Genomic DNA, 71,695 nt, shown 5'->3' on the forward strand with positions numbered 1-71,695 from the left:
TTGACTGAAAAATGGTGCCGTCTTTGAGGGAAATTTGCTGGCAAGGTTGCACTTTTCAAATGCACAATTAAAGCAGATTAGAATAGACGGGTGTTATTATTTTTTTCTAATGGAAAGCTCACAGATGGAGCTCATCTGAAGGCGCCGTCTCCTGGCTTTGCATTAAAGGCCGCAGATGCAAAATTCAAGCAGAGGTTGAACTAAAAACTCATCCCATGTTCCAGCTTTATCAGTTCGACTCAGCAGTACCAGGAAAAGAAGTGAGACCCTGGTTTCTTTCCATGAACAGATTGACCCCCCCCCCCTCTATCCCCTACCTCTGGTGGTGTATTAGTGGGATTAGCTGTTCTCTGTCTAAGTGGGCTGATTGGATTGACGTGTTCTCTCTACATGATCCTTTTTCACTCAAGAGGGAGCAAACCTCTGCTCTCAAACAGCTTTGAGGACGTGTTCTGCTACCTCGTAGCATATTTGGCTCTGAATGTGTTTGCAGGCTGCGAGATGCAGCCTTCTTCTTAGATGTGCAGCTGAGGTCAACCAATCGGAGCTCGGCTCAGGACAGGCCCCCTTTAGGCGCACCTTACTATCAGGTGTTTGAGTTTCATGTAGTTTGCTAAATATTGACAGATGATTGCCGTGGAGATGGACTAAATGTGATATGAGAGCGGTGATCTCCCTCGCTGGTCGGGGATTCGGGTCTTATCAGTGATGATGAATTATTCAGTCTCTCCCGCCCGTTAACACCGAGTATAAAAGAGCCGAGCTGCAGCGGCTCACAGCTGGTTGTACAACAGAGAGGCAGAGTATGAGTCTGTTGTCTGATTGATATGTGGTGGTAGTGTTATAATCATAGAAATGTACATTCAGTCTTTGTGGTTAACTGCTCCCAGGGAACACAAAAATGTATTTATCAATGCAGATATTTGGGGGTATTTTTTTCATCTACAGGGTCACTTAGTTTTGGTTGCAGCTCTTTAAAATGTGGAGTTTTGCAGTTTATTTCAGGGTAATGGGCCCTTTGAAACTCTCGATGCACCTGTTGGTGATTAGCTTATGGACTCTTAATTGCTGGGGGAAGCTGAATGGCTGCACAGCAAACGAGATATAGCTGGAATGTTTGTGAAATTTAGTATTTTTTTTTTAAATCAGGAGGCACCTGAAATACACTGATTTTCCCTTTCACTGTAATCTATGCTAGATTATCCGCAGTAATAGCAAATATTGCGCTGGCTGTCAGTGTTAACTTGTTTATGTTTTGCATTATTATGTCTTGTAAAAGGCAGATGAGAATCTAAATTGCCCTTTTCTATTAACCAATCCCATGCCATTTTAGCACACTTTGTGGCTTCTCACGTAAGAGTTGGACCAGTACCTCCTATGGACTAGCCCATAAGAAAAATTATAGGTCTTTTTAGACAAAAAAAAAAAAAAAATTCCTTTTTGGATGTAAGATCTGGTGGCACAATTCAGTTCAGTTCAATTTTATTTATATAGCATCAATTCACAACAGCAGTTTCCTCAAGGTGCTTTTATTGGAAGGTAAAGACCCCACAATATTAGAGAGAAATGGCTTTAGTAATGGACATGCAGGTCTGTTAAGCCAAAAGTCAGTTTGGACTTATTTTTAACCTGCACAAAGAACGTCCATGTGACTGTCTGGTGGGGAGGGCTTAGCATAGAGAACTGAGAGGGGCAGGAGGGCGTTTAATTTTCCGGCATTTTGTTTCTCACTAGATTTCTTCTTACTGCAGCTTTTATGGTGCCTCGAGTCTCACCACCAAATGCCATCAGACACTTACTTTAAATCATTATCTACACTCACCGGCCACTTTATTAGGTACATCTTGCTGGTACCATGTTGGACCTCCTTTTGCTTTTCACAACTACCTGTGGCACAGATTCAAGGTGCTGGAAACATTCCTCAGATTTTGGTCGATACCGACATGATAGCATCACATAGTTGCTGCAGATTTGTTGGCTGCACATCCATGATGTGAATCTCCCGTTCCACCACATCCCAAAGGTGCTCTGTTGATTCAGATCTGGTGTATGTGGTGGCTATTTGAGGACAGTGAACTCATTGTCATGTTCAAGAGACCAGTTTGAGATTATTTGAGGTTTGTGAAGTGATGGAATTTACTGCTGGAAGCAGCTGTCAGAACATGGGTCATAAAGGGATAGGCACAGTCAACAATCAGGTAAGGTGTGGTGTTTAAATACTCAGTTGGTATTAAGGGGCCCAAAAATTGAACTGTAGCCTGTTCTTTGCAGTCAGCATTGGCACCCAGTTTTGTCTTCTGCTGCAGTCCACCTGCTTGAATCTTTGATGTGTTGTGAGCTTAGAGATGCTCTTTTACATACCTCGGCTGTAACGAGTGGTTATTTAAGTTAGTGATGCCTTCCTATCTGCTCAAAGCAGTCTGACCATTCTCCTCTGACACCAACAAGGCATTTTCACCCAGAGAACTGCCACTCACTTGGCTTTCAGTCCATTCTCTGTAAACCCTAGACTGGTTCTTATATAGCACTTTTCTACTGAAGCACTCAAAGCACTTTATACAACATGCCTCAAGCGATAGAAGTACCTACAAGCCCTTTTTTTCTATGTGTTTCTAAGTGCTTTCTAGCTAACATTCACCCTCTGAATGTGTGGTTCAGTACATACTATTGCAGGCAGACTGGAGCAGCTAGGGATTGAACTATCAACCTTTTCGTTAGTAGGTGATCTGCTCTACCTCCTGAGCTACACCCACATTTTTCCTCACATAAGAAAATCCCAGCAGATCAAGTTACTGAAATATTCAGACCGGCCCGTCCCCACTCAAAGTCACTTAAATCACTGTCTGAGCTTTGCTTTAAGGAGCAGTTGGACAGGTGTACCTAATGAAGTGTATATTAATTTTCAGTGTCACAAGAACATAAAAACACCAAGTATATGATCACTAGTCAACTCAAATTTAAAAATACTTTGCCTCAAATTTGTATTTTTTTTTGAAAGCTATACATCTGCCACCATTTTGTCTGTTTCCCTCATGAATTTCATTTCAAGATTCGAGCACCAACGCCTCTCTTATAACGGCTCCAACAACACTGATGGTATTCATTCAAAGTTTTATATGCTGCACCTGAACCAGTTCTGTAGCTACTGGTTTCAGGTTCAGGAATGACTCAACTGCTCGTGTAGAGTGCATAGTGTGATTCACCTTTCCAGGTCGTTAACCCACGCCGCCACTGTTCCACTGTGGGGCACTGTCAGTTGGCTGTAGTGTGAAATTACAGGACAATTGGATTATGTGGAGAAGGTGGCAGCATGTTGTTGAAAATTCCAGGAAAATCAGGATCAACAACATCATTTCAAAGAAATGCCACAACACTCACACACACACACACACAAATAAAAACAACACTCCTCTGTTCAATAAACCTTTTTAATCTCAACAGCAAGTTAGCTTATGTGTGGTCAACATCAATGAAGGTAAATATAAAACTGGATTTCTATTGATAGATTTGTTTTTGTTTTTTTTTGTTGTCAGCAGGAGGTGAAATTATACTTGGAAACACATCAACTAGAATCTTCATGACTGTAGTCTTCCACTAGAGAAATATTGCTATAATACTTTTAAATGGCATACACTGATTGACCAATAAGAAAAAAAAAAAAAAAGCACGGTAGAGAAGCTCACCGAGAAGCTCCAAAACTCCACATGGTGGGTCGTACAGGGAAACTTCTGAGCGACTTTGGTTTTGTACCTTTGTAAAACCTGGCTCTACTTACTTTCAGAAAAGAAAAGAAAAAAAAAAAGATAACACAGAAAAGAAAGAAGTAATCATTGAAAAATAAAAAGGATCCAACAGGAACTATTGGTGCTATTCAAAAATCAATTTAGACTGAAAATACGAAAAAGTAAAAGGCACACTGAACACTATTCACGTTCAACACAAAATTCACCTCGGAGCAACCTGACCGTGCACCGAAGATTCATTACACCCCTAAATCTGTACACAGAACACTCATCATAATAAACTGAAAAGTGTTGCTTTTTCTTGAATTAAAAACAATTGAATAAAGTGTTACTAACATCAGGTCTTTCTTTGAAAGCATTTTTTTTTGTTTGTTTTGTTTCCATTATTGGTGGGGAAGAGAGCGGAGAAAAAGGTGTTTCCTACAGATTGCGGTTCGTTTTCATCTGCAGAGCAAAAAAAAAAAAAAACATGAACCTCTTCCACCGCCGCTGCAATCATCTCCTCCTCTCTCACTACAGCTCTTCTTCCCCTTGTTGTCAAAGTGCTCCAGTATTTTAACTTCCACAGATCATCCTGTAGCCAAATGAAAAACAATCGCAATATTTGCTTCGAGGCAAAATCCATCCTTTAATGCTCTTGCACCACCAATATTAACAATCTAAGCTCTTCAAACCTCAGAATAATTATTTCATCACAAACAAACTTCACTCACTTCATTCTTTCTAAAGGACATTTTCAACATGACCCACAAACTGGGTGTGACCTTATTTGTGTCAATAAATGTGGGCAGATAACACAATAAACATATCCAGCTCGCTGACTAGTTTGTAAAGTTAAGGGTGGAACTATTGTTGCAATCGCAAGACTTGTTTTGCAACAGGTCCGGCCTATTGAGGCCGTTTCTGGAGCGGATATCTCTGCTCATTTGACTGTTAAATGTGAGTGCAAAACGGTGACTAACCTGTATCGCTTAAATCCTGAGGGACCAGTATCAGAACCTGACTACAGTGTATGCTATAGAGGCAACATCTACATGTTCAACATTATTATTCAAGTAAGGGATTCTCGAAAATTTTGAGGCCAGAGCCTCCTTCCAAGGACCCCAATCCTAACTTACACCAGTTTATTTAGTCTAGTCTCGGCATCGCTTGATGATGTGGAGCAGCTCGTATTTCTCCTCACAGGCTGATAAACCAAGCTACCTAGCAGCAAGAACAGGTTGTTACAACTTGAGAGACGTGACTTCGTGAGTGCTGTGTCACAGTCCTATCAGAGCCTCTACTAGCCAAAACAAAATGTGAGAGGGAATAAGGCTTGTTCACATCAGTGGTGCTCTCCTTTTAATGAGACAGCAAAGTTCTGTGATTTTAGAACAAATTATTTTGGGAACCACAGAGTCAAAGAAATTTGCAAACCTTTTTAGTCTTCTGTGACAGCGAGTTGACCTACTGAGGTTTACTGCAGACACTGATCAACCACTTGTCAACCATCTGGGGAATACATATTTTCCCCCAGCAAATGGTGGTTGCCAAAAGCTCACTGACTGACTGGTCTCTAGGCCTGTGTGACTGGTACCTTATTCACTTGACCCTACATTGTCACCATGATTGTCACGTGACAGGTTAACATCACTGTCGGGAAAAACCTCACTAGTATTTGGGTTTTGGACTTTTGGTCAGACAAATCAATGAGCTGGGTCCTGATATTAAAAGCAGGATGAGCATTTTCTACTGCCACTCAACAGACCAAACAACTAGCTGATAAACCAAATAATCAGCAGATTGTTTCATTATTAATTACAGATAATCTGTTGTGGAACAAACATTTTAGGATGGATTTTCCTTTAGGTCTTACCCAGCACTGCAGCCCCACTTGGTCCACATTATTTTCCCTTCACTGAAAACTATTAACTATCAAACCAACTTCTTTACTCCAGCGCCTGATTGTGAACTTGCCGGGGCTGTCAGCGCAGTCTACAAAGTGAGGGGGAACTGCCTCGAAGGCTAATCTTACTACAAGCACTCCTACAGTTTAACTCATGTGACCGCTGAAAGTGACAGTCTAGTAGGTGGTCACAGTCTTATTATCATTTTTCTAAAAATCAGCATATCTATCATCTGTCAGAGAAGATGTGTCTGTGTTTTTCAAGTAGATTGAACACAGTCTTAGTGCTGTGGGAAGGAAAAAAAAAAAAAATCTCATCTTGTTGCTGGCTTGCTGTCAGAGTGGTGGTGAGCCAACAGTCAAGATCCAGTGTGTGCTGACTGATGTTCTGCTGGTCTTCAGCTAACAGAAGCCGTAGCGTAAGAGAGAAAACATTCTTTTATGAAATCTAATGCAGGGGATCTTTCAGGGGTTGTTTCATCATTATAAACATAATCCATTATTAAAAACAGGACAGAGGCATGACTGGAGCATTAAGGATGTAAACCAGAATTAATCTAAAAGCTACTACTGCACTGTGTTATTCTAAATAAAGCCATCAATACAGTGTTTGTCTATTTCAGCAATGATAACAAATGCTGTGAAAAATATGAATTCTGAATTGTACAAACACACACACACACGCAGGCACACACACACACACACACACACGCACACACACAGTACTGTGCAAAGGTTTTAGGAAAAAGCAGGGTGGCACTGATCACCATCACTGAATCAGTCTGACATAAAGAGTCATGAAGTTCTCTTGCAACAACCCTACCTGCCAAGTACCTCGAAAGAATGCGTGCAAGTGTACCAAAGAGAACTGGTTCCGTTTTAAAGGCAAAGGGTGCTCAAACCCGATGGTGTAATCGTTAAAAGCAACCTCACTTTATTTTTAGAGCCTAAAACTTTTGCACAGTACCGCCCATACAGCTGTTTCCAAGCTTGTCCCTGCACTTTCGCGGAAAATGACCAAGAGATTATCTCCTGGTTACGTCAACGGCTCAAGTGATGTCACTTCTGACGACAAAGAGGTCCCCAGGAACCAATCACTGGTGAGGCTTTTTCTTTCACAAATCCCCTACATATTAAGGATTAATATTGCTTCAGTATTGCCACAAAAAAACAAAAATCAGAGTAATATTGACTGTTTCACATCGCAACTTCTCGATCCTAATGTGTTAATTACGTCAGCCCTCATTTATCACGCAAACATCACCCACAATTCAACTGTTAAACAGAGGTGTAGCTATTACGCCTGCAAAAACTGGCGGTTTCTCTTCCATCAGTATAATAAAACCTGGAGCTGGCAACTGTGTGCAGCTGAATGGAAAGATGAAAAAGCAGTTCAGTAGTGTGAGAGAAATCAGGTTCAGTAGTTACAAAGAGCTTACATAGAACTTACGTATCACACATAGCTTACACTAATATTCTCATTAGTCAACCCAGGTAATAACTCAGAGACATGGTTAAAAGTACAACTGTAGCAGGTTTAGGGTATGTGTTTAGGCAAATGACAAACAAGCTACCGCTAGTTTTTCTGAGGAGTTAATGTATAATGCTAGTGTTGAAGGCTATGCATCAGAGTCACACTGGGCTCTGAACATTAGTGTTTAAATAACTTCTACAACTGCTAAAAAATAAACAAAAACACCTTGTGGGGATATTCATGGTACCGTGATAAATGAGGGCCATTTTCTCTTGTCCTTTTTTTATAAAAAAAAAAAAATCTACCAGATTCTTAGAAGGAAAAAAAAAAAGTCTCAAAGTGTTTTGGGAACCAGTCTATTGTTGTTGATGGTGTCCTATTTTAAATACAAAAAGCACTGCCAGCCGTTGTGCTTTTGGTTGCCACTCGGTCGGTCCTAAATGAGTTCGCTTCCAAACCATTCTAGGTGACTCGCTGCGCTCCATCAGCCTCCAGGTTGAGCGGCATCCACCCCCCTCCCCCACCCCGGGCTGCACAGCGCAGTCCTCAGACAACGTACGTGACAACAGCAGCCTCGCCGAGTCAGTACGGTGAAACTCACCCCGTGCCACATACTGGGCCTGTTCCTGCCTCACAGGGCTGATGAGAACGAGAACAGAGGAGTAGAGGGAGAAAGGGAGGTAGGTTAAGGGAGGATTTTGGTAGAAAGGTCGAGGTTCGTCACAACTAAGAAATGAAGTCTGTATTAGTTGCACAAGAATTAACACGTCCTTCCCTGTTGCTACGCTTATGGCCTCCACTTACATCTCCATTCTCTCTGCTCTCAATGCTGTGTAGGTTCTCATTTCTTAATACTGCTTTCTGTAAAGACTCTCAGCTAGCTTTAGTTGACCAGTACAAAGCCGTGCTGCGAGTCCACGGTCTCCATCATCTCACTGTCCAAGAGGGTGCCCTGCAGCTCAGGCAGGCCTAAGCTGTCTGACTGCCCTGAAGCAACCAAAACCCCACCCATAGCTCCAGAATTAACCTCTCCTCCAGCAGGTGGGGGCAGGGAGGTGGGATCCAGTGAGAACTCATACTGCTCTGGCAGAAGAGCCTCAGTGGAAGGCCCCAGGACCTGCTGCTCACAGTCTGTGGGGTAGCTGAAGCACAGGTTGCTGGCAGCGGCTTCATGAGACTGAGGATGGTGGAGCTGGTGGTGGAGGTGAGATCCTGGAGGCAGATGTTGGGTGTAGTGGTGATGACTCATGTAGGCTTCATAAGTCAGGCCCTCGCCTGGTTCCATCACAGGGCTCAGGTTGAGGGTGTGGCTGAAGGGAGGTGAGGCTTGAGGACTGCCTTGCTGCTGGGCCGGAGGCTGGTGGGTGGCTGACATGGGGGAGCCCTGAGGGGAACTTTGACATGCCGCTGGGTCCAGCGGAGGGCTGCCTGTTGGGAAAGACTCAGCAATCTGCATCTGGTTGAAGTAGGCCTGCAGCCCCATGCCCTGTGATTGCTGCTGCAGGAACATCCTCTTCTGATGCAGTCTGCGGGGAGAACAGGGGTACTCACTTAAAACAGGACAACACTTTGAATCTACTTGGGAAGTAGAAACGAAAATCTTTCCTAGTGCAAAACGTACAACCCCAATTCCAAAACAAGTTGGAACGCTGTGCAAAATCAAAATCAAAACTGAATGCAATGATTTGCAAACCTCAAAACTCCTGGGTCTTCTTTGATATATTTTTTGTTTCACGATACATCAAATGTTTTCAAGTGGTGAAAGGTCTGGACTGCAGACTGCACCGGGACTTGTCTACTATGAAGCCACGCTGTTGTAATAGATGCAGTTTAGCATCGTCTTGCTGAAATATTGAAGGCCTTCCCTGAAAAAGATGTCAGGATGCGAGCATATGTTGCTCTAAAGCCTGTATATATATCTTTCAGCATTGATGGCGCCTTTCCAGATGTGCAAGCTGCCAATTCCATAGACACTGATGCATCCCCATACCACCAGAGATCCAGACCTTTTAACTGAGTGCTGATAACAAGCTGGTAAGTCCCTCTCTTCTTTAGTCTAGAGGATGTGGTAGCCATACTTTCCAAAAAAAAAAATTCATATTTGGATTCATCTGATCACAGAACAGTTTTCTACTTTGCTTCACTCCATTTTAAATGAGCTTTGGCCCAGAGAACACAGCAGCATTTCTGATTCAAGTTCACATATGGCTTTTTCTTTGAATGATAGTGCTTTAACCTGCATTTGTGGATGGGATGGTGAATTGTGTTCACAGACAACGATTTCTGGAAGTGTTCCTGAGCCCACCTTTACTGTTGACAATTAATTTAATTAGCTGCAAAATGTTCTGCCACCTAATTTTTCTTTTAGCACCACTTCCTTTACCAGACTTTTGTCATCCCTGTCCCATCTTTAGAGACATGTTGCAGCCATCAAATTCAAATGGGGCCAATATTTTTCATGAAATCGCAAAATTTCTAAGTTTAAATATATTTCTCTGTTCTATTTGGATAAAATATGGATTTATGGGATTTGCACACCATTGCCTTCTGTTTTAATTCACATTTTACACAGTGTCCCGACTTTTTTTGGAACTGGGTTTGTATTGGGAAACGTATCACAGACTACTGAATTGCTGCTTGCATCACAATTTATTAAGCGATTCAAAAGGACCTGCTGCACTTGGTAACAGCTGAAGAACCAATCAAGCAATTAGAACTCAGTAGATGGGACTCAGACACCATGTCACAACATAGCTAGATACATACATGAAAAATAGCAACAGAAAAATGGTAGCAAGCATGGATGAGATCAGCGCAGCAGTATAAACTGCCTACTTAAAGGCATGACAAGTCATACTTCTTTCATGAAGAATGCTACCTGTCTTATCCAACTACAGCCAAGGTAAGAGAAAACAAAATATAAATAGGTTCATTCCTGGGTATTACAAAAAGCCTGGTTCTTTTCAGTGCAGAGCATTTTATGATTCGGTTTAAAAATCAGATTTTTTTGTAATTGATTTTTGCTTCAAATCTCTCAGCAGTGAAAGGCCACCACAGCTACATTAACACAACAGGAAAAAAAAAATTCCCTGAAAATATTTTATACAGTGGAAAACAGGAAATAAAAATTCAAAGCACTGACAGTTTTCCAGCGTGATTTACCTGTGTTCCTGCAGCTGTTGCTCTAAACTTCGAGGAGTCTCCTTACAGAAAAGTTGGCAGCTAGCAGGACTGTTAGCCAAGACGTTGGCCTTCTGGGTACAAGAGAAATTGGGACTGATGATTGGGTTCGAGATAATTACGTTGGTAACAATCTTAACTTTACAAATGATATTACTGAATGTTACGCAAAACAGTCATTTGGCTCGATAAGAAAGGTGTGTATCAGGTATAAAAACAGTCATAATAAGAGTAGGTGGTATTAGACTGTACCTGTAGTCTGTGTGTGAGGTACTGTGTCTCCAAACTCTGTCTGCGGGATAGCAGAGGTGGAGGTGGCCCACCTTGGTATAAAGCTAGGCCTTCCTGTTGCTTGCATGCCTCACCCTTCAATCAAAAATATGAAGCATTAGAACAAGGGCCCAGATCCCCTCTGCTGCCGGTTAATAAGAGTATAACTGAATTATCCTTGCTGTCTCCTGCCCAAATGCCTATGCGGTGACTGATCAGCCAGATGTCTTTCTCTAAATGGCATGCACCATAGGGATTACACATTAGGTAAATGAAATGAAAGCAAATTAAAAGGATGATGGGGCCTGAGCATCATAACCAACAAAGAGCTGCTTCATTGCATTATGAGAGATGGACAAAAGGAAAACTCCTAGATCTTGTCAACTTGTACGACTGATTTTGCACCCCCACCCCACCCACATTATTACACTGTGCTTGTATCATTTAGTATCAATGTGTGCCTGTCTTTTTGTGTCAATGTAGTTCCAGCCACTACTATGGGTAAGTCCGGGTGACTTCAACAATGGTTGTATTCATTTTAGCCTAGGCTCCAGGCTCCAGGCCCCAAGGGGACGGGAGACAGTAAACAAGCCACAGTTGGCTGCCTCTCCTGGGGTTACACAACAGCCTGGGTGCCTGTTTTTTTTTTTTTTCTTGGTGACATAGGGTCAGGACAGTGAAAGGGACTGAAGCTGGTTTTGAAAGCGAAAGATGAGTGTGTATTTTTGTGTGATTATGCAGCAGGACTAACCTCCAGGAGGTTGTGCAAGTGGTGTTGTGGTCCCAGGGGGTCCATGGTGGCCCCATCCCCGGAGCCCATCTGCTCCACCAGCATCTGGACTTTGTTTAGCTCCAGGATGCCTTTGGTCCTCGCCAAGTTCTGGAGGTGCTGCCGAAATGCGACCAGACCTGAGAGTACAAAGAAATCCCCACAAAAACAGAGTTAGTATTGATTCTCGCACCTGATCAATATAATCTCTTTCTTTTCATAACAGGAAATCTAATTTTCTAGCCTTTCTGAGAGTCAGGCTTGACAGTCACTGACGTAAGCAAACTGTTTGACTAGTTAGCTCTTTCCATTGCCTCTATGTGCATGTACGTCATGAGCTGCTGTGCCTGTGCATTTGTGTATGCACATATATGACAGTATCTCTGTGCGTGTGTGCATGCACAAAAGCAAGTAGCTCAGATAAGACCCATCCAGTGGTGACGAACTGTGGCTGCGAACGATAGGACCTGACTCACTGTGATGGTGGGAGTTATTTAAAACCAGAGTCAGCAGTCTGACGCAAAAGAATCCACCACATCAACACTCTCCAAAGAGGATTACGGAAAATAAATAAATAACTGACACACCAAGTGGGAGCGCACAGTGCAGACTGTCACTGTGGAGCCCAGGAAGAAACACACATTTCTGAAATGTAATTATAGATTCTACTGGGCTAAAGTGCAGGTGATTTATAATCAGCAGGCACAGAATAAAGTCGCAGTAAACTGAGAGATAGATGGATGATGTTTAACATTCCCTCTTATATTTTGGCTTCTCTTTCACGTGAAGGGGAAACAAATCCTGCCTGCCAGAGGCAAACTTTCAATAGAAAAAGAAAAGCAAGCCAGGGAACGAGTATGTGAAGAGGGAGAAAGAGAGAGTGAAAACGATTGAGGACAGGGATAGAGAGAGAGAGGGTGGGGTGGGGGGATATGTGGGCTGAAACCTTCAAATATCTGTCTCTGATTCATAAGGTGAATCATCACCATAGTAGTCATCAGACAGACTGGAGAGGGGGAGAGAGGAAGAAGAGATGGAGGGGGAAAAAAAAAAGTGTGTGAAAAGGGGAGGAGGGTGGGGGGGGGGGGTGGGGGGGGGGGAATGAGGCACTTTTATCTAAAAGCAATATACACCAATCAGATACAAAACCACTGAAAGAGGAGGTAAACAGAAAAGCTCCTGACAGTGGCACCTGTAAAGGAGCGGGCTAGATTAGAGTCATGTGAAGTGAAGATAAAACCTTCAGAGGTCTTGTGGAGTCCACGCTTCAACAGGTCAGAGCTGTTCTAGCAGCACAACATTTTAATGTTGTGGCTGATTTGTGTATATGTTTAGCTATACGTTACTTGGACAGTTACGCAATTAAGAAGGCTGGGGGTGGAGAGAGTTCCGAAGCTGATTTCAAGTGTTAAACTGTCATTTGCTAGCTGTTCATTGACCTCTCAATATGCAGTCCAAAGGGGTGTCAATGCAAAGAGGACATCACTAGGCTTTAAAATCAAACAGACCTCTCAGAGAAACAGCAGATGTCTAAGGAGTGGCCAAACAAACAATTTGGTACATTCTTTTAAGGAAGTCCTCAGTCAAGAATGTAAATACAGAGGGTTTACCTCAAGATGGAAACAACTGGCAACACAAAAAAGAAAGACCAGATTAGACTTTCTTAGAAATCATTAAACAATCCTGTGCAAATAAATAAATAAGTAGATTATCTTCTGATTAATCCAACCCATAAAACATCTTCTGTCAAACATGATGGAGTCACTGTTTACAACATGGGACTGCATGCGTGCCAGTTTAACTGAAGCTATAGTGTCTGCTCAGTTTCAGTCAAATGCTGTAAAACTGAGAGGATGGTGCTTCATAGCACAAATGGAAAATGATTAAAAAAAAAAATACTGCAAAAGCAACCAGAGAGCTTCCTAAGGCTAAAAAAAGGAATGTTGTTAAATGTCTGAGTTAGTCACCTGACCTTAACCCAGCTGAGCCGCTTCAATTACTGAAGACGAAAGTGAGGATAGAGAAAAAAAAAAACAAAAAAACAACCCAAACAAGCTGCTATTGATGGAAGCTGCAATAAAGACCTGGCAAAGCTTCACAAAGAAGAAACTCAGCTGGTAATGTTCCAGAACTAGTATTTGAATCCAAGTCGCAAAAAAAAAAATAAATAAATAAAATAACCCTTATATTTATTATTATCTAGTGTGTGCTGTTACTTTAGAGCCTGTAAAAATAGAAAGACTTTAACTCCTAAAAGGGTAATAGAATATTCTTGATAACTCCCTTAAATTAAAGCTCAGATTCTTCACTTAAATCAGATCTTGATTGCTTCATTTCAAATCTATTCTGGTGGTGTCACAGGAAAAATGATGAAAACTGGGCTGTTAAGCAAATACTGGACCTGACAGTGGAGACTGAAATAAATCCACCTTAAAGGGGCACTGCACGGTTTTTCAGCTGCACGTGAAACTGAAGTTTAAAGTGCAATGTCACATCATATTACAGGCAGGAAGACTTTATATTAAAGATGGGATGTTTTTATGCATACTCAGGTTGACCCTTGAGTCCTGCATTTAACATGGAAGATACCATATTTAACTTATAATGAAGCCAGTGAGGAGATGCTACATCTCGAGAGATACCTTTCCTGGTTGAATAATGGTTTTAAAAAAAGTAAAGAAATCCAACTGCTTCTGACCTTGGGTGAGGGAGGTATCGGAGGCCCGGCGCCCTTCTCTGAAGCTGATTGGGGAACGGTTGTGTGTCTCCCTATGCTGGGAAGTCAGGGCAGCCATAGCTGGATTGGCAGGCCTGGCATTCAAGAAAGGCGTAGGGGTGACCCCAGGGGGAGAGCTGTTGGCCGGAACCACTTCACTCAGAGAGGGGGGATCCTCCAGCAGGCCAAGATCGCTGTGCATGGAGCCCATGTCGTAGCCAATGTCTGAGTCCACGCTACCCATGGAAGGGTTTTGGCCTAAAGTGAATAATTTACCTGAGGGGCAAGATGTTTTTTTCATGTCAATGCAGAGATTTAGATAAACAGTTTTATTTGATCATTATGTGCTTGCTAACAAAGCTGCATCATACCCTGGTTCGAAGCCCCTGGCTGATTGGTGACCTCAGACAAGGTGTGTCGCCGCTGGCCAAATCGAGCTGTCTGATAGGCCGAGAACAGGTGAGGCGGCTCATCCTCTGTGTCGGGCTCCTCAGTCTCAATGCCCTCATCAATAGATGTCTCCATCATGTTGCTAGGCGACGAGGTGGAGGACTTGCGCAGGACAGTGGGGGGAGGTAGGGGGTCCAGCAGGCAGCCATTAACCTAGATGGTAAAAATGTTAAATATTGATTATAAAATGCTCAGAAATTAAAGTTATTAGTCAAATCAGTCTTCTCAAATACATATAAGGTTCACACACACAAAGACACAAAGAAAAAACATGAAAAAATCCATCAGTTGCACTAGACAATTTGAATAAAAGAAGGAATCACCATGCTGAAAACTGTTTTCCCTCCAGTCACCATACTGGGGGAGTGTGTGTGTGCTTGTTACAGCATACAGGCTTGTATGTGTTGGAGGATGGGGATGAAGGAATGCAGGGCCAGAAAGCAAGCTTCGATTCTAAGTGCTGTGTAACTGACACATACACACATGCACACATACACACACACACACACACACAGGCATGAAATCACACACACAGATCATCTGCATGATTTGCTGCAATAACTGGAATGCCTGGTGTTGGTCTAGAAAGAACAGCTTTGCCCAGTTCTCCATCTGCTTTCTGTAGTGTGCTGGGATAGGAATGCTATTGCTCAACAGACCCACTCACACACAGAGGACAAGAGGGGAAAACTACACTGAGAAACAGGCAAAAGTGTTTGGGGGAGTGGAGGGTGGGGATCACATGGGAAGAGAGACATTTAGGTATCATGAAGAAGGGAGAGACATGAACCGAAAAGAAACGAGTGAATGAAACAGAGGAAGATAAAGAAAGGCAGAAGCTAAAAAAGAAAAGATGAGCTGTCAGCGGATAGGTAGGAAGTCTGGGCGGTGAGATCGCTGGAGCAGAGCGAAAGCTTCCTGTCCATGTGTGTTCACTCAGTTCTGCATTAGGTCACATCATCATCACAGGACCGCTTACATAACCAGACTCCATTCACGCAGATAACACGCACTCCGACTCTCTGCTCTGTTACCACAGACTCATTCTCTCTCTCTCTCTTTCACTCACACACACACACACACACACACACACACACACACACACACACACACACACACACACACACACACAAAACAATGTAAAAATCATTCTTTATTGGAGCCAGGAGGGAGGGTGGCATGGAAAAGAAATTTTAAAGTATGACACTGCATGTATTTGTGCGTGTGTGTGTCTGCAGCCCCACAGGTGTGAAGCTGTCAAATCAGACCACCGGTGTCTGTTCTGTAATAGGTGGTCGGCCTAACAACAGTCATGTAGGAAAATGCTACAACGCATTTTCCTACATGTCTGTTGCAGGACACTGTGTGTGTGTGTGTGTGTGTGTGTGTGTGTGTGTGTGTGTGTGTGTGTGTGTGTGTGTGTGCACACGCGTGTCTGTGTGTATGCCTGTCTAGAAGCCTTGCAGAACAAACAGGTGTCCTGTTTGATGTGAGTGTTGGCTAAGTGCTTACATAAGAGGACAAGTCATCTGCACTCTGGCAGCTCGTTAATAGCAAAAACCTGATCTGTCATTTATGGTTAATACTAACATGATTACTCAATAACTGCATTGAAAACTGTCATTTTCATTACATATAATTTTATAATGTGCCGGACACACACTTGCAGAGATGGGGAGTTAAGCACAGGCAAGTGGGGGTTTTTGACCATGAAGCTCTTCTCACAAATGGGGCCCCCCCTCACTGCAGTAATGAGAGGCCCAGGGAGAGTTGCAGGCCTTAGGTGATCTGAATAGAAGCCAGTGGAGAGCAACAGACGGCTTCCACAGGTATGGAAACCTTATTAGAAGTTCCTCTGGATAGATATTTGTTGACCAAAGGCTTTCTTTCCATCAGCCTCAGTCTGAACTAAACCGTGAGTAAGTCTAGCCTTTTAGGAAGGGGATCAAAGCACACAGCTTTAAAGAAAAGGGAAGATCTGGATTTATAACATGAGCCAAAACACTGAAAAAAATAAATACAGCACAATAATCATACAAGTATATTTTTTTCATAGTCGTTGGAAGCCAGAATTGTAACTGAAAATAAAATTATTTTAATCGCCTAGCGCCAACACTGGCAGGCAGCAGACGCTCAAGACTTCAAAGGAGTCTTACACACACGCACATATTGAGGTGTAGAGACATTTCTGATTTGAGGTGAGCGGGCATGCTCATCAAAGCATGGCAAGCTTATCGGGATGATACTTGGGGAAGCTGATAATGACCGTAATAACTACAAATTCCACAACTAAGTCATCTCATGTGAGCGAGGCGTAATATGAGGACAGAGAACAAACAAGGAGATGCACAAACAAACGAAAATGCATCCCCATTCACAAAGCCGCAACCTGTTTTTACTAGTATTGCACCTACTTTGGGTGTGTTGACATCCTCCACCATGAAATTCTGCTCCAGGGGAGATGCAGTCTGGGGGAAGGCGAAAGCATCAGAGGACGCTTGAGGCACAGCAGGAGAACGCAACAAGCGACCGCCCTGCTGGAGCAAACCCACCTGGGCAGAAACACTGGTCGACTGTGGAGAGGGAGAAAATACAGACAAGTATTTGAAATGACATTAAAACCCCTTAATTTAAGCACAGCTGATAACAATGTCCTTCGTAAGAATGTAATTGTGACAAATATCAGCTGTGGTAAATTTTTGCCTTTATGCTGCCAACCAGACAGAAATGCTAGGCCCTACATGGTGAGAGAGGAATTGCACAGTGCTGGTAAGAAGAGGCAGCAGGCAAAGAAAAGAAAGACTATGAATAATGCAACTGAGGGAGATGCACTAAGATCAAGGCTGGGTAGAAAAGACTGAAAGAGAGCACATGAAGACATGGACAAATAAATGGATGGTCCATGTCTTTCCGTGTGTTTGTTCCTGGGTGCAGGTGTGAATAACAGAGCTTTGATCAGGGAGGTGTGGAAAATAATTTAAATGCATTATTCAGAAACGCCTCAATTCTCCAAAGTTACCTTGACGACAGTCTGTTCGGCAATGGTGCTGGGTCGTCGCTGACGGGCGTCGAGCCTCTGTTCGACTGGGAAGCTGCAGCGATGGGCCTTTAGCCGCTCCACCAGCAGGTAATAGATAGCAGCAAAGTGGTTGTAGCTTTTGTTCTGCAGAGACTGCAGGATGACAGACAATATAAACGGTACTGTCTGTAATTGAAGTTATGAGGATGACTTGACTGTGACAGCTCTTTAAGATATGGTGAGATAATTCTTTAATTATCCCTGTATGAAACTGGGTTATTGCAGCAGCTGAAGAGCAAAGTGTTGATAAAAATACAATGCAGAGAATATAGAAGATGACAAGGCAGCATACATAATATACAGCAGTGCAGATAAGTTTCAGTCTCTTCACCACCAGATTCAGTAGATCAAAAAATGGTTTAGATGTGTGTTAGACAATGTGTTACCTTGAGCGTTAAAAAATGATCCTTTTCCAATCAGGACTGTACAATATTTACATACAGTTATGGTCAGAAGTTTACATTTATGCCCATGATACTCATCATGGGCATGAATGTCATGGTAAATTTGTGTTTTTAATGACTTCTTTGAATTACTCTTTTTTCCAGGGTGCAATAATTGTACAGCACACATCTTTAATGAGTAAAAAAAAAACAAACAAAAAAAACAAGAATTAATTGCACCAGTTTATTTGGGATTTTCTCTAATCGGTACAGGCTCCAAAGTATACATACATGCTGAAATATATACATGCACTCAAGTTAATCTTTAAATAAGTGGTGCTGAAGGTTCTATAATATCTTTATTTTACAAGACCAAGGCTTAATAATTTCTCATTAGTGATCATGACTGACTACAACTGATAGTTGCCAGCATAAAAAGATTTGTTTGAATGGTTTGACCAATACTTAGAACAATAGGAAAGTTTGAGGAATTCAGTGAAGATCTGAGGAGAATTGTAGATGTACACAAATTGGAAAGGTCTGTTGCAGCCATTTCTAAACAACTGCAGAGTCTAAGATCATCAATTCAAACAAGTGTAAATGAGTACTAATTATTCAGATGTGTCACCTCTTTGACAAGGTCTGGAAAAAGACCCACATTGTCACCCTCTGATGAGAGGAAATTGGTTAGGATGTTCAGGAACAAGCCAGGAACCATCAAGGCTCAAGCCTGCCATGAAATGGAAACTGCTGAAACACCAGCATCACGTTTTACATCGCCATCGGCTGAGAAAAATTGAAAAATTTTGGTCAGATGAGACCAAGATTGAGCTATTTGGCCACAATGTCAAGCATGGTGGTGGTAGCATCATGCTCTGGGGCTGTTGTGCTGCCAGTGCTACTGGTACATTGCACATAGTGGATGGAATAATGAAAAAGGAGAACTAAGTCCAAATTCTTCAACTTCACCTCAATGCACTTCAAAACCAGTTCTGGAATGGATAAAGCAGGCTTAAATTAAGCTTCTTGAATAGACTTCCCAAAGTCCTGACCTCAAACCTACTGAAAATTTGTGGACTACACTCAAATGCTTCATCCATGCCAGAATTCTGCCAGAAGCTTGTTGATGGCTACCAAATATTGGTGGGGGTGTATAAATGTGGATTAGTGAAAATTCACCACTGCTAAATCTTTTCCTGCATCCACAACAATGAGGAACTTATATATTTTTTTTTTACAATTTATCTGTTTGCAAGTAGTTTACTGCTAGACACTTGCCTTTATCATGCAGCCTAGAGAAATACTTCTGCTTTATGCTTATCTACCTGTCCACTATCCTCCACAGTCTAAAGATGTGACCTGTCAATCTCACATCTTTACACCATTATTCCCCCCCAAAAATTTATATTATAAATAAAATCTCCTACTTCATGCTCTGTTCTCACCTCTATAGTCTTGTGCTGGTCGATACCAAGGCTGTGCATCAACCGGAGGACCTGTTCGCTGTATTCCCCTACACCCGCCTCACCCTCAGATGACAGAGGCTGTTGGTACAGTACTGGCCTCTGTATTGGAACATCCAGAGTCATCCACTTATGTTCCTTTATCTGGGCCACAGTGAGACGCTTTGACGGGTCCAGGACCAACATTCGGCGGATCAGGTGCTCACATTCTGCGAGGGGTGGAAAGAGCAATCATACAGGATTTTATTTTAGATCTGAAAATGTTCTTTATGTTGAGTAATGCTGAACACTTCTTGTAAATATAATGACGCAGATAAAGCCTCAAAGCATCATGCCCTTTTCAAAGTAGCCCAGATGAAGTGGGGCAGAAATAACACTTTGAGAGCTTAAAATCTGCTAAGTTCTTTTCTTAGGTTCTCCTGCCGTCACTTCTGAACAGCGTGACTACACTCCTTTCTACTTTCCTTCCCTCCTAATGAGAGCTCCTCACCTCTAGTTAGAGGCTAGATGAGTTTGACGTCAGACACAGCTGGGTTCTTAACAGGATTACAGCTCCCCTAGCTGTGCTGCTTTGGCCTGACTGCACCCCCACTGCCTGAAGTGCATTCCTGCCTACCAGTCAGCAACCTTACCCATTTACTTGACTGCGTTAAGGCAAAACAGGTAAGTTTTCATCAAATAAGCCCTGCAATTGGTAATTATTACTTTTTTAATCATTCCTACTTTGCATTATATATGCATTTCAAAACAACTCATTCTGTCTTTAATGATTAAAAAATTTCACTTTCCCAATTCAATTACATTTTATTGATATAGTGCCAAATCACAACAACTGTTGTCTCAAGGTGCTTTTTACTGTAAGTTAAAGACCCTACAATAATACAAAAAACAATCAGAATACGAATGAAAAAATTTTTCAAAGAGAATTTAATTTTATCAACATTTTCTTCTGTGCATCACCTTCTTGGCTTATTCTCCGGCACAAACAGCATTCTCACAGAATGAGGAGAGAGACCCTCAGCAGTTCATAAACAGTAAGCCCAAGGACCTGTCTGCCAACATTAACTCCCTGCTGCACATTCTTCTCAGTTGCCCTGCTGATCCACTAACATCTGCTTACATCACATTTTTTTTCTAACTCATTCCTGGTAGTGCAGCAAACTCAATTTTCTCCTCATTATGTGCATAACCAGCACGTCCTTCAATGCACTTTTACTTCATGCTGTGGCCTCTTAGCACTTTATGCACCTTTTGAATACAATACAGTATAATACACTACAATTTGTTTCAGTATCTGCTTGTTGCCACAGCCCTTTTTATAACGACAGCTGAAGTTGAGCTTCTACTACCCACGAGAAAAAGTTAGACTATGTGAAGAGGTCAAGAATGCATGCCCATGCAGCTGGCTGCCTGATTGACAGTCTGTTTTAGTACCTTACACCACCATGACTTAACCACAGAACGATCCCAGTTAACGCTTACAGTGCTGGAGTTGTGTAGAATTGTGCTAAAGAGGAACTCAGCTGTGTTTAAGAGCATTTAATGAGACTTTAGATTTTAGATTTCATATCTTTTTATCCCATGGCAAAACAAACAAAAAAACAAACAAACAGAAAATAACCCAAAATTTTAACCATCAAACATGACTGAACATACAGATGGATTACAGGTCCCTGTGGCAATTACCCCAGCATACTTACATTTCTCTGCTCATTGGTATTCTGCCCTAAAGAAGGACAGGCAGCTACACACAGGAAACTAGGACATGTAAATATGTTTGACATCTAAACCTAAAGGATGACCTTATGACATCTTCTACAGTTATTAAGTTACTACAATTGGGGTAGACCACAGCATTTACAGTACTCAGATATTCTAGTGTGTGGTCCAAACCTGTGCTGTGTGCTATAGTGTTGGCCAGTGCAAGCAACTGAAGGAAATAGGATGGACCGTTTCTGGATAAAGAAATCAGTACACTATGTTCTACTTGTTCGCAGAACAGGGGCTGGACTGGGGGTGGGTAGGCGGGTTCGAGTGTCAGTCTGGCCAGGGAGCTGACATTACACTCCTAAATTCCCCGTATGTCTTAATTGTTTCAAGGTCCTGAACAGAAAGGAAAAAGAAAAAAATCTGGTCAACTCTCTAACCACACCCCCCCTGCGGTGAAGTTGCTTCAGATGTGCAGATGGGACACAGGCAAACAAGACAAGAGAAACAGATAGGGCCACAGACGGACAGGAAGCTGTCTCACAGAGGGTATGAGTCAGGCAGACATACTAACAGACAGAGGGACAGACAGGCAAGCTGCTGGAGGGCTTCACTGGCTCTTCCCCAGGTTACATAAACAGCTCCAGCTCTGGACTCCATCTACAGCCAGCCAGCCAGCCAGCCAGCACAGCCGCTAACAGCAGGGCTGCTTGAGACTGTTAGCCGAACTGACTCACTCTACAGCCTGCGTGCTCGCACATACACATAGTTTGCAGTGCTTCATACTGTATCCCCTTCAAATCAGTGGAATGCTGACTGACCTCTTGACTGGTTATAGCTGCAGGGGTGACTCAAGTAGGAAAGCGTGATCTATTCGTCTGTGCGTCAGTGTTCCTACCAGGAACTTTAATGACATTTTTTTTCCCCTCAATTTGACTACATACTGTTGTATAGAAGACTAGAAATAGAAAGTCAACTGCCTTTGCAGGAAAAAGGCAATGCCGTCTGCTCTTACCTTCAGTCATGAAGTAGGGGATGCGAAACCTTCCTTCTAGGACTCTCTGCCGGAGCACAGGCAGAGTGGGCCCATCAAAGGGCAATGCACCACACACCAGCACATAAAGCACCACCCCCATACTCTGGAAACATGAAAAGATAAACACACACACAAAAAAGAAAACAACAAAAAAAAAACAGGTCAGGGTAGGAGCGAGGAATAATTAGTAGATTAATCAATGTGAGGTATCTGAAGGTAAACAACTGAGACACGCATGTGCCGCTAAAGCATTGACCCACACTCAAATTTACACACAAATTTATGGTAAATGATTGCGATATATAAGAGGCTATAGACTGTGGTTGGGAAATCACTTTCCACATAACCGCACAACGACGTGACAGGAAGCAAACCTGCTGACCGTATGAAATCAAAACTTTGCTTCCACTGATATATAAATACATAACATTTTCAGAAGTGAGTTGCATCAGATGATTCATGTGGCACGGCTCTATCTAAATGATAGAGCTGAGAAGATATTACAAGTAAATGCAATCTACGAGTATGCTGTTATAAGGAACTGTTAAATAGAAAGTGTTAAGAGTTGTCTACTTTATGCAATCAGTTATTTTACCCAGATGTCCAGCTGTGGGCCTTCATACTGTTGTCCCTCAAAGACCTCTGGAGCAGCATAGGGCGGGCTGCCACACCATGTGGCCAGAGGCTCCCCGGGCTGGAAAAAGTTGCCAAATCCAAAATCTGCAGAAGGCAAAACATCGGGGGTAAGTAGATTAAAGATCATTTTGGTTTGTTAGGTTTGTAGATTTGGCAATGGCCCACAGAAATCCTGCTGTTGTCCAGTAGTGTCTGCTCTGTGACCGCAAAAAAAAAAGGGAAGAGTTTACACACTCTGACTATATACAGTAAGGCTGTGATTTGCTGAAATGGGTAAACTATAAATGGTTTACACTATACAATTCAGAGTTTTGAGTCTTCATGCAAGTTTAGTATAACGTAGTATGTGATCCACATATTTGTACAGTTACAAAATGGACCTTTGTATGAGGTAACCTCCCCTGGAGACTGACATGAGGTAATCGGTGCCGTTCTCTGATTGGCTGTCTGTAGAATGACTCAAACTCAGATTTTAATCTCCAGAAGAAAAAAGACAAAGAACATGCACAAATAGACACAAAAAGATGGGAAGTTCACATCTGTCTTTTATTATAACCCAACTAAAAGCTGCAGTATAATCGGCCAAATCACACTGAGCCAACACGTGTGCCTGCAATCACTCAGCCAACCTATTTTCTTATGAGTTAATATTACTTTCACCCATGTTTTCTTCTCATCTCAGATCCCTTGTTCTCTCTCCAGTAAAAGATCCATTTGTTCTCGTTTGGTTTTTACAAGACTTGCTACTAGTGATTGCTTCGTCACTTCTAGCACTGTTTTTCCTCAACTTGCACACTGGTGGTAATTTTTAAGACTCTTTGCTGTATCAAAAAAAACAATAGATAAATCATTTCAGTTTGCTCAGTTCATTATCAATAGGAAGGCGTCACAGAGCCTGACAGCTACAGGGGCAAACGATCACGCTCACTTAGCCCTCCACCCCCACCATTTTTCCATAATTTGAAACAGTTACATAAACAGCAAAAAATGTATTGCAAAACAAATAAATAAGAGATTTAAAAAAAAAAAATCTGGCTTACATAATGGGGCTGGAGGTGATGTGGGTTCACACACACACAAACACACACGCAAAGCCATAAACGATACAATAAGCAATATGTGAGAAAGCGAGAAACGATCCTTTGCAGTTACTGTAAAATAATCTATAGAACAGTCAAATTCAAACTTACCACACTCTCAGCTATAGCACAATGCCATAACTCCCATTATGTAACTTCTATCAACAAATTTGTATTTTGTTATGTATTAATTCATTGTCTTCAGAGAATTGTGAAATTCAAAAGTTATCAAGTTGTTTTTTGTTTTGTTAAAAAAAAAAACAAAACCCTAACTTTAATAGGTGACGGTACTTTTGGTTGCTCCCTTATTTCCCAAGGGGTCACCACAGTGGGTGGATCTGTATATTTGATTTGGCACAGATTTGATACCATTCTTGAAAACCCTCCCGCGCTGTGGATCAGCACTAGAGTACACTAACTTGTGACCTCCTGAGGCTGGGTTTGCGTCTCTTCTTGGTCGCGATCTGGATATCTTTGCGCAAACTCTCATAAATAAGGTGGACCTAGTTTTAGCAGTTTGAATCAGCAATCAGATATAAAAAGCTAGAAACACAATGGTAAGTAAATTATTTGGCAGTTTTTAGGAGGTGCACGCTAAAGTGTGAACAAGATGGCCATTTCTAGACCACAAACTTTGCTACATGGCACTGTCACTCTCTCCCTCAAAAGGCAAAATGCTGAAAACTAATGAAGACTATGAAGAATTCAGGCTGTAGGATATTTTTTTTTTGACTGCACACAGAAGAAAAGCTGCAGGAGATTATAGCTTAAATACCTGTAGGAATCAAGTTTAAGCAATTAGTACAGTGTAAACTCCAACTGAAAAGAACAGAGAAGATCTAACAGTGTGTATATGAGCTCATGTAGCTGAACCGTTTAATTACTGCAATGCAGGTAGCAGCAGGTGCGGCTGGAATTAAATGGGAGCTAAAGCAGCGTGACACTGTGGGTTTATTACAAGTATGTTTGCTGTCTGATGCTGCTGCAAAGGTGAGATGCAGGCAGAGCTGAGCGGAGCAGTGCAGAAGCTGTGACCCATTTCACGGAGCTGAATACTGAGCAGACTAGTTGACGTCAAACACTCCAGCATGCTGCAGGCTACTAACAGCAGTCCCAGCTCAACAGAAAGGGCGGGGCGCGAGAGCGCGTGTGTTGTGCACAGCAACATTAGCATAATATTAACTTAAACATGTCACGCTGGAACACAGAGGTTTCTAACATTGCATGTATATTAAAAAAAAAAAAAAAAAAAGGAGTGTACGAAAGTGCTATAAGAGGATGCATGCTTGTACTGTAATTAAGCAGTATGAGCATTAGTATAGTTGTAGCTGCAGCTGCTTTTCTTTCTTTGACATTTCTTTCACCTGCAACAGTTTTTTCCCCTCCTTTTGCTCTTTCCTTTCCTCCCATTCTTAAACTTTAGCATCTCTCAAACTAATGAAGGATGATGCAGCTTAAAAGTTTCAATGCAACATGTGAAGAAGAGAACATTTCTTCCTCTTACAAATGAAAAGTTGAAATTAGGACAATTTCATACACATTTGTAAAAGGTTGATTGAAGGTTATCATCAATGCACACTCAGACAAGCCTGATCATCTACTGCCATCTCAATTAACCTGATATTAGACATTTCATTGTTGTACATTAATTAGACAGATCTTTAAAAAACATTTAGAATCACCTTCTTTGAAAGATTGCCCTGATCTGGATGGTATGTCTGCATCATTTAAATAGACCATGAAATACCTTTAAGATTTGGTGGACTTCCAGCAACATCACTCTGGATAGTTTCAACATGAAAACTTCAAATAATGAAGGTGTAAATAGCTGCTAAAAGATTTTAGTGATATGACAACATATAGTGAATAGCATTTAAAATCTATAAAAGAAACCAAGCTCAAAAACAGGATATGTATGCACTGCACTGTGTAGACGCATTTCCCTGATTAACCACAATGGCAGAGCTCCCTTTTGTCTCCAAACCAGCAGCCTGCTTTTGTTTTTGTTATTCCTCCTCCTCTCTTTCCATTGCCTTCAATCTGTCAACTCAAATGTAAAGGGGCTGTTTGAAGTGAAAACATTAAGGGCACTCCCTGCTGCTCCTGTTCCTCTCTCCTCTGCAGCCACCAGAAGAATGACCTTTCTTTGACTGACCGCCTGTTAAGGTTCATACAGACTGACCAGAGGTGGCCTTTAGAAACCAGGGAGCCATCACTGGACTGCAAAAGAAAAGCCCAGAAGCACAGGCACTTTGTGCCAGGCAGTAGTGCTAAAACTAAATTAGTTGAGAAATAGAAAATGAACTGATTGTTATTCATCAAACAAAAATACCAAACACCTGTTCAACTGCGCATTAATATGAATATCTAGTCAGCCAATCGCATGTCAGCAATTAAATGCATTTAGGTATGTAGACATGGTCAAGGGGCCCTGCTGAAGTTCAATCCCCATCAGAATGGGGAAAAAAGGTGATTTAAGTGACTGAACGTGGTAAGATTGTTGATGCCAGAGGTAAGAGGTGAACGGCAAGACTGCGTCGAATAGTCAAATAGGAAAACGGTAACTCAAACAACCACTTGTTACAGAAAAGCATCGTTGAATGCACAAAATGTCAAATCTTGAAGCAGATGGGCTGCAGCAGCAGAACACCACGCTGGGTGCCACTTCTGTCAGCTAAGAACAGAAAACTGAGGCTACAATTCACAGGGGCCCACCAAAATTTCTGCAGCAACATTCAGATGGTAGGGTCACAACTTGGCGTAAGAACATGAAAACATGGATCCATCCTGCCTGGTGGTGGAGTAATAGTGCGGGGGATATTGTCATGGCATGCTTTGGGTCGCTTAGTTCTAACTGAACATCATTTAAATGCCACAGCCTCCCTGAGTGTTGTTGCTGATCATGTCCATCCCTTTATGACCACATTGTACCCATCTTTTGACGTCGTTTTCCAGCAGGATATCCCCATGTCACAAAACACAAATTATACCAAACTGTAATCAAATGACTCCACAGTCACCAGATCTCAATCCAATAGTGCACCTTTGCGATGTGGTGGAACAGGAGATTCACATCATGGATGTTCAGCAAACAAATCTGCAGAAACTGTGTGATGCTATCACGTCAATACAAACCAAAATCTCTGAGGAATGTTTTCAGCACCATGTTGAATCTATGCCATGAAGAATTAAGGCAGTTCTGAAGGCAAAAGGGGGCCCAATATGGTAATAGCAAGGTGTAGTAATACTAACCGAGCAGCTTTAATATTTTACATACCATTCAAAATAAATTACTAACATTTAATAATACAACAATAACAGATTAAGACTTAAAATAAAAATAAATGAAATAACAGACTATTAAAAACAAGGTTAAGCGTTATAATGTTTTTCAAACTAATTTAGTAACACTTTCCTTAAAATTAATCTCATGGTTGTTATGGTTCTATATTGTGACTACATGGTGCATTTCAAAAATATAAATTGTCATTAAGACGTATGGAAAACTACAATGCACAGAGTGAAAAACTGAGGACATTTTACTTTAATTTTTCATGACATTTTATAGACAAACTAATGGTTCGATAGCACCCTGTTAGCAGAAGCCCTAGCACATTTTCCCTCAAGATCTGAAAATAATCCAATTAATAATGAAAAATCACTATTACTATCAACATGAGCACAAAAAGGTTCATCTTTACCTCTCTGACATGAGTTGCTCTTATGGACAGTACAAATCTGACACCTTTATTCCTCTAAACTTCATGTACTATTTACCAAAAACTTGGCAAGAGGAGCACAGCATGTACCTCGGAGATGATGTCCTCCCCAGAGAAATTTTCTGTAATCACAAGCCAGGTAATGTTCTGTTCATTGTTTTCCTGCTTCAAATCTAATCTGCTGCACGGACAATCAGCTGTGAGTCAGACATGTTTGTGAAAATTACTGCTGGGGTAATAACATCTCCAGGTTGTCATCTTGGACCCTTCTGAAAAACAGTGGACAGGATAATGCAAGCAATGATGCAGAGAAAACAGTCATTTCTCTATCAGTTATTCTGTAGTTCTGTCCATTTTGTTCTTTTCTGGTATCAGAACAATGAAAAGGTACATTTATCACACCAATAAACAATAATTTGATTCAACTATCCGAAGCTGATGATGTGAAGTCCTTTGTGGACAGGAAGCCATTTTCTTCTCTAGCACTTATTCAGTGTCTGGTATCCTTTCACACCCGTATTTTTAGCTGCTCTCATGTGATCAGCTCACCTTAGATGGAGTTCAGTATCAGCTCTGAATTAAGCCTCAGATAAACCTCAGACCTTTTCAGAACATGGTCACAGCTGCAGCCCTGCCACCCTGCTATGCACGCTCCTTATCATTCTTCCTTCATCCTCTTATCTGCCGTCTCCAAAGTAGCCAATCCATTCGATCACCTTTTCTTCTCCTCCATTAAACCTAAACTTGCTCCTCCGACGACCCCAGCCTTCCCCTTCTCCACTCTGGGACACAGCAGTAGGGTGACATTCCCACAAGCTAGCCTTAAACGCCAGCTGCTTAATAATCACACTTTGATGCTTGTACTACAGACTTCCAGCTTAGACTCGAATCTCTGCCTCTGGGTCTGTTCCGCTCTTTGTCCTCCATCTTTAATGTTTTCCAACTCAGAGTCACCAGGGATGCATTTTGAAGTTCCTCTGATCATTGGTTTTGAAAAAGTAGCGCAAGCCTTTAAGATTTTAAGACACCTGCCGTGGCATCTTTCAGCCAACGGCTATCTTGCAAGCAACTTCCGATCACTTCAACACTGCGAAAATGGCCTAAGCAGGTAGTCAAGACATTTCTGAATTACAACAGCACTGAGATCATAGCAGGCAATAGATCAAAACTCAAGCGGACATCCTGCATTTCTCATCCACCAGTGATTTAATGGATCCTCTGTGCAATACATTACCTGCAATCTTGATGTTCATATGGCCATCCAGCAGCAGATTCTCAGCCTTCAGGTCTCTGTGGACGATGTTCCGGTTGTGACAATACTCCACTGCTGACAGGATCTGCCAAAACTTCCTCCTGGCCTCGAGTTCACTGAGACGACCATGCTTTGCCAGATAGTCTGCAGACATTGGAAAGAGGTGGCATGTCATGTTAGAGCTTTAGGCATAAAGCATTTTTTATTGATTACATAACCTGGCTCTACAGGTCTTCCAAACACAGTGTAAGGTATCACCATAGAGTTGAAAAGAATGCAAGCTGATTTTTCATTCAACTGAGTGGTTGTGCTGAAAGGATAATTTACTTTTGATGAGGTGCAGGCTTGGTGCCAGTGGTAGTTTACAGCTGCTCTACATTACAGCATGTTTTGTGAACTCATTCAGTGCAAGATGTACAATGTAATTTATCTTAGGAGACCCCTGTTCTAACCGTGTGTGTGTGTGTGTGTGTTTGTGTGTGTGTCTAGGCATTGACTAACAGTTAAGAATGCACTGTGCTGTCGTAACAGGAGGAGGAAAGTGGTGATAGATATTTCTAAGAAGTGGTCTTCTGCTATATAACGTCTACATTAGCACAAACTGGATGGAGGTCAGTTTATTACAGAGTGTGTCAGTTTAAAAATGCAGTGCAAGCACACCCCCCCAAAAAAATAAAATAAAATAAAATAAAATAAACAGGAAGAATGAAGATCCTGATGCAAATATGAACCTGAGCTCTTTATCAATGAGAAACAACACAACTGGATTTAGCAATTTATCTGCGTAGCACACAGCAGTACCAAGGAGTGAGTTTGTGGTTGTTTAGAAAGACAAGAAACCAAAGTCAATTATTTCTCTGGAGAGCCACAGTCATAAATTTTGCTGTCTTCTTTTTCCAAGCGCTCAGATCACTGACCTTTATCTCACGGTGTACTCTTGCTCTGCCCTTACTGTTTTTGCAAAGTTTGGCTCGCCAGACTATTTTACAAGATGTATGATTTTTTTTTTTTTTTTTTTTTTTTAACAGCCCTGTGAACTTTGAAAAGTGTGGCGTTTGTTGCTGTCGGCAGGGCTCCTCTTCACACCTCTCTGTCCACATAGCTTGCTAACTCTTCAATTCACACTCAGTGGCAAACAAGATAGGACACTCTGTTGGCTGTCCTTCCAGCTGGCATAGATACAGACCACCAACCAAACCTGACAACAATGCACAACAACCACAACAAACCCCACAACACAACATCATGAGGAATGTAATTATATGAAGACCCCCAAGGTCAGTTTCATAAGAGAGCATTTTTGTAATCAGAAAAGCAGACAGAGACTGGCAGATTAGTTTGCTCAAGACAATGAAAACAATGTTTTGCTTTTGTCTTATAGTTTGTTAGACATACCTGATACGGTTTCCTTGGTATATTGCTGTCACTTCAGTGGTGTGCACACAGTACATTTATGTAAAGATCACTTATAGAATATTAAAAAAATAAACAAACAGACAGCTCACAAGTACAGAAGTCACACCAAGCCTCTTTCACAGCCAATTTAGTTGACTGCACACATCCAAAAAAAAGTGGGCAGTCAACTAAACAAAAAAAAAGAAAACATTGCAAGTCAAGCAACATGTGTGTTGAGGTCAGCAACATACATCACAATACAAACACCTCATCTAAACAGCTCTGTATTTTCAATGCCCTATGATTAAAGTTGAGGGAAATTATGCAGTTGCATGCATTAATGATGTATCTGATAGATAATGAACATGTGACAGACTGAGAAAACCTGATTAGACAGCAGCTGACAAATTCCGTAGAGGAGGTCCCTTCAATGACCAGGGCAATTTTCAAGTAGCAGTGCTAATCAAAAAACACACTGGGGAGGGGAATGTGTTGGGCAGGTCCAAGTTTGCACCTGTGAAAAGCAACAGGAATCTAAAGTAATAACTGTTTTAGGATTAAACCTCTCCTTTTCTTGGTCTGCCTCAGTCTTTAAAGCCTTCAGTATGGGTCAATACAAATGCTCGCCAGCCTGTTAATGAGCTGAACATTGTACAAAGTGGTTGGTTTCAAGCATAGCTCAAGCATGTTTTCTGAAAAAAATCTGAAAAAAAGAGTTCATCTTCAGCCATTACTGAGAGAGGTCAGACTTGGAAATAATGGTGCACACATTCAATCTTTCGTGGAACACATGGTGTTCCACTCTTCCTCTCACAAACCATGGTGTAAAACAGCTGCAGATTAATTTCTCTCAATGACTGCTTGATCAACTGACTATTGTTTGCAGTTCAGGAAAGAACACCGCCTGACTGTTTTAACACCGAAATGCTCAACAAACCAAACGCTGAACACTACAGCGTATCTTGGCTCTGTATGAACAGCAGCAGAGTGTTGCTACTGCTTGTTCTACAGTCGCACTGGAAAAACAAGCCATTACTGTTTAAGCAAACAACACTGTACCGCACGCACGCAGGCGCACACACACACACAAACACACACACACACACAGTGCACATGTTGCCCCAGTGGAAGGATGAGTAATCTACTGATACAATGTTGGTGAGGGTAAGGACCTCAGCACAGTGAGGCATCCAGAGCTGCATTCTGGGAAAGCGAAGAGAACAAGTATGAATCATAGGGGTATTAGGGAACAGCTCAACAGCCACTGTGTTCCACTTCTGCTGAGAGCTGCGTGAGGAGCTAAATCTCTTAACAGCTGCTCAGGTTTGAAGGGGACAAACATCATGGGTACAAACTGACTTGTTGGATGGACTTCAGATAACTCTGTGGGACAGGCGTTGGGAGTGTGTATGCATGCGAGTGTGTGTGAATGTAGAGGACATGGGGCAAATGCGCACAGTCACACACACTTTCCACATCAGTAACCGATACCCTAATCACTTAAATACAGCAGCCTCATTTAAGTCACATCTATATGCATGCTGATAGATGCTGGTGTTGATTTAATACTGGCACACACTGAGGGGTTAAAGGGGAACAGAGCCAACAGGAGCTGAGCATTGCCCCGTCATCCAAACAACAATCAGCCAAACATCAGCTGCAGCTACCAGTGGTTAGAGTCTTGACCTTCTTTGGATACTTATAAATACACACACAAGAATAACACCTCTGTTTTGTCTGAAGAAACAAAGCCCATAACTTAAACATAAATGCCCCACCCATTTACACCCCTCCCATTGAAACTTACTGGTTATTTAACTAGGGCATGTGTTTTTAAACACAGACAGTGCATCTGGCATAAAAACTCTGCCGCATGTGGAGCTACCCGCTGTGGCAACCCTTTGTGAATGAGGGACAAGCTGGAAGTAGCTTCTTCTACATTATAGTGCATTTGGGTTCGGTGGTTAGATAACACTAACCATTTCAATGTGTCATAATGAGCTCTGACAATTATAATGAATCTAAAATGCAACATGCAGATTAATCCACAAGGAAATCAGTGATTAGTTGCAGCCATATGGGAGACATTTAGAAGTCAAGGAATTACACATAAATAAATCCATCTTGACATGCTTTAACATCCCTATAGAAATGTATGCATGTACAGCATACAATTTTGATACTTTATACCCAAAGCTGCGATTTTACTTACAGACGTCACCGTGTGACCTGTGTGTGAGATGAGCTAGAGTATTTTGTTTTGAAAGCCGTGACATATAAATGACCCATAAAAATGACATTCTGCCATTTCGTTGCAGGGATGCTGATACTTCATAACGAGTGCAAAGCCTGCAGGAAGAGCTTCATCAACAGGGATGTTATACCACCAACATCTGAATCTATACAGGGCTGTGAGAATATTTTCTTGATGAAAAATAAAGCTCTATTCAGGTATGTTGTAGTCTGTCAATCATGTGTATTTTGAGTGTGGGTGGCAGGACCCTTGACGAAGAAGAAGAAAAAAAACACATTAAAAGGAGTTTTGAAACGGCGATGTTTGACATACAAGATCAAGTAGCTCACATTAGCCTTGCTAGCTTGTCAACTAGATGGTTAATACCAGTGCCGTTAAAGATGATAAACTAACTATTGAGGTGAATATAAAATATGACGGTGAGCTTGTAAAGTAATCACAGGGAGGTGGAAAATGCCTGTACTTAGCTTTCATATTCTAGGACAGATATTGTATGAACATCCAGACATCTAAAAGATAAAGCAAAACATATATAAATAATGTTATCTATCACTTAAACCTACATTGCTTCCAAATGTCTGCACTCACTGAAGACAGGAGTAAATTAGCTGTGCTCAAATGCAGACAAACATATCAGGTTGAATCTGGCACATTTCCCTTCTAGTACTTTTTTTTTATACCAGGTGGTTCTATGAAAGCTACTGTGTAAGATTCTGCCTGTTACTCCACTGAAAATACATTGTATTAATTTCAAAACAAGGAAGCCAGTTAGCTCACGAACTTTAGATAGCAATGGTTACATTCAAACCTAAGTAGAAGGCTCTCCTTTAACTCTGCACATATTAGTTGCAAAATGCAGATGCTGGTTAGGTTTACTTGGAATTGTGGTATACTTGTCACAAAAGGTCCCATGGCTTTTCCAAAATTAAAGACATGGAAAGACAAAGTGAAGACATGGAAGATGAGAAGAATTCATAAGGACAAAAGAAAAGAGAGACACAGTGCTTAAACAACCTGCCTGCACTTTCATGAGGTTATGAAATAACTCCATGTGATGGAGGTACCGCTGAAGTGGGTCTGCTGTATGTGCTGAAGCTGCAATATTCAGAAGACACACAATATACAAAATGAAAACGAAATGCTTGACACACTGAAAATGGTTGAAAGAGAAGTTCCAGTCCTGTATAGTCTGTATAAGCCGTTGTCTTTATCTATTCAGTGCTTTCTGCATTAACGGTAGCAACTGCATCAATTACAAAGCAGTTCTGTTGGCTGCAGTGTTGGGCATAACGCATCACTGTGAACACATTCCAGCAGAATATAATGCATCACCATTCTTCAGTTCAGTAATCTTGTTCCATAATTATCTGAATAATGGACATGCACATGTGTACAAATGCGTATTTTCATACATGCTTGAGCAACAATCACCTGATCTCGGTTTTAGCAGCAGATTTGACTAAAATGGCAGAGCTGGTCTATAACTTATGAGAGGTAGAGATAGATGTTTGACAATAATAGTCTTTATTAGGATCTGAATTTGTGCTGACATGTGGGCATAATTATGCTATACTGTTAACCAGCAATTACATAACAATGCATCTCAGGTGATGATGTGGAATAACATCACAAGAACTTACTTTCTACGAAGAATAAAACTGTGCTTTTTTGGGGGGTGGGGGCAATAAGTAATGCATACTTGAAACTTTTTTAATGAGCCATCTGAACAATAGTTAGTTTACTGAAAAGTGACTGGTCAGATGACCTTGCAGAGTCTAACTTTGTAGAACTATACATCAGATATGACTGTAATTCTTCTTTTGATTGCTAGGAAAAGAATTTTACATAGGGAATATCAAAAGTTCAGGTTTAATATATGTCATAATAATATAGAGAGAAACTTAAGTTAATTATTTATTTTTAACCTTCAAAGCACAAGTTTTTGGCACAACCTACTTCCAGCTGTCTTTACGCCATCCGTTTAAGTTTGTCTTTTGATGCCGTAAAAGTTAAAGCTTCGGATGGCTGACAGATGTGCTAAAAAGTGACCGAGCAATATGAAGGACGGCTCATGGAGAAATTGAAATTGACAGTCTAAGTAAATGTTTTTCAAAAATAGCTTGAGTACTCCTTTGAAGTCAACACTCTTCGTATCTCATTCCATTCACAACACCCAGACAGAGATCTGCATGAGTGATTTTACTCACTGCCAGCTATTATACTCCCCTCTCTCCAGCAGTGCTTTCTTAAATATGCATGCCCTACATTTCCCCACCACCTTCCAAATTCAAATGGATGTCCCCTGCTCTCGCCTCTATTCTCTTCTGCCTCCTCTCCCTTACTGCCTCTGCTCTCTGCAACTCTGCTTTATTTGTGGTTGACCCAATTTCCAGGTTTGATCTATCCTGTGGTGTCGAGGCAGACTGGAGCAGCAGACTGACTGACTGACAGACAGACACAAAGCACATCAGCGAACTGGCATCGATGCCTATGCTGTGCCCACCCACCCTTTTGCAAGAATGAACCCATCACTCTCCGCCTCCTGGTGCCAAACCCAGATCCGCTTCTTTGTCTTTACGGCTCCAGACACACACACACGCACGCACGCACACACTACCCCCCTCCTGCTCCTTCACAGCACCATTTACTATTTGGTCTGAAGAGAGAAACGCAGGCTCATCCATCGTTTCACTGACTGGCTGTAACAGCATCTACTACACTACAACTTCACATCTTCCGCTCTTCATAACCTATGGCCAGGAACAGACCTGAGATATTCATCATGTCAGCAAAGCGGAGGCAACTCTCCGGAGGGCGATTGTGGAGGAAGAGACTGGAGATTTGGCTTGGCAGTTTATCCATTTGTCTGAGTGCATCATGACTCGATCCACCTCCAGAAAGTGTATTTGGAAATCTGAAATGATTGTTCAATTTTGTGAGATTGAATACTGTAATACTAGTCTAGTGCTGCAGATACCAGTTGTTGTCTGTCTGGCTGAGTCAAAGCTGCTATTGCTGCGGCTGATGATGACATATAAATGTCTTACATAACTACATTACATTGTGCAATCAGGGCAGAGGGGTCTGAGGAATCAGGACACAATGGTTTTATAATACCCAGATATGATCCATGAGAACATCGATGGATTATAGAGAATGAAGCAGACCCATCATGATTGGTTATTTAAAGGGATAGCTTGACATTTTGGGAATTGCACAAACTCTTGCTCATAGCTGGATGATTAAACTGACACCACTCTCTGCAGCCAGGACACATCAGATGATGAGAAATAAAAGAAAACTAGAGGAAACCACCTACCCATACCAACATCTTTAAAACTATTTATTTATAACTGTAGGATTTTATGCCACATTAGTCATTTCTCTCATGCTAAGCAAGCCTGACACTCTCCTGGCTCTGGATTTATAGTTAAAAGAAAATAAAATTATTGAAATACAAGCAAATATCATTTGTACAGCCATTATTTTAGTATGGTGCACACAGGGAAGCTTATAATATTCCTGTCCCAATATAGCTTAAAACAGGGGTGGACAATTAATTTTCCCAAGAGGCCACAATTACGGCCTAATTATAACACCTCCTCTCTTACCAGAAAGAGTTTATAAAATTAATATTGAGCAGAATCAAGTTCAGCTTATTGGTATGACCCTCCACAACAGTCCCAGTTACTCATGTCGCTCTTTGGGAAAATTAATTGCCCACCCATGGCTTGAAATGAGCCTTTTAAAAGCCACCCTCTTTTTAAGCCAGCTTTCCTTTGATTGACTGCCCATCAAAAACAAGGTTTGAAAAGTGGGTGCGTGCCATATCAGGTATGCGCTCTCTTAATGACATCAAACAGAGCCAAGTGAGAAAAAAAAATCTATGTGAAACTAAGCCTTTAGAGAAGTCTGAAGCCAAAGCTTTTTATTCACAAGAATTACTTACATATTAGATATTCAGTATGAACATCCACCATTGTAGCAGTGTATATATAAATGACAAAAAAAACCCAGCACAAGTATAATGAGCCCACTTTATCTATCTTAACAGAATACATCTGTGTAGGTTCTCAGTCATCCAGGTCATAGTAGTCTCTGGAGCTTGGAAAAAAAAAAAAAGCTTCAGTTCTGAACTGAAGAAGCTTTTTCGGCTGCGAGGTGAAACGTCTTCAAGAAACTTAAACAAGTCCAGTCGCTTTTTTTTTTTTTTTTGAGCTTCAGAGACCATCTTAACAGAAGCTGCTGTTTGCTCAAATTACAAGTTCTAATGGCTACACCATGTGTACTGATACCAGTGAGCCTCTCCATCCTTATCTCCGTACACTTCTGTACTTCCTTCACATTTTTAACCACACTCGTTTCATTCATGTTTTTCTGGGTCTGCTTCCCAGTTCTGTGTAGGTCACAGAGGCAGTAGTTGTTGCTGCTGAGTCAACATCATGAGTGGAACACTGGACTGTCTCTTTGAATTACAGACACTAAAATAACGCACAGACGACTATTAAGTTTATCATAGGTTATTGCATGAATAATCCTCTCAAATCCTGTGTCTGGAAGCAGGTTAAGTGTAAGCATTCTCAGACTGTAATAGGTGAGGCCATTAATCTATTTGGATGATGAGCCACTTACAGGTTGCCCACATTAGACAAGTCTACACGTGTTAATAATTCAAATTATGATTTAGTTCATGTATGCATGCTCAGAACTGGAATTTTTTCAGAATTTTTTTTAAAAGACTATTTCAGTTATATTTCACCTAAACATTTAAAATCCTAAAACTAAAGCAAAAAACAGAAATGCTTATGGGCTCATGTCCAACATACTGGATTGAAGATTGCCGTCTGTACACGCTGTACAAACTGAGTGTGTGTGTTGTGCAGCGATATAGCGCATGCAGTGCTATGGCCTACTGAGATAAATTCTTATCTTCATGTACTATTCTTGATATGTTCTGACTTGTCTGTCCCTTCCAGCACGAGTGTCTAAATAATGTGATTCTGACAAAAACAGAGTGTAATAATTCAAAAACCTCACTTTAAAAATGGTTTATTGCATCTTGTAGGTTCAGACTGCCCACTTGGAAAATTAAATGCCAAATATGAATCTACATCCCAAATGGGTCACTGCAGACGCTGTAGTTGTTTTCACTGCCCCATGGATTAGCAGCAGTGCACTGGTTGCTAGTGGGAGAGCTAAAACACATGAATGAAGCCATTAGCAAAGCTTTTAGCTTTCTTTGTTTGAAATAGATTTTTTTCCTTTAAATTACAGAACTGTGCAAAACTCTTGAGCCAGCCCCCATTTCTTTATATTTTGCATATTTAGATACTTTGCTACTGTCTGTCACAAAAACACAGAATTTGTTCCCATTTCTTTAGTTGAATCTATGGAAAATGTCAAAGATAACGGTTTTCCAGGCATTAAAAATTGTCTGACACAGGACCTAAGAGATGCATTTGGCCCTTCAGTGGATCCCTTTGCTATTCACTGAAGCTTCATCTGAACGGTCTCAGTGGAAGGTGGCTGTCAAGAAGCCGTTCTTAAAGAAGGGAAACAAGGAGAAAAGGCTGAGGTATGCCAAATTACACAAGAACTGGACTGAAAATTAATGGCAGCAGGTCTTATGGAGTGATGAATCCAATTTTGAAATTTTTGGTTCAAATCATTGTCAGGAGGTCAGGAGAGAGGTACAACAGTGAATGACTACAGCTATCTGTAAAGATGGTAGAGGCTCTGTTGTGGTTTGGGGCTGCATTGAGCCAGTGGTGTTGGAGATCTTGTCAAAATTGGAATGAATTACAAACACAGAAAAGCACCATCAGATTTCGATCCGCCATGCAATACCATCTGAAAGACATCTGATTGGCAACAGCTTGATTTTTCAGCATGACAATGATCCCAAACACACTGCCAATGCAGTAAAAACATATATGGATATAGCAAAAACACACGATTAGCCTGCCAAGAAGTTGGACCTCAATATTACTGAAGCAGTGTGGGATCATCTTAACAGAACAGAACAAAAGGTGGCCAACATACAAAGAAGAGCTTTGAATGATGTTCAAGAAGCGTGCAAAACTAGAGTATTCCTGAAGACTGCTAAATGAAATTACAAGAATGACTGGCTAAGGCAGTCACACCAAATACTGACTTCTAAGTTTTCAAGAATTGTACAAGTTGTTTTTGCCTTACATACTCCTCACAAAGTTAGGAGATCAGTGTTTAGAACAAGCCTGATTTTACCTTACACATAAAAGAATGAATCACATTCTTTCTCAGCTTATTAATTTAACACAGACATTGAGTTGATTGTGGGCAGAGATCCAAGACCAAGGCAACAATGATGTATGGGAAACAAAAAAATGAGGGAATCTCTGTATGTTGGTTCTTTGCTTTTCTCAGCAACAGCTAATCCAGCACATTTCAAGTTAAGTGCACTGCTGAGTCACTGGAATAACTTAGATGAGTTCTTCTCTTATTTCTCTCAAATTAACTTTATTTCACTCACTAAGCAGTGATTAAAAAAAAAAAACGGCAATCAACAAGTTAGACAGCCACATTTTATCTAGAAACCCAGTTATTTTGCAAACTAAATGTAAGAATACCAATTATGTGACTATTGCACATCTGAAAATCAAGACCAGAAAAATTTAAAATTTAAAATAAAGATTTCAATATTATAATGTGAGACTGTGCAACTTGTTTTCCCTCAGTGTCAATAAATTGATTATCTTTGGCTTTTGAAATCTTGGGTGCATAAGACTAACTACAAGGGACTCACTCTGGAAGCTTGATTTGGAAAAAATGCACTGTAAAACCTTCTTGGTCTGCCTTTACATCTCTTTCCTGTTATAGTATTGTTTGTATCGTGAAAATAAATAATACCTGTATGTGCATGGCAAATACTCTTAAACATGCCACCAGAGTTGAACAAAGGGAGTACTGAAAATTAATCTGGGTGCCATCTTAATCAAAGTGGAGGAATGACACTGTTACTTGTCAGGACAAAGAAAGGAATCTTATCTTGATAACTTGTATTATCTCAACATTTGAGCAGTAAACCAGTCTAGTGTAGCCGATTCTGCAGCACATATAGTAATAAATCAAACTTTTCCCCCTTTAAGGCTGCTTCCCTGCAGCTTTTACAGGCCCGTGGTGACGTCATTTTATACAGCAAGAAAGCAATGTCAGCACATTTAGTGCAACAATTACCACCACCACCACCACATGACAAGGGTCACAACAGGACACTCGTCTCAGATTCCCATCAATCACATGACCTTTGAGATTGAGACTGGGATAACTGCAAGTGCAACGCAAACTCAACAAGACTTTGATACTTCCTTGTTTGTCAAAGACCTTGTTGACGCAACAGAGCAGATTGTTTTCAGCTGATATGGGAAGACCGTAAAGAGAAATGGGTAGACCGATCGTAAGCTTGGAAAATATCACTTACCGAAGATCTCCCCATTCTTGGCATACTCCGTGACTAAATAAAGCATGTTCTTCGTCTCCATCACCTGAGAGAGGGAGAGGATGAAGGAACAGGGGCCGAGGGAGGAGGGGAGAAAAGACACACATGAGACCACTTTTCAATACAAGGCATCAGATAACCCAAATTAACAGTCTCTTACAACATGCAACAAAAGAGAATGTTTAATTTTTAAAAAAAAGGAGAATTAAAAAGGAGATAAAAATAACCAGAAATATTACACAATTGACCACAGGGCTCAACGTGTGGTTAAACGGCAGTGTCTGGCGTTCGTAAAATCGTGAGAAAAACAAAATGCATGAATGGCACAGGGTCTAAATATGGAATCCATGTAAAAGAATGGAGGTGGACGGTTGGTGTTGAGTATATCTGAATGGTACTTAAAACCTTTCCATCCTCACCCGATGCCGTGTTGTGTAGGAGGAGGAGAACCGATTTAGAAGCAGAAACACTCAGGAGATGAATAGAATTAAATGCGGAGGGGAGAATCAGATGGAGAGAGGAGGATGAATCAGACACAGCGAGCCAGACATTCACACTAGAAATCCCACGCTCATTGTTTATGATCAATTTTCCATCTGTTACACTGACCGATTCATGGATTTAGGAAATTAAAGCCCCCCCCCCTTTCGTATTTATTTTTTTTAGTTGGTCTTGGTTTTGTAACAAACATTCTGTCCTCTGTTTACAACTGATTGATGAATTAAGCCTGGGTATCGGGACTCTGAGAGCCAATACAAAATCTAATGGAAAATAAACCCTTTCACAGCAGACATTTTGACCTGGCACAGCAGGAAAAGCACAGGTGTAACTAATAGTATTAACGATGGCTCTGTTTCATGTCGGTGTGCCAGTAAACCAGCATGGAGAGTAGCGGGGCCCTGGCACTGACGCACCTGAGTGGAATGTAGCCATTATTAATGATATTACATCACTTGTGTTTGACATGATAAAATACCCACCATGGGAGAGATCAGGTTTTATTCTGTGGCCGATCTCTCTCCATTTTTTCCCCCTAGCTTTTCCACTGACTGAATAACACAAGCGCAGGATTACTACCTTCCTATCTTGTTAGTCACTGTAAGTTCATTCATCTGGAAAGGCAGTGGGCAAAAAAAAAACCCCAAAACAAGACAAATGTAGCAGATGTTTTGGGCAAAATTTTCAAGAACTGCTGACATTTATCATAATGTCAAAAGAGCCCTTTCAAAAGAGTCTGTTCACTTAAATTTCAGACTTAGCACACACTAGTTAATATCAATACGATGCGGGGAGTTTTGTGAGTTTTGTGCACCAGCTGGGCATGATTTTTGACACCTGTGATAAATGAACAATCAGAAGTACAACAATAGTAAAAAAATAATTAAAAAAAAAAGGCAAGGCCATTTCCATCAGGACTTTTTGATCAAAGTAAGCAAACAAGACAATGAATATTTTATGATAAAAAATTACAGAGGTCTGATATATCCAGCCCTGCTTGCGAGGTCTGATGGCATGCAGAATTCTGAGAGAATTCATAGTTTGAATTTCAGAAACCAATAAATGGAAACTACACTTTGTATTTAGTGCTTTGACATGTTCTGTGATAGCTAGATGAGAAGGGTTGAGTACCATTTAAACATTTATTTTGGATTGAGCCCATCTACTATAAATATCAGACTATTATAAAGAGCAGCTCTAATTGTTCTATTAATTAGAGGTGCAGTGATTGACTGGCCAGTGACAGGAGTCGGCTGATTTTCAGCATCCTCAGCTTGGATCGGCTGGTCAGCCTCATGTGTCAGATTACAGCCCAGTCCCTTTCATGCACTTGTGTGAAGACAAAATTTGGCAACATGCGGAAAACCTGACAAGTCTAACTACAAGGGCACTTGGTAAACATTTGCTGAGATATGAACTGTGTATGTGTATGTGGTTTTTGTAGCTCACTTTGCATTACTGTGAGTACTTTAATTTGAAATAGAAAAAGACAGTTATCAACAGTAACAGTTTAGACCCAAGTAATAGAATGAAAAATTCACTGAAATATGAATTTTAAAACTTCAGCAATAATGAGAGATGGAGGTTTTTACAATTTTTGGTGACCTTGCCCTTTGACCTTGAAAATAAAAACATGTGTTCTTGGAATATTAAGGAATATTTCCACAAAGTTTCATTTTATTTCATGTGTATGTGTATATTGTCCCTTGTTTAAAAAAAATTCCTGGATCCAAATGGTTATGGAGATCACCACCAAAATGTAATCAATTGTTCCTTGTTATCTGGACCTCTCTGCAGTAGCAGAGCACTTTATTTTCAGCCGTTTCAGTGAGAGAAGATCCTGTAACTTACTGCAGTTTGGGGAAAATGGTAAAGTTTAATCATTTCTTTTACTATGAATATAAAATTTTGCATTGAAAAAAAAAAAAAAAAAAAAAAAAAAAAGTTGACGTTTGCTTGTGAATGCTGTCAGTTATAGTTCTTACAAAGGAAATGGTACCAGCAGGTCAAACTTCAGCAATGGGAATTTTCCAATAAATAATAAATGAAATTTGCAGTCAGTTTATCTCTAGTATTAATCCCATTAAAGTACATTTTAATGAAAGTACTGTGAATGAGTAATTTATAGCTTTAAATGTAATGAACTGAATGGGGTTTCAGACCAAGTACTGACTGCAGTGTTCAGTACATTGACTTGGGGTCAGGATCCATTCCAGCATTTTCCTTTAATATGACTTATATTCAAATAAAACACTTGCATTACTCTGAAAGTGGTTTGGTAATTTTGAAAGAAATAACATCAACTGGAATAAGCCGGAAAGTAGAGAGCTGAAGACTGAACACAGCCAGAGGATTGTGAGATGGACAAAAAAAAGTAAGGGAAATAAAGGGGTTAATACAGAAGAGGCTACACAACGCATGAGAAACAAGAGTCTGGGTCCACTGTTCTGTATCTTCGTGCATCTTCATTGGCTAGGGCTTTCCTCTGGGCTACAGTGCCAATCCCAGTTTATGAGACTGGAAAGGAAATCACTAATTGACGAGTGCTGATTGGATGGTTAGGCTGCTGGAAATAATGATACGCACCAAAATAACTCAGCAGAAAGCTGGAATAGTGCCACATGGTTGTGTAATGATAATGAACACTCATTTACTTTTCCTACACAGTAAATGTAACAGGATCCAAAGGCTTATGCAATATAATTGAATCACCAAAACTGTTGAGTTATCAGTAGTTAGGCTATTTTATCATGATAACTACCGTATGTGAAATGTGTTTGCCTTTGCCTAGCTAAAACAGCAATAAAGTCCAACAATCAGAATCAGTCACTTTAGAAAACATACTTTTGAGAGTCTAGTAAAATTTATGTGAACACTGTAAAGTTACCCAGGTGGTACAAGAGAAATTATTTAGTTGCATGATCTAAATATTTTCAGCACAGCTCATTCTGCTGATACTGGGTTCTGGTTTAATAGTACTTTTAAATTAATCCTATTTATCCTGTTAAGCATCATGTCACCATTAAAAAAAATGCACATTAAGAATTAATAAAGTGTTAATAACATTAACAGCAGCTATATTCTATATTCTCTTTAAGTCTCCCATCAACTCATGGCAGGGTGACAGTGAACCACATGCACAATACCAGTACCCAGTCTGAAGGGAATGTAGGCAACATTGATTTTCCTTATGCACCCTGTGCTTTTCTACTCTAACATATCAGGATGTCTTCAGACAAGGAGGCCTATGGGAAAAGGAACAAGACCAGAGTTCCCCTTTAAAATGTCCAATTTTTAAACTCTGGATTATGTCTTTTGCATTCAGATATAGACCAGTGGAATACTGAACTATAACACAACAGCTCCTGTGTCCACAGAGGGGGGGGGGGGGGGGGGGATGTTTATGTACTTAATAGTTTGTGCTTATGAAATCACCCAAATATCAACTCAAGGCAAAGAGACGCTTCATGTCTTGTTAAAAGGCTGCTTTGAAATTTATTATGCAGGCCGGTTAAAGCAATACCAAACTAGCATTCTTTGCTGCAGGTACCCACAAAAACAAAGAATTTTGTACTGTGTACATTAGATACTACTACAGTAGTGTACAAAAGTCTTGAATTACCTAATTTCTTTATATTTTACTAAGAAAATGTGAAATGCGTGCAGCAAAATATGTGCAAACACACATGTAAATACAGTATATAAGGCAAGTTTGAAAGTCAATATTTGGGAAGAAAACTATTCTTCAACAGAGCCTGAACTTTCTAAGCCAAACCTCCTTATTACTTCTTTAAGTAGTCTTCAGGAATAGTCCTGCAGGCTTCTTGAAGGATATTCAAAGCTCTTCTTTGGATGTTGGCTGCCTTTTGTTCTGTTCTCTGTCAAGATGATCCCACACTGCTTCAATAATGTTGAGGTCTGAGCTCTGGAGAGGCCAATCCATGACTGATAGTGTTCCATTGTGTGTTTTTCTACACTGGTATGTTTTTTCTGCATTGGCAGTGTGTCTGAGATTGTTGTCATGCTGGAAAATGAAGCTGCTGCCAATCAGATGTTTTCCAGATGGTACTGCATGATGGATCAAAATCTGACTTTTCTGCTTTCAGTTTGTTTTAGCAAATAAAAACTGACAAGGTGTTCCAGTGTTAAATAAATACAAAGTATTAAATAAATACAATGTATTTATTTACCATTGTAGTCCCATGAAGTAATAAAATCCAAGCAGTCAGTAAAAACTAGTTGTAAAACAAAGGTCAAATCTGATGGGCCCAAAAAATAGTTTGTGAAATTTCTGCCGCTGGCATCTTCATATAGTGTACAACACATACACAGATGAAAAAAGTGCAGTGAGCCAGTCAGTCATTAACTACGCTCTCGTATCTTTAACTGCAGTGGCAGGTTCTGCTAGCTCACAGTTGTTTGCTAATGCAATAGAAAATGACCTGGATTGGTCCTGCACTTTGATACCACTACTGCTTAAGGGCCTGAAAGAAGATCAGTGAGGAGCCGCAGCATGTTCTGCTCCACAAAACTGATCCGTGCAAATTCATGTGTGCAAATTCTAGGTCCCTTCAACAGCTGTCACACTGGATTCACACTACAATGCATATTGTACATGCATTGTGGTACACTCTCGCCCCTGCCATGTATTATTATATATATATTTTATTTTATTTTTATTTATTTATTTATTTATTTATTTTTTATTTAGTATAGTCCTTGGGGTTATAGTTCTTGTACAGCACTTTGGTCAACGTCGTTGTTTTAAATGTGCTTTATAAATAAACTTGACTTGACTTGACTTCACAAAGATAGTCTTTGACTTGAGATGTGGAAAAGAGCACGTATTCTTTGAAGAAAAGGGAAAAAAAAAAAAAAAAAAAAAGAGAAGGAAAAAAAAAAAAAGATTATCAGCAGGCTCAGGATAACTTTTCTGGGTGAACAAAAATGACTCGTGTCCTCATCAATGTACATTTTCAACATTGTTTCCAAACCACAAATATTGACCACTGATGTTCTGTGAGACTGTTTGTACAGTTAGGGCTTGATTGATGATAAAGACCAACTCTCAGCACCCATTACAGCAGTTTACATTAGAAAATAACCAAGAACATGTGTGAATTTGGGCCTGCGTGATGAAGCTCTTAATACATTTCTTAAACTTTTTTGTAAACTGTTAAATTCCTGTTTAAATATATGCAGTACTTTCATTCTTCCAACATCACCACCACAATGTCAGTGAAAGATCACAAGGGGTTGGGATGGAACGAGTCAAAGAAAAAGTTAGATCTAAGCACTCAAGCCAAAAATAAATCTCCAGAAAAACTCTTGATCAAAGCTTGTCAAGTGGGAGACAAAAACAAAATTAAAAAAATACAGATCAGAAAAGAAGAAAATAAAAAAAATTAAACTACTTATCTTTACAAAACAACAACACAGGGGAATAACAATTAACAAATATTACCTTTTGGGAGAGATTAAATAAATAAGAACCTAAAAAAAAAAAATCATGATATGCTGTTGTCCAATCCAAAGCAGAAAGATGAACTCAGCACATCCAAAAAGATTAATCATTTAAGTCCCCATCTGGCATGCCGTGCACACAAAGGATGCTGCGGTACACACAACGAAGCCAGAGACTCACCTGGTAGAGCTTAATAATGTGGGGGTGGTCCAGCATTTTCATGATCTGAACTTCTCTGTAGGTCTTCTCCAGGTTGACAGCATCCAGCTGGGTCTTGTCGATGATCTTAATGGCCACCTGCAGAATCAAGCATCAACAACACAACTGTAAACAGTCAGTTTCTTAATAGCACACAATGGAGTCATTGTTACAGCACACCAGACTTTGATGGGCAATGACAAAGAGCTCCCCACATTCACACAAACACAAGTGCAGACAGGAATTTAATGTTCTCCAAGCAACAAAGACAGACGGCCTGCTCCTCTTCAGCTTTTTTTTTTTTTTTCATCTAATGAGAAAACGGCACCGAAACCTTTGTAAACAATCTTCAAATAATGAAAAATTACATGGGAGATCCCACTGATGCATCCATCCGCTTTACTGGATATACACAAGACCACAATGACATGAACAAATGTAAATCACACACGCAAAACTTCTAACACTCTTGGCTTTGATTAACGATGTCCGGTAAGTATCAGGGCAACATGAACATCTTTCCTTCAGACTGTGTCATAAACAACATTTCATCAGAAGTGTTCCAAGCATCTGCGAGCCAAACTGAAAGAGCAAACAGGAGATCCCAGCTCTCAGCAATCACACCACCGTTAGACTAAGCTGGAAAACTCAGCGGACAACAGGAATAAGCGTATTGACTTATACAGTAGTGGGGCTTGAGCTGAAACATTAAGACTTTAGATATATTAACTGATCAACAGATTATTTATCTGAGGAATTCTGAGGAAAAATATCTGAATTAAGATTTTTATTTTTTTTTATTTTTTATTAAGAATTTCCAAGACTTGAGACTTTTTTTTCTTAGAATCCTGAAAAAAGAAAGGTAAACGAAAGTCAGAATTCTGGTCACTCTCTCAGAAATATAAATATTTCCTGGTTTTCCAAGTCTTCTATGACATAAAACTGAAAACCTTTAGCTTTTGGACTGTTCAGACAAAACAAGCCGTTTGAATGTGGCAGCACTGGGAATAGAACTACCGTCCCAAAAAGGCGAGGTAGGTTGCAGAGCCCTGTCGTTTGAGGGTTTATCTGAGGGCAAAAGAATACTGTTTGACACTGGATTTTCCTCTGGAAACTTATCACATGCATTTTGTCTGTGGCGTGACGATCAGATAAACAGCAGATCTTTTTCACATTATAAAAAATTGTCACCAGGAATGTGCAATTGCAGTGACTGGCTTGCACAGTGCACTGCCCGCTGATGTAACAGTGTTTTGAAACAACAGTTGAATCAAGTGTGTGTTCTGCTAGATGAACCTGCATTTTTGTATTTTCAAAGGAAATGTAATGCTTTGACTCATGTGGCGATGAGTTAATGTTAACTTTAAAGACAAATCTGTAACTCATTTTGACCTGCTTTAACATATTAATAGTTAGCACTTACAGATGAGTAGTAATGGGTGTTTTGATAGGTTTAACGCTCTCTATTACCATCTCCCTATCTAGATACAGACAGGTGTGCAATTCAGGATTAAATCCTAGAAAGGAATCCAGATCTTTTAATGGCACTCCAGCTACCTGTGCAGACCCTTAGGGCACAAGATTCAAAGCCTTTGTTCTGCTGCAGAGGGACAGCAGGGTATCTAACATGAAAAGATCTGTGCTAGCTGATTACATTGTCAACAAAACTAAACCCACACACACCACAAGCCATCTTGTGAACTGTGCTGGCACAAGGTCATTTGAGGACAATGAGTTAAGGGGGAATTTAACATATACAATGCAAGAAATGATGACCCTATAATTAGATATGGATAGATGTACTACCTCCTGAGCTGGCAGACTAGACCACATGGGAATGGTCCAGCACTATGTAAACCCACAAACTGCAATATGTACTTAATGGGATGAAAGGGTCAGTATAACATGCAGGGTCCATGCATACTGTAGAAAAAGTAGGTTATTCACACATAGATAACACTGACCAGGAATATGCCCATCGTCACACCACATCTGCTGTTTCATGTGTCAGGACACTGGTTTTCTTTACACTGATGCACTTGTGGCAGGGCAAATTCTCTAGGCAGATGGCATCACATAAGTTGATAACCTGCCTCTCCAGCTGACCTTGGCCACTGTATTAAAAAAACAAAACAAAAAAAAAAAAAAAAAAACCCAACAGTCTGGCTCTGGCAGTGGGCCTGGCAGAGCCAGGCAACTGCAGTTGCTCTCTGACCATCGCTGAGTGACCTCTACCAAGTCCAGCCTAAAAACACCCAATGAGAAGCATGTTTTCATTCATCTTTAATACCACTCCAGCTGAGGGAGAAGTGCAGTTGCTTAGTGAAATTAAAACCTGCATCCACAGAGCTGTTGTTACACGGTGCAGATTACCTAGCTAGACTAACGCTGTGCCACTAACATGATAAGAGCCCAAAGAGCCATTTTGTTGCCTTGTTATTCATTAAACCTACCAAGGGTCTTGCTTGAATGATGTAAATCTTTGTCTTTTCTGTACAGTGTAATCAGTTGGAAGCTCCAGAGATCAAAGTGTGCAACAGCTCTCCAGGCTTATCACCGCACATAACACAACCTTATTTATTTTTTTCCCCCTAACTGAACACTCTTTACAGCAAATTCCTTGTGTCTCTGTCATTACAGCTGAAAGTCATGGCACTCCGTGGTACTGGTTGAGAATGGCCCTTCTGCACAAAGCTGACATAAAACCAGAAGTAAACTCAGACAAACCCAAGCCCTGTTCCCTCTGCGCTCATGCTGCATCGCCTCAGAGTGTGCAGTGTTTGTAATATCACTCCGAGCTACGTGAAGACCCCCTTTAAAAAGCAGAGTCTGCAAGCATGCGTGCAAAACACTTTGCTTTCCAATTACAGACTATGGCTGGTATACCCCTGCTCATCACAAAGCTCCAGGCACTGCTGGGACAAGAAACAACTAAATCACATTATTACCTGAATTACATAAGGGGACCGCCGACCCATGCTGCACGCCCCAGATACACCATCCATACTCTTGAGTTGGTACACTGTGGTACCGTCTGGGTCGGTAACCAAAGGGGTGCATGTATAAAATAATAAAGAATGCATGTTTACAGTTTGTGTTTCCCAGCAGCACTGGTGGTCAGACCTTTTTACTGGCAGTGATGTCAGCTGAGAGGGGTGAACGTGCAGTCATTCACTGCTCCCGTACCTGCAGCTTTCAGGCACACCAGCTGTTGCTCGCGCTGGAGCAGTCGAGTGGCCGGTAGTTATCTGATCCAAGATGTATTTAGTGCACGATGTGGAGAGCAATTCGGTATCTGCTGAGAATATCTAGGGTGTCAACTAGTGCATAAAAAGTTATGTAACTCCGCTAAAACAGTAGCATAAGTTAGCTTTCAGGCTAACTAGTTTGCCGACAGACTCACCTCCGTCTTGGTTATGCGGTGGCGGGCCAGCTTCACGACCGCGAAATTGCCCTTTCCTAAAGTGCGCTCGATGTCGTAGAAGCCCACTCGGACCGGACCCCGGATCAGCGGTTTTTGGACACTGTCAGCCATGACCATGCTGTTCTAAAATGGGACTGTTTGTGGAAGAGTAGGAGGTAGCCAGACGTGCGGGGACACACGAGGGGCAGACTCGGGCTTACTTGAGCAGCTCGAGATAAAGACGAAAGGAAAACAAACCGCCCGCCGTTACCGCCGCCGCTGTTGCTGCCGCTGCCGCTGCCGCCGCTCGAAGCGTGTCCATTAAAAATACACAAAGTTGATTTCTGTGTCGCCCTGCCAGCTTGAACGCCACTGTGGCGACACTCTCCGCTAGTGTGGCGATACGACGCTGGCCATTTGCTGAGCCCGCGGGCTGTCACACCACGTTCTCCAATACAATAGAGCTATAATATTTCGGCTTGAGGCACCTCTATCGGCTAGAGAACACACGAGTTGACTTGCAAAGAGGCATCATGTTCTCCGGTTGACGTGCATTGACGTCAAAGCCATGGGGGTATTTGTACAGGGGGCGGGGCCACCGAGCCGCTCCACACTTCAGTGCCAATTGGTTGCCAAGACAACCAGACCCACCTCTTACGTCAACCGGTAAAATTGCTATTCTGAAATCTGTTTGCTCGCCTGCCCTCCTTGATTGCGCGCATAGGTAACTTTGAAGTTTTTGCCCTGCAGGTGTTTTATAGGCTTCTGTCGGCTGCGAGTGAAAAATGCAGGGGAGAGGGGCTAAAAGCATTCTGAACCAGCCTGAAACTTGCTACTTGTACTTGGTTAAAGTGGGCTCTGCAAAAAAAAAAAGATTAGGCAACAAACAAAAACAAAACAACAAACCCCGACTTGTTTTATTTAAATAAAAAAAAAAAATGAAAAAGAAATCCTTGAATCCCCAGCATTTCTGCTTCAAACAATATAAACCAGATAAATGCATAGCTGCGACGTGCATTACTAATCTATAACATTATATAATGGAACATGCAGAACCCCAGACATTTTATCAGCCACAGAGAAACTTTTGTCAGCTACATGACAGCACCATCTGTTGGCAAAAATAGAAAACTGAAACCAGGCTCCATATTTTCCTTTCAAGTGCTGCTCTCAGTACAGTGGTTGACTGACTGCACTTCATTCACTCAAACAATGCCCTGCACTCACACACAGAAACACATTTTAATATATACATATATTTATTAAATAGAGAACGCAACCATAATATGTGAAACATCAGGAATAGGATCCAACTTCATGTCTGAATTGCAGCACAGATCTACACTCGGCAGTGCTTCTCGTAATGGTATGTAGTGACAGTCAAACAGAGAACAGTGGATTGCTAAGTAGGCAGGCAGGCAGCGCAGTGCTCTGAAGGCCTCCGCTGTCACGCATAGACTTCCTGAATGTAAGAGTTCCAGATGTGCTTTTGGCATTTCCTGTCTAACATTCTCCAAGAACACACTCAGCCTCTCCTTACTGGGCTTGCTTCATCTTTCCAAGACACCGATCCAACACCCACTCAGTGCACATTCAGAAATAACACAGGCATTTGTATATGTAATGCAAAGAGTGATTTTTAAATTTACAAGAAAATGCACGTTTTGATGAATGGTGTGATATATTCTAAACTGGCCTCACCAAAAATCAAATAAATAAAAGTTTCTGTACTGCCAGATCAGTGAGAAGGTCGAACCTCTCACCCAATCAGGTGGAGTCAGGAAACCACACAACTTTGAGGTTTATTTTGGCCAGTGCAGTTCTGCCATCAGTGTTTCCTTGCGTTCTCTGCTGGTCTCTGACATCAGAGACCAAACGGGAAGCCTTACACAGGGATGACACCACAGTTCAAGTTTAGAGAAAAGGTCAACACATATCCTGAGCTTGACATCTTCTTCACAGCAGCAAGTCAACAGCAAGCCTTCTTGGTCTCATGACTCTTCATATCTGGTGACATTATTTATTTATTTATTTATTTTTTAAAAAGGGCTGAGTATTTTATGTGATTGTTTAGAAAATGAGTGACCCTGTGTGGATGCAACATCAGCAGGATTAGGCTATTTGCATAATCTGTTATGTCAGATTCAGCAGCACTGCTGCACCACCAAGCTGACCTGAACTATTAATGCTTCGCTGGTTTCATTAATGCCCCCAAAACCTCTCAAACCTTTAGTGCTGCTTTAATATTACATAATTGGTTAGAGGCGAAGGCTTAAACTGAACAAAGGAAATAAGCAGGTTCAAAAATGTTATTTTCTTTGAGTTCAAACATAAAAAAACATTACTCAAAGGCAGTTCCTTTGCTTGGAGGTGTCAACCTGTGCAGAGTCAGACACATAATGAATGTTGACTATGGGATAAACTCTGCATTGAAGATTTGTGCATTTTCCCCAGAGGATAAACAGACTAATGTCTTTAATATTCCACTCTTCAGTATCTTCACCCAGTTGTCATTTATCTTGTGAAATATTGGAACCCTTATGACATGAATTAGCATCGTAACCTTGCAGTTTCCAGTTTATGCCTTCCAATGAATGCAAGTACCACTATAAAGTTAGTGGATTACACTTAGGGTCTCAACATCTGTTGGGTGGATTACCATGAAATTGTGTGCACACATTTATGCCCTCTTCAGAATCACTTTGACGATCCTTCATCTAGTCCCTTTCTTTTACAATCAGATTCTATTAGCTTCAGCTTTATTTAGTGTGTAGAACTAGTCTGCAATTTTGGGCATCCATACTACGATGGTGAACATGGAAAACAATGTACCTGCTGCACGTTATGTTGTCAGCGGCCTTTCTTGGCATGTTAGCATGGTGATTCATGGAGCTAACAATGCCACTAGTATGGCTATAACACATTTTATTTTAAACATCAGAAAAATATAAACATATGCAGAAGAATATGAAGTCATTGGAGTTGACAAAACTTTGAGAATCCCTGGTTTATGAAATACACTGATTTGTAGTCAAAGTATGTCGAGCATGTAGCACTGGAAATCTAGTGAAACCTGTGCAGAAAAGGCCAAGCTGTTCAGAAATCCCCCATCACACAGGTAACTGTAGTCTGTCTGAGGCTGAAGGACATGTGTAGACACCAATGTTATCCATAGATCTCGTTTTCCACCCATCCAGTCTGACTGCGGCAGCGCCGGCTTTGAGCTCTACAGGGCTCATAGATGTCATTGGTCACAAAGCCGCTCTCATTGTCCACACATGACACATTCTCATAATCGTTATACTGCGAGTCATGGGATGGAGCACAGGAGTACTTTGTCATGATTTCTGCTGATATCCTGCTGTCCAGAGCAGTGTGAGGCAGTTTGGTAATGTCACTGTAGGCATAAGGTCCTTGCACAGGGCAAGATGAAGCTGTTGTTACGACCCACTGTTTTGATCTGCTGGGATAGCTTTCTGTTTCTGTCTTCCTCCTGAATATGAGAGAACACCAAAGTTAAAATCATGACCCACTAAATTTTGTAATGCAAAACTTTCAACAGCAATATAAATAAATGCGTTATGCACAGAAATACCCTTCTTCTTATGCACAGTGGGTCACAATGATATAATCATATGCACTTTTATTACTCTTATAGCTTTCAGTTTTACCTCTTAGCATGTTGTTTGTAGCAAAAGAAACCAGCAACTGCAAACAACAGCAACAGTAGCACAGGGATTGTCGCATAAAGGATGTAGGAAACATACAGGGTGTTGTTGGAGAATGATACTGCGAAGAAAAGAACATCAGTTGTGACACAATGGTTTTCAGTTTCCCAAAACATAGCGCGCTGAGTATCAGTATTTCCTTTCTTACCTGATGATTCAGGTAGTCCTATTTTTATCCTGTCATTACTTTCCGTGGTTGAAAATATGTTTGGAATCAAAGATGATACTAAAGAAACCAGAAAACAAATTAACAGGTAAATGTGAAAAATATTGTAAATTATTTGAGTAGTTCATAATTTAGCTTTTTTTTTAAAAAATGTTATCACATAATTAATGATTTTAGTTAAATTCATTACAGATAAAAAATAACTAGTTAATCAAATAATGCATTTTATATCTGTATGAGTCCTGTAGAAAAAGTGTTTCATAGACATAAGACACACATTTCAAACTCCATTTGTTATGATGACATATTTTATGGTGACAAAGACTAATAAAGACAGGGATCATACACCAGTGCTGAGAAGGCTTGAGCAACCACACCCTGCTACTTTGGAGAAATTATTGCAAATAATGTAGTTTAACCCAATGTCTTAAAAAAAAAAACTTTCCGGGGTAGTAGATGCAATGCATAAACAAACTAAATATCAAGGATACTTAACTGCTACAAAAGTAAGGCATTTGCAAGAATCCATCAAAACTCCATTATTTGCTATCTAGGCACTGGAGCCTATCCCCGCTGTCACAGGGTGAGAGGTGGGGAACAGGTCTGTCACAAGGCTAACACAGACACAGGCAATCATTCATGTTCACAATCTGGCCTACAGCCAATTTAGAATCACCAACCTAACACGCATGTCTTTTTACTGTGCGAGGAAGCTGAAAGCTGGAGTACCCAGAGAGTACCCATGCTGGCACAGAGAAAACATGCAAACTCCACACAGAAAGGCCGCAGCCAGCCAGTGGATTTGAACCTATTATTAAACACTGCACCACTGTGCCACCAAACCACCTGCAGCAGTATCTAGTAGGCATAAAAAGAGCCATATAATCAGTACTCAGAGCTGCAGTGAGGCCATGGCTGGTGCACTACTTGAACAGTTTTGCTCTGAGAAATAGAAATATGCTTCAGACTTGGCACATGGGTTAGTAAAGGAAAGTTTTCCAAGACCGCTCAGACAGTGTGAACAACAATACATAACGTCAACGGCGATGGACAGCATCCAAACTAAAACAAGCAAACAAAAAAAAAAACAACCTTCTTTGTGTTTTAGCACAAATCAGCAAGCTCAAACGTTGCTGAAGAACATGAAAATAAACGGAATTAATCTTGGGTGCATGTTATTTGTTCAGGTGAGATCACAATAACATTTTCCAGCACCAGATGGGATTCAGCATGTTCAGCATGAACTTGGCCAGGAATAACGCAGTGAATGCATAATTTTGACAGTGACAATGACAAAGCTGGGAGTGAGTGTGACGATATACAGTAGAGCTGCACGAGTGCACAAGGCGTTCTGGATATGACGTTTTAATTCAATTCAATTTAGTTCAATTCAGTGTTATTTATATAGCACCAAATCACAACAACAGTCACCTCAAGGCACTTTATATTATAAGGTAAAGACCCTGCAATAATACAGAGAAACCCTCCAAAAACCAAAATGACTCCTTATGAACAAGCACTTCGTGATAGTGGGAAGGAAAAACTCCCCTTTAACAGGAAGAAACCTCCAGGGAGGGTTCAGTGTAACCTGATCCAGCCCTAACTATGAACTTTATCAAAAAAGGAAAGTTTTAAGCCCAATCTTAAAAACTAGAGAGGGTGTCTGTCTCCTGAATCCAAGCTGGGAGCTGGTTGTACAGAAGAGGAGCCTGAAAGCTGAAGGCTCTGCCTCCCATTCTACTTTTAAATACCCTAGGAACCACAAGTAAGCCAGCAGTCTGAGAGTGAAGTGCTCTATTGGGATAATACAGCACTATGAGGTCTTTAAGATAAGATAGGGCCTGATTATTTAAGACCTTGTATGTGAAGAGAAGGATTTTAAATTTGATTCCAGATTTAACAGGGAGCCAATGAAGAGAGGCCAATATGGGAAAAAATATGCTCTTGCTTTCTAGTCCCTGTCAGCACTCTCTCTGCAGCATTTATAGATGCAGCAAGGCAACATCAGTGCCTGCGGTTTTTTGAAAACACTGGCTGACAAGATCGCTGACAGTCGCCCGATACCTGGAATAAAAGGAATATTCCAGCATGATAAGCACATATTCACACAAGAGTTTCTAAAGAGGAAAGAAGTAAAATCTCTATGACCTTGCTGGCTGATCTGAAGCCAACCAAACACCTTTTGATTCAGTTTTTCGCAGAACATTTCTCCAGAAATGCATCCAGCACTGATATCTCACATAGCAGTTGGGACACACTGTATGTGATCAAATATGTTGTGCACATTTTAATTAAGCATTAATTCTTGTTTTGTTAAACTCAAGAGTTTGACATTTGTTTTCCAATAACTTTCCTTATAAGGGAATTACAACCTACCTATGCAGGAATGCACCGCATATTTCCTGCAGACATTACTTGCAGATTATAAAAATAGAAACCTTTAAATAAAAGGAAGTAAACATGAGAACAAAAGTGATCAGAAATTGCGAAAAATCATGCATGAACGCTGCGCTGTACCTGCATATGCTGTGTTTCTGTCCTCAGTAAAAACTGGTACTTTTTCTGTAAACATGGAAGTAAATTACGGTTATTCAGAGGAAGATAGTTACATGGGTGAGGCTGCTAAAACTTGCTTTATACAAAGAAGTGAGTCATTTTTCCCTTTTCATGTAATCAGTTCATTGAAAAATGAATATTTGAGAAGCTGTATTTTAATATCAGATGTGAGGGAAAAGAGCATGAAAACTCTACCGATCTATCTAGGTCTTGGCAGAAGTGGATACACTGCAATAATGATCTCTAAAAGATACAATTCTGCTTTGTGTAGCTTTAAGAACTAAAGAAAAATCAAGAGTACCAAATCTCAACATTTTACAGCTCTGCTAAACCAGATCCATCACTAGTGTCTGTGAGGTACCAGCCCACCTTCCGGGTATTTGCAGACAAAGTTGTTCTTGGAGCTGCAGTAGTCATCATTCCACTGGAACAGGAAACGACCCTCAGGTATTGAGGAGGGCTGGTGATACAAAACCACGCACATTTCCTTACCGCACGATGGCTCATCCCAGTGCCAATTCCTATGACAAATAACATTCACAAGTTTAGATGATTTTCATTTATTTCTATCTCATTCCCAAATTCTTGCAAAAGACATTTGGCATTCCTTCGCTCCCACACAAACATCACCTAAATCCAATAGTTTTTTTTTTTTAAGTCACAACTGAATATGGCTTTTTTCCTTCCATGTACAGTACACTGTGTCTCAGGGGGCCACTCATACTGCTTTCACAGATGCAGCTGAAACATTTATACATACAGATGAAAATATTTTAAAACAATGAGACAAACCTGAACTTGGCCTTGCTTCCATCAAGCCAGTAATACTGTGAGGGGCAACCTGGGCTTGTTGTCCCGGCAGTGTAATGTTGTGGGTTGCGGCGGAGCCCGATCCAGAAGTCGCCATCACCAGCCCCCAGCTTTTGTATGTACCTCTCTATCAGTCGCTGCTCGCTTTCCGTCTCAATGCTCAGCAGCTCGCCTCCGTCCAACCTGCAGGCCTGTCTGGCATCCTCAAAGGTCAGCCTTCGCCTGCTGTCGTGGATGTAGGACGCCTTGTAACATGGGCGCTGTGTCCCGCTCCGACATATTCTTTGGCCTGGATACCAATGGGAGTATTGAGGAGAAAACAAGATGATAAATGCAGGGTTTTTGTTTTCTGAACTCTTCCTGTGGTATCCATGTGGCAGGAAGATTTTTTAGCAACCTACAGTGTCACGGAAAAAATAGGAACCAGAATGTTTGGGTTGCATTGCCAAATTCTTTCCACTGCAATGTGGGCAGAGTCAACCAGATGGTACTGATATTTATACCTTAAAAAGTTTTCTTTTTTCTACACAAGTCTCAGGCCAGTAAATATAATTTTGTTTTCTCATTTTTCACATATAAAACAAATACAGATATGTTAGCTGAGTATTGGGTGTATTAACGGAAAGTGGGGACAGATACAACAGGTCTTATTATTCCACTCAAAAACATTACAGGGTGATGACACTCATACTGAAAATGTTTAATGAGACCCCACCCCATCCCAGCTAAACAGCAGTTTCAACATTAGCCACTGCATTTACTGGGAAAAAAAAAACAAAAAAAACTTGCTGCCTCAACCCTTTGTATGATTGAGTTCAGATATAGTTAAAATCAGTGTTTTGCTGCCTTCCACATGCCATGTTCAGCATCTGTCAAACTTAGTGTGGCAAGCTGGTGCATGACACTTTGACATGGAAGACAGCAAGGCAACTATATCAAAGCAGTTCTCACAATAATACTTCAAGTTAGTTAGGTTTGGGACAATTTTTTCTTTTGTATAGAAAGACAAAATATAGTATAAGACCACGACAGGCTATTATGTTAAAATGAACAACTGAATCTATTGTGTTATAGGAAAAGTGGTATATGGTTGCATATACTTTCTTATGAACAAAGGAAAGCTGAAACACAGCAAAGTTGTGGTTCACGTTTGCTGCAGTGCAAGGTTGCTGTAGCTAAAACTAAAGACTAAACCATTTTAGTTCACTGAAGTCAAACTAAAAACAAAACGCGAAGTGAATTCTTACCGTATGCTGATAAATCTAACGCAAATAAAATAAAAATATACAGAAAATGTCTTCAGCAGGATCTGCAAGGTAACTCAAGATCCATAACAAAGTCATTGATATTTGATAAATATAATTAATTAATAGTAATTATATAATTACTATTACTGTACAAATAATGTTAAAATATTATTTTAAATCCAACCAAATTTTCAGAATTGTTATGCCTATTTAGACAAAAAAAAAAAAGAATTAGTAAAATTTAATGTTTCATCATGGTGCAAATGTCCCTTGAGACTAGGTCAGCTGCATCATCAGACTTTTTCCATTCAAATCAAGATAGTGAGTCCTACATCATATACACTAACTCAACACTTCATTAGACACACCTTGCTGGTACCAGGGTGCACCCCTTTTGCTTTCAGAACTGCCTTAATTCTTCAAGGCACAGGTAACACTGTGGTCATGAAAGGATGGACATGGTCAGCAACAATAAGGGGCCCAAAGTGAGCCAAGAAAATATCCCCACACCGTTACACCACAGCCTGAACTGTTGATACAAGGCAGGATTAATCCATGATTTTATGGTGTTTACACCAAATTCTGACCCTACCATCCAAATGTCACAGCAGAAATCAAGACTCTTTGGTGACCCCATGCAAATAGTAGCCTGCATTTCCTCTTCTTAGCTGACAGGAATGACACCCGGTGTGGTCTTCTGCTGCTGCAGCCCATCTGCTTCAAGCTTTGATGTGTTGTGTGTTTAGGGGAGCTCTTCTGCATACCTTGCTCGTAAAGAGGGTTTTTTTTTTGAGTTACTGCTGCTTTCCTATCAAATCAAAGCAGTCTGGCCATTCTCCTCTGGCAAGGCATGTTTACACAGAGAAGGGCTGTTCACTGGATATTTTCTTTTTCAGACCATTCTCTGTAAACATATCTACATACCTAAGTGCACTGAATTGCTGCCATGTGAGTGGCTGATGAGATATTTAGCTCATTAAGTAGCTGAACAGGTGTACCTAACAAAGTGACCAGTGAGTGTAAAATCATCTGGGTATTTTTGAAATTTATTTATCTATTTATTTTTTTTTCTAATTTAACCTTTATTTAACCAGGAAATGTCTTGAGATTAAAATCCCTTTTTTTTTCAAGAGGAAACTGGCTAAGATTATGAGGCACACAGCAAACAGATCTAAGTTTAATATATCAACATTTGGTTAGTCTAGAAGTAACTCAAACAGTCTCTGAGTGATCGAGAGAAAGGCAAAGTTGCAACTGTCCCTAGTCTCTTCAACTTTTCACAGTAAACTGATCCTGGCTGGCTAAAAGCACTGATTGCACATCGGTTCTGTGTAGCCTGGGAGAGACAACAGAGCCAGCCGTGGCCTCAAAGTGACTCGCCAATAGGTTTCAAGCTGAGATTGTGAAGTGAAAAGGCAGACTATAGGGATTTGCATTATGTTGGTGTAGTTATGGCACATAATGCTGCTGTTTAGGCCTATAGTTAGTAGTATTATTGCATCCGATTAGTCCTATCGGTGCGCATTAAAGGTGCTAATTTATGTGACTTTCTCACTCTGAGTTCATCCACCACATCCCGTGCCGCTGTGCTGTGACTGCTGTTTATCATTATATTGCGCACTCTGTGGACACATTTTTCCAGCGGCTCTGGTTTCAGCCCCGTTATCATACACAATGACAACAACAACAACACAAATGGAAGTTATGATCGTGCGTAGAGCTGCATGCAGACATTATCGAAGTCATGGCGTACCTCGGAAATAAAACGCATTTCGATTACACCCTCGCAAAGTTGTTAAAACGGGGAGTTTTCCCTCTTCCGAAGAAATTCTTACCATTTAGTTTAGAAGCGGATCCAGGGTGGAAAAAAACGGCTATAACGGTGCCAAACAGCTTCATAAAATCCATCTCTACATGTTCACCCAGTCTGCTGTAATCTTAAATAAAGTGTGAAGTAGTGAGTTGGGATATGAGCTTGAGCTTCAGACCCCCGTGGTAAACACAGTGATGACAGAAGGAGCAGCAGAATAGTCTATTCAGTCTAAAAGTGGGTCGTCTGCTGAAGGCGTGCATATGCTGTCTGCTTAGACGGAAAAAAAAAAAAAAACTCAGGAGGGAGATGGACCGAGATTTTTGCTCAGAAAGAAAAAGTATAGCAAGAGAAAAAATACTATTGGTGTCCCTTTTAGCTGTAACCACTGAGGTACAAGTCTGTGCAGTTCTAAATGAACCATCCATATCTCATTTCATATATAGTAACGCCACAGTAGGATGAATAGAGCTCTTTGTGCATATCATGCGCGTTGTGTTAAAACTGCTAATGAGTATCTTTCATTCTTCCTGGCTGAATGCCGTGTCTGGGGAAAAACAGCTCAGAGGGGAAAATGAAAAAGTTTACTTCTAAAGCTGCTAGTTAAAAGTAGAACTTCATTTTTTGTTTTCATTTTGTTTTTCTGGCAAAGTTTTGGAAGTATACTTAAAAAAATACTGCTCACAACTAAAAGAAAGCTTCAGTAAGGCGTGTGTATAAGTTTAGAGGGAAATCACTTAGACCACACTGTGAAAACAACATTCAGGAAAGAGACACAGCAAGGTACATAGTAAGATATGTACAGAGTAAAAGATAAAGGGGAATAGGGTGGAAGAGAGAGAGAGAGTGTGTGTGTGAGAGAGAGGGATTGCCCATGGAACAGGAAAACATGCAGAGGAGGAAGAGGAAAGTATTTTTTTCAGAACCACGCTTCCTGTTCATTGCTTTGGTCTGGTTTCCTTCATTTTCAGAGAACAAATGACTGAGGTTAGAGTGTCTGGAGCAGTCATGAATTATGCAACAAAAAGAAATCACATTATAATGCCTGTTCCAACAGATATTTTTCTTTCTGGCCAAATTAATTCATCACCAATCTAAAGTTTAGTTAGTGGTTGTTTCTTGGGTGGAAGTCTTTCCATGATCAAGGGGAACTGAGTGGTGGTTTTAGTAGGATGGAAATTATATGCACTGACCTCTGCAGTTACAAAATATAAACCCAACTGAACAAGGGATGCATATTTAGTTACCCATCTAGTTATTACCTTGGCTTGCTGGTGTGCAATCAGATCACAAGAAATGTGCCTAATCTGCATTAGTCGAGTCCTTGTATCAAGAAGGATATCTGAACATGGCTTATTCAAAAACGGACGGATGATGCATGGATGTGGAAATTAAATTTTGGGAATTTTTGAAGATTGCTACGTTTATGTTTTGAAGCTAAAAAGCATAGAAAACATCAACAGTATACTGTATACTGTAGACCGCGCTGCTGCACAAATGGTGATGGGTTTAATATTTTCCGTGGAGATGTAAAACTCAAATCTGAGAAGTTCTCAAGACATAAAGAGACTCCCACAGGCTCATAACACAGATGCTGGCTTTATCCCATTGTCTTGTATGTCCTCTAATAACAATTACAAACACATAACCTTGGAAGTAAAAAAGTAAAAATACCAGATCCTGTCTGTGGAGAGCTGAAAGAGGACAGATAATCATAGATTGTTTAGACATGTCGTCTGCTACCTGGGATCAGGCAGTCTCGCTGGCTGTCTCTTTGTTGCTGACACAGCTGGGTCAGTCATGTGGGCGTCTTTAGAGAGACTGAACCTCTGGACTCATTTTTCCCCTCCTTCCTTTTGGTCTTTTGCTGCCTGTGCAGTTAATTTGATTATTGGCTGGTGCTGGCAAACATTTGTCATGTGACAAAGGGCTGTGACTGTGTGTTATAAACCCTGCCACTGTTGAGACTTTCCTCACATCATCATTGAGTTTATTACTGGGCAACAGGCTCAAATCTTATTTGCTCCGCACAGGAATGCAGCATGGATAACCTCATGAGAGGGATTAAAGTTTGGACTGTTACACATTTACTTTAGACATATAAACAGACTTGTTGCATTTGTAGACTTTTTGTAGACTTATCCTTCAGGATTATTGCAGACACACTGGCAGACTGATCTTTTTAGATTTTAAAGGGTGAATAATGTAAAATAATGTAGGAGAGACTATTTAGCAGCAAAGCTGTATAAAATGCAACTTACAGCACTGACCCTCCACCTCTAGATCAGGACCCACCCTAAAGCCATCTTCATGTTAGTTGGTGCTAAGCTAATTTTCACTGAAATTATAAAATAAATAATTAAAAAAACAAAAAACAAACAAAAAAAAATCAACCTATAGTGTTCACTGCTTTGCCCAGTTAGTAATCCAGCAAAACCTCATAAATATTTTTCTAATATGAACTTCATTTTTTAAATCTCTTTTTGAATATTTTATTTATTACTTTTTTGGATATTTATTAGAATTTTCTGATTTAAAATAAAATGAACCAATGTGAGTGTGAATGGTTGGTCTGTCTCTCTGCGTCAGCTGTGCGACATGCTGGTGACCTGTCTAGGGTGTACCCTGCCTCTCGCCCTATGGCAGCTTCAGCAACCCTGAAAATGATAAGCGGAAGAAAATGGATGGATGGTTGGAAAATAAAATGCACCAAACGATGGCTGTGACTGTGCTGTGGTGGAAGTTGCGTCTTTGGCTTGCACTCCTCAATGCTGGTAAATCATGAGTGTCTCAGACCCAACAACAACAAAGCATTTAAACTGTGTTTAATTTTGCCCAGCAGATGACACCAAACCACACTGAAGTTAAGGCCAAGCAGCAACTCCTGTTCACCTTTTAAAAGGAAATAATTGTTGTCCAGAAAGTAACGACTTACATTTACTCAGGTATTTTATGTTTAGAAATATTTAAAAAAATAAGATCTACTTTAATATTTAAAGATACAGAGAATAATTTACATACTTTTATTTTGTTGTTTCTAGATTACTGCAGTGGCTGTTTTACTTGTCTTAGCAAAAAATCTACTGAATGACTGCAGACTGTACAGAACTCCGCCTTTTTTCACACTGGCTCCCAGTACATTTTAGAATTGATTTTAATATTGTTATTTTATTACCTCTGCCAATGAAGTTATGCTTTTGGTAGCGCTTGTGTGCGTACGTGCGTGCGTATGTGTCAGTCTGTCTGTAAACATAATAGCTTGAAAGGTTTCGAATGAATTCTGATAAAACTTTGTATGCCTGTAAAGTGGGGTCATGCTAACAATCCATTAAAATTATTCTTACATGTCTTAAAGATCAGCTTCATGATTTATTGGTCAAAAAATTTTGACTTAGAAAAGTTAGAAAATATGATTCTTACAGGTGTGGTCAAGGTCAATAGATTGGTCTGAAAGGCAAAGTGATAATGATGCTATTTGAGCTACTTAAAACTATGTTTCTTACTGTCAGTGTTTGTACTGACAACATATGGGAACATAGGGAATTATAGATGGGTATTCTAAATATGACATTACTTTGGACCTCTGACCTCTTCTTCAGGGTCAAATAAGGTCAGGCTTTCATAAAAGTCTTGTATCTTTAAAATTATGCTTAAAATTCTACTACCTTTTTATTTTGTGTTTTTTATCATGACTCTGTTGTGTACATTGCAGTAACAGGTTAACTGTTTAAATACATAACAATTTGAATACATGTACAATGTTCCTGAACATGTATCATCATTATTATTTTTTGAAAAACAAACTAAACTTGTGATCAAGAACTTTTTTTATTTGATATTTAATACTAAACATTTAAACAAATTTTATTAAGCAATGAAATGAATGCTGCACACGTACTAAATCCACATAAATAAAAATAATTACACTAAAAAGCATGTCAAGTATATTAAACTGGGTTTCAAGAGGACAAATAACAAAAGCTGGCACTTTAAACTTGTTTGCACTCCAAACATTTTAAGGTACATTTAAAAAGAACAAAGAAATCAAAATGAATGTATAAAAAATAAAATACTATTCCCTTAAAAAGTAAATCCTGCTTAAAGAATGAACTACCTTGGTGGAGGTTTGATTTAAGATTTTATTACTTTTACTTTCCCCTCCAGACTTTTCAGATGGCTTAATTTATATGAGTCATTAAATTTTAAGTTACAAAAAGTAAGGATTGCAGAAAATGAACAAAACGTTGTACATTTGTGTGGCAGAACTTCATTGAAATGTGGTTAAACTTGAGAGTCATGGGTTTCTAATAACAATCCAACAGTTAGTAATTTTACTCGTGCTCCTTCGGCCACTTGATGACACAAACAAAATATCTGTTATCATCAAAAGCAACCAAAACCTATTCAGCATTTTTTTTTACAGTGTAAGATGATTACAGTTTTATGTCACAGGAGAAAATGTTTCTATGTATTTATTACAAGTTGGCAGCCTAAAAAAATCCCCCTCTGGAACTTCGAAATATTGCAAATATTGTTAAACATACAGGCTTCTCAGTTACTTGTCCAAGTGACATCCTATATTCCCACCCAGAAGCGTTAATAGCAATACTGGTGATCTTATCAACTATACACCTCCACAGAGTACAGTACCATCTCCCAACAAGCTTCCCAGTGTATCTTCTTTCTCCTAAGTCTAAATCCTTGCCCTCCCCTGTGCCTCGTTTTCATTCTTTTCTAGTGTGATTGTGTGTCAGTAATCATTATAGCTCTTGGTGAAAGGAGCCATTAAAGCTGCACACAAATCATTGCTGGAGATCGCTGTTATGACATCCCTGTTTGATCTGAGTACCATACCCTGCTAAAAATAGTTACTCTTTTTCAACATTTTGCATCCTGTTTTCTGCTTAATGTATTGGATATTGATAGATAGCGAATACATTAAACATAATGCCCAGACATAATTCACCTTTGACCTCGCAATCAGAAAAATAATTGGATTAAGACAAGTAAGGTGCAAAAGAATGGCCAGTGAGTTCTTTCCAAAAAAGTTTCCTGGGAGGTAGAAATCAGATGAGACAGAGTGACACATGTCTGGATAATGTGACAAATGTCTTCTTTCACCTTGAGCTCTTTGGCACTGATAATTCCTTTCTTCTATATTACTGGAGAACAATGGGTATTCTCAGTACAGTTGTGGCCTATAGCTATCCAGTCAACCAGCAATGCAGTTCTATAGAGATCGAGATAAGTCTGACATGCAAGGGAAACTAACAGTACACTTTTAATAGGTTGTTGTGGCATTGAAGGTGTGTAATTCACAAGAGATAAATCCACTCTTTAAGACAGAAACTTGAAAGAAATACTGCACATTTAGACCTTTTTGTTTTCATACTTTTGGTTTTGAAATCTAGATCTTGAATTATTAGTAATGTGACGCAGCATCTCATTTGTTAAGTGGGTGCAGTGTTGTAGTTTCTATTATTTATGATGCATTTGCTCTGCACGTTTTTCAGTCACTGTTTTATCAGTAGCATTATGTGAAAATCAAGAACCTGCAGATCTTCAGTATTGTTCTCTGATTTTGGCAAGATGTTATAGTGAAAATTAAAGTAAGGAAGAAACATATTCATGGCTAACTATGTAAAATATTAATGCAGCTCTTAAATCTACAACAATTTACCACTAAATATACCTACTGCATTCAGGTTTAAACCTCATTTGCCTCACCACAGCTGGCTGTGACAGCCAACAACTACATTTCTGACCTCTGTTCTTTAATAATCATTTTTGATGGAGGGAAACCTGAAACAGCAGTTGTAGCTAATCTGCAGGATCTGTGTCACATCTCACTAAGATATTAATCTTCTTGGTTAAGATCTGACAGTGAACTTTGCCAGGAGCTGTTGGTGTCTAAATGACAGGTCACAGTATACATGGGGGAAAGAGTGTGTATTCATGTGTGTGTGAGTGTGTGGGTGTGTGGGTGTGTGTGTGTGTATAGGGGTCTATAATTAGACAAAAGGAGGGCTTGAGAAGCATCTTCAACACTATAAAAACCACATATCTCAAATACCTCCGTGACAAACACCTGCTCAGGTACCACCAAGGTAAGACCCTCTTCTGGTTGCTGCATAAAATAATTATATATACAGTACTGTAAAAAAGCCACTGCTCAATTTTTAAAAATATGTTTATAGCGATAATGCAAAATAGGTGTAATGATGCATTTATGTAAGCAGTCTTCAGGAATAGTTCTTCAGGCTTCTTGAAGGACATTCAAAGCTCTTCTCTGGATCTTGGCTGCCCTATGTGTTCTGTTCTCTGTCAAGATGATTCCACACTGCTTCGTGTGTTGTCATGATGAAGCTATTGCCAGTCTGGTGCTTTCCAGATGGTATTGCACAGTGGCTCAAAATTTGATGGTACTTTTCTACATGCATAATTACATAAATTTTGACAAGATCCCCAACACCACTGGCTGAAATGCAGCCCCAAACTATGACACTCACTGTTGTAACTCTCTCCTGACCTCCTCTGTAGATATCGATTTGAACTAGAAATTACAAATTTGGATTAATCACTGCTTAAGACCTGTTGCCACTGCTTTTCAGCCCAGTTCTTGTGTAATTTGTAATTTGTAATTTGTAAAAGTAATACCTAAGCGTGGCTGAGGTGTGCCAAATCACACATCCCTTTCTTAAGAATGGCTTCTTGACAGCCACCTTTTCACTGAGATAATTTCTGATGAGGCTGGTGATACAATTTAAACATACAATTTAAAATTGGTTCTTAGCTAAGTTGTCTGTTATTAGACTAAAAATGTATGAAAAAGCAGCCAATGTCCAAAGAAAAACTTTGAAATACCTTCAGAAAGCCTGGGATTGTATACATTTTTAAATGGTGTCATACTTGTATATAATTAATTAGGGGCATGAATTAAATGTTTGCTACTTTGCTGTGCAAGACAAAAATCAACAACATATTTACATTTTCCCCATTATTATTATTATTATTATTATTATTATTATTATTATTATTATTATTATTATTATTATTATTATTATTATTATTATTATTATTACTATAATAAGTTAATGTCTTTAAAATCAGCTAGTCAAGGCTGAAACTCTTGCTACTGTTGTTTTCCTCCTACAGGAACAGGTTGAGTGATTTTCCATCGGACATTATGGCTCTTTACCTTTGTCTCCCTCTGCTGGCTGTGCTTCTGCAGCCTGTTCTGTGTCTCTACAACTGTTCCTCTGACTATGCAAGGACCCCAGGTATACTTAGTATGACTTTCACCAAATAGAATATCAATGCTGGGGTCTAACCCCCCCCCCATAAAAAACAAAACAAAACAAAAAACAAAAACAAAAACAAAAACAACAAAAAAAAGAACAACAACAAAAAACTTTTTGTTTTGAAAAAATTTGGTAGACATTCATTTAGCTGTACCAGAACAACTGAATCATAATCATTTAATCCTTTGAATCAAAAAAATTCACAGTATTAATATATAATATAAACTATACAATTATTTATTTTTTATTTTAAAAATGTCTGTCTTTCTCAGACAGCTCAGACCTGGTGGTTGAATGTGGCACCAGCATGATTAACCTGGAGATCAACTTATGCACAGCTCAGTGGGCAGGCTTCAATGCCACAGACCTAGCACTGAATGGGAACCACAATAATATAGCGTGCCAGGGCTCTGTCAACACCAGTGTGAACCCCCCAGTCATCCGTTACCAGCTTCCTGTCAACGACAGTCAGGATAATTCCTGTCGCCAGTCTCTGCAGGTCATTGAATATTGGAGAATGGACTTGCCATTGGATGATAGATATCCAACTCCTTTTTGGAGAATGTTTTGGCAGCATATGGAAACTCTATAAAATGATTGTGTCTCTTTCTATCTTTGTCAGATTGTCGATGAAAAGCCAGACCCTAACGGTCCCTTCAGCAGCTTCTCAGTTATCCAGTCAGTTATCATTAGAGGATTCATTGACTCACCTAGCTCTGAGCTGGGCCTGATCAGCTACTCCACAGACCTCTATTACCACTTCTCCTGCCGCTATCCACTGGAATACCTGATGAACAACACACAGATCACAGCGTGAGAAACTAGAAATACTTTCTCTTGCGATATTTTTCATAATGTGCATTTATACAGTGAATCTAAAAGTCAATTTTTTTCTATTGCATCTTTTCAATAATGTTTTTTTTTAGCTCCTCAGTCTCTGTAGCGACCAGTGAAAATAATGGAAGCTTCATTGATACGCTCACAATGAGTGTTTTTAATGTAGGTATAAGTTATCATTCAGCTCATTAGGATGCACATTAAATTAGTTTCTAATGCCTTTGTTTAATTTGATGCTGTTTTCTTCATAGGACTCTAACTACAACTATCCATTAGTGGTGCCTTCAACAGGGCTTGAGATGCGAACCAAGGTGTATGTCCAGGTCAAGGCTGTTAATCTTACAGGAAAGTAAGTAAATGCCATTTGAATGAGGTTCTGCTCATAGTGAACTCATCAGATTGCATTGTTTTTGATTTGGTGTTCTTTTTTCTTTTAGTTTCTATGTACTCTTGGATCATTGTTTTGGTACTCCCACTCCATACAACATGTCACAGAGCGAGCAATATAACTTCTTCACTGGGTGAGAAAGAAAGTACAGTCTAACCATACACATGGGGGTAGATATGAGTTATTTTCATGGTACTACTGAAAATATTCACTGCACGATCATCCTCTCCACCAGCTGTACAACAGCCAGCAAGACGACTGTGACGAGCAATGGTGTTTCCAAGGTTGCCCAGTTTAACTTTGAGGCCTTCCGCTTTGTTCAGCACCGTGACCAGGCGAAGTCCAGCATCTATTTGCACTGCATACTGAGACTCTGCGAGCCTAGCAAATGCCAACAAATTCTGGGAGTAAGTTGAAAAGTCAGAAACAAATTAGTTTTCTTTTGAAACACCAGAAAAAGTCAAAGTAGGAAAAGGAAAGCACAGGCTACATTGAGTGAAACATAAATGTATTACTTAATGGTTTTATATAACCTGGCAGGAAATGAGGAAAAAGAAATGGGGAAAAATTGTTACAATGGGCACCAGCAGCACTTTGTGCTTCATGGCTGGCCCTCTAAATCTCCAGGCCTGTATTCTTACCTTAACCTTAACATGTATACTAATAATTGATAGTTTCACATGTTTTGTGTTGAATATTTTTAGGCTTGTAGTAATCAGAGAAGAAAAAGGTCTTTGTCTCCTGGTGTGGAAAACAGTGGATCAGCCACCATTTCACTTGGACCTCTTTATACCGCTGCAGAAGGTTTGAAACATACTTTTACTCCTTTCTTTTCCAAAGACACCAAAATTATAAAGTTTCTCACTTACCATTTTTCTTATTTTATTAAAGCCACACCCAATGCAGCTAACTACAGTGAGTATACTTTAGGTACATTTATAGCTTCATAAATATCTTAATATCTTTCAATAACTTAAAAAGCAAGCTTAATTCATCTGTTCCTGTGTGTATCAGGTAATTCCATGACTTCAGGGTGTGACGGTCATGACATCACAGGCCTGATTGTGCCGCTGTTGTCCTGCTGGGTCTTGGTGGCTGGTTTATTCTGAAGAAGCTTCATTTTATGGGATGATAATGCTCCCAAGCACTGGAATGACAGATCAACCAGCTAATTCTCTTTGCATTGCCATCTTGTATCTGCTGAAGCATCAGGTGTATTGTATAAAGTAAAACCTGATAATGCAGTTTTACAGTGATTATCAAATATAATGTTGTGTCTATTCTCAGTTATCAGTTGTGAAGGGAAAGTCAAACTTGAACTGTAAAAGATTACATGTATGTCTTGTAGAAAACTTCAATTGCTTTCAAACAAATGACGTGTGAAGTGCCTTGAATACATAAATAAAAGTCAATTCAGAGACTCGGTGGCTGATGTGCAGTAGCCCCTTAACTGGCAAGGGCCCGGTGACGGGCCGTTTGTAGTCCCTTTTATATGGCAGGCTAGACCCTCCCATTTTTATTGACACGTCATTCGGCCAATCATGTAACTGGCTGCACCAAATCACCTGACAAAGCTACGTGACGCCCTCTGAGTATTATTGGCTCTGGGAAACCCATTTCTTAACATGATTGGCCGAATGAGGTGTCAGTCAAAATGGGCGGGTCTAGCCTGCCATATAAATGCACTTCATTCGGCCCGCGGACCAGACGCAGCCGATTAATAGGCTATGAAATGGGTTGTTCAGAGCCAATAATAACCAGAGGGTGTTATGTAGTTGTTTCAGGTGATTTTTTTTGCTGCCAGTTAAGGGGATAAAATCACAAAGAACAGGTAATTTGTAGGGTATCATCAATACCTTTACTCGCAAAAGGCAGATATATACATATAATACATATTAACAATTACTCACTTGTTCACAAAGAGAATGAAACAAACGGATCAAATTTACACATTCAGACATATTTACAAGAAACTTACTGTGTGGGTACAGTGGCAAGCAAAAAGAATAAAGGTTTTTGTTGTCACTGCATTGAGTTCATAATGTCTTGGATCAGAGCAGAGAGTCTAACTGAGAACTCCTCCCGCAAAGTGCCACTCTGCAGAATAAATGAAGAAGAAAACAAGCTGGAGGCTCTTGGGACCACCAGCTCTTCTTCCAACCCTGCAAATATTTTTTCCATTCGGGCTTGAAGCACTTGGATCTGCCGGGATGCATTTTGGCAGAACTGCTCCACAGCGCTGCTCACTTCTTCCTTACGAGGTTGTGCAGATTGTAGCACTACAGAAAGCTGTGTTTTCAGGGCCCCTGCCCTGTTCTGGGCCTCGTCTTTAAGTGAACTCACTTCCTGTTCCAACTTGGAACTAATTTCCAGCCATACATTTGACGCTGCTGGCTCACTAGTCTGTTTCAGATGTTCAATCGCTCCACTGGCCGAGGTATGAAAGTCACCGATGATGTTAGCAAACTTAAAACTGCTGTGCTCCAGGGTTTGGCTCATCCACTTGAAGGCTTCATGGTAGAGAGATGCACTGGCCTCCTCCTGAGCCTCAGCTGTGTCTAATGCTTGTAGATACAGGTTCAGCTGGCTGCACAGATCTTGGCTGTTGCTACTAAGGGAGCCTTGGAGCTGCTGAGTCAGGGGAGTTAAGCGTTCCCTCATGCTGGCTAGGGTGGAGCTGAGATGCGCTGAAGATGGGGACAACCTCTCTCGCAGCTCTGCCAGCTCTTGACGCATACGGATGCGCAGACGCTCAGACTCCATGGTGAGCTTGCGCTGCATTTCCTCTGCCACAGGGTTGTCATCATCTTCTTGGCTATAAAGTGTACTAATATCCATGTTGCTCTTGTAAACTTTTCTGCACAAATAAAGAGAGAAGAACTCAGTTATAAAGTGTGAAAATAGTGTGCTACAAGACAGTAGTGAACAAATATTTATGTCTGCAAATGTATTTAGAGCCTAAACTTATAGTCTTTAATTAAGTCAACGTACTGCACATCTTTTGTGAGGTCTGTCTTGTCGTGAGCCTGGTTGGCCTTTGCATCAGCCCAGGTTTGCCCTCTGCTGTCACTGTTTACTGGGTATGCTATAGATTTAAACAAAAAAAGCATAAATGTGGATAAATAAAGAACCACGTGATACCAAGAAAGAAAGAAAGAAACCAAGAAAGAAAAAGGAAAAAGGAAGGAGAACAACATACCTGAAATTGTCAAGAGTGACACAGCAAAGATCACAACTTGTAGATAAATGTTCATCTTTCTGTAGAGGGACAGATATGAGAAATATAAGATAATTTTACCTCAGAACAAAAACAAGAACAGTA

The 71,695-nt window shown here is 40.3% G+C and overlaps 4 protein-coding genes across 6 annotated transcripts in view; 1 reads left to right on the forward strand and 3 right to left on the reverse strand.

The window, feature by feature from the left end:
• Positions 1-3,413: 3,413 nt before the first annotated feature.
• sik2b (salt-inducible kinase 2b) lies at positions 3,414-50,084 on the reverse strand. Of its 3 annotated transcripts, none has more exons than XM_030744999.1 (15): positions 49,531-50,084; positions 46,110-46,226; positions 39,950-40,013; positions 28,824-28,985; positions 22,751-22,875; positions 22,135-22,258; positions 19,395-19,621; positions 17,507-17,659; positions 16,902-17,060; positions 14,409-14,640; positions 14,020-14,313; positions 11,304-11,461; positions 10,535-10,648; positions 10,265-10,353; positions 3,414-8,628 (listed from the first exon to the last, which is right to left on the reverse strand). In XM_030744999.1, the coding sequence occupies exons 1-15, from the start codon at positions 49,666-49,668 to the stop codon at positions 7,986-7,988; spliced, it is 2,799 nt and encodes a 932-aa protein (XP_030600859.1). In that variant the 5' UTR covers positions 49,669-50,084; the 3' UTR covers positions 3,414-7,985. The 3 variants fall into 3 exon arrangements, with proteins under 3 accessions (XP_030600859.1, XP_030600858.1, XP_030600860.1); XM_030744998.1 differs by having other exon boundaries at positions 10,265-10,356; XM_030745000.1 differs by lacking the exons at positions 39,950-40,013; positions 49,531-50,084 and having other exon boundaries at positions 10,265-10,356; positions 46,110-46,228.
• A 773-nt stretch (positions 50,085-50,857) lies between these two features.
• On the reverse strand, positions 50,858-60,128 carry laynb (layilin b). Its single transcript, XM_030744665.1, has 7 exons — positions 59,873-60,128; positions 56,773-57,079; positions 56,350-56,501; positions 55,942-55,986; positions 53,407-53,484; positions 53,202-53,319; positions 50,858-53,023 (listed from the first exon to the last, which is right to left on the reverse strand). Exons 1-7 carry the CDS (start codon positions 59,943-59,945, stop codon positions 52,696-52,698), a joined length of 1,101 nt encoding a protein of 366 aa, XP_030600525.1. The 5' UTR covers positions 59,946-60,128; the 3' UTR covers positions 50,858-52,695.
• A 6,904-nt stretch (positions 60,129-67,032) lies between these two features.
• LOC115790739 (zona pellucida-like domain-containing protein 1) lies at positions 67,033-69,503 on the forward strand. Its single transcript, XM_030744664.1, has 10 exons — positions 67,033-67,127; positions 67,421-67,647; positions 67,771-67,961; positions 68,075-68,147; positions 68,237-68,334; positions 68,423-68,506; positions 68,609-68,780; positions 69,078-69,177; positions 69,265-69,288; positions 69,388-69,503. Exons 1-10 carry the CDS (start codon positions 67,034-67,036, stop codon positions 69,480-69,482), a joined length of 1,158 nt encoding a protein of 385 aa, XP_030600524.1. The 5' UTR covers position 67,033; the 3' UTR covers positions 69,483-69,503.
• Positions 69,504-70,217: 714 nt separating this feature from the next.
• The window catches only part of LOC115791122 (uncharacterized), a 1,578-nt gene continuing 100 nt past the window's right edge, over positions 70,218-71,695 (reverse strand). The window contains exons 2-4 of the mRNA XM_030745240.1: positions 71,573-71,631; positions 71,365-71,458; positions 70,218-71,230 (exon numbers count right to left, since the gene is read on the reverse strand). Coding sequence (XP_030601100.1) covers positions 70,396-71,230; positions 71,365-71,458; positions 71,573-71,627 — 984 coding nt within the window. The 5' untranslated portion in view covers positions 71,628-71,631 and the 3' untranslated portion in view covers positions 70,218-70,395. The remainder of the gene's footprint in view (positions 71,231-71,364; positions 71,459-71,572; positions 71,632-71,695) is intronic.

Source organism: Archocentrus centrarchus, chromosome 13 (assembly GCF_007364275.1).
Source record: "Archocentrus centrarchus isolate MPI-CPG fArcCen1 chromosome 13, fArcCen1, whole genome shotgun sequence".
Taxonomy (NCBI): domain Eukaryota; kingdom Metazoa; phylum Chordata; class Actinopteri; order Cichliformes; family Cichlidae; genus Archocentrus; species Archocentrus centrarchus.

Coding starts and splice junctions, on each gene's coding strand:
- sik2b (XM_030744998.1), bottom strand. CDS start 49,668: ATGGTCATGGCTGACAGTGTCCAAAAACCGCTGATCCGGGGTCCGGTC. Junction 46,227..49,530: donor ACCGCATAACCAAGACGGAG/GTGAGTCTGTCG, acceptor TTGATTCTGCAG/GTGGCCATTAAGATCATCGA. Junction 10,649..11,303: donor ACTTGCACAACCTCCTGGAG/GTTAGTCCTGCT, acceptor TTTTGATTGAAG/GGTGAGGCATGCAAGCAACA.
- LOC115790739 (XM_030744664.1), top strand. CDS start 67,034: ATGGCTCTTTACCTTTGTCTCCCTCTGCTGGCTGTGCTTCTGCAGCCT. Junction 67,128..67,420: donor TGACTATGCAAGGACCCCAG/GTATACTTAGTA, acceptor TGTCTTTCTCAG/ACAGCTCAGACCTGGTGGTT. Junction 69,178..69,264: donor TCTTTATACCGCTGCAGAAG/GTTTGAAACATA, acceptor ATTTTATTAAAG/CCACACCCAATGCAGCTAAC.
- laynb (XM_030744665.1), bottom strand. CDS start 59,945: ATGGATTTTATGAAGCTGTTTGGCACCGTTATAGCCGTTTTTTTCCAC. Junction 57,080..59,872: donor ATCCGCTTCTAAACTAAATG/GTAAGAATTTCT, acceptor ATTGGTATCCAG/GCCAAAGAATATGTCGGAGC. Junction 53,485..55,941: donor CAGAAACACAGCATATGCAG/GTACAGCGCAGC, acceptor TGGTTTCTTTAG/TATCATCTTTGATTCCAAAC.